The sequence below is a fragment of the Humulus lupulus genome, chromosome 8 (genome assembly GCF_963169125.1).
Source record: "Humulus lupulus chromosome 8, drHumLupu1.1, whole genome shotgun sequence".
NCBI classification, from domain to species: Eukaryota; Viridiplantae; Streptophyta; class Magnoliopsida; order Rosales; family Cannabaceae; genus Humulus; species Humulus lupulus.
Window position 1 is genome coordinate 9132292 of NC_084800.1, and position 70438 is coordinate 9202729.

Consider the following 70438-nt stretch of genomic DNA (forward strand, 5'->3'; position numbering starts at 1 on the left):
GCATGTGTGCTGGACTTTGGTGGATCATGGAGTAAGTATCTGCCTTTGATAGAGTTCTCCTATAATAACACTTACCAGTCTACCATTGGTGTTGCACCTTATGAGATGCTGTATGGTAGGAAGTGTAGGTCTCCCATTCATTGGGATGAGACAGGTGAAAGGAGATACTTAGGTCCTGAGGCGGTTCAGAGGACCAGTGAGGCTATTGATAAGATTAGAGCTCGGATGCTTACTTCTCAGAGTAGACAGAAGAGCTATGCAGATCCCAAATGCAGGAACGTGGAGTTCCAGGTAGGAGACTATGTCTTCCTTAGAGTCTCGCCATGGAAAGGGGTGAGAAGGTTTGGGAAGAAAGGCAAGCTGAGTCCCAGGTTTGTAGGCCCATTTGAGATCCTGGAAAGGATTGGTCAAGTGGCTTACAGGCTAGCCTTGCCTCCGGCGTTGTCGGGCGTGCATAATGTATTTCATGTTTCCGCTCTTCGGAGGTATGTATCTGATGAGAGTCATGTTTTGAGTTATGAGGATCTGGAGCTTAAGCCAGATCTCTCCTTTGAGGAGCAGCCTGTTCAGATACTTGATCAGAAGGATAAAGTCCTCAGGAATAAGACGATACCTTTGGTTAAGGTGTTGTGGAGGAACAGCAAGGTCGAGGAGGCGACCTGGGAGCTGGAGTCTGATATGCGGGGTCAGTTTCCCGAGCTGTTCAGGTAAATTTCGAGGACGAAATTTCTGTAAGGAGGGGATAGTTGTAATGCCCCGGATTCCCTAATTGCGGTTACTGGCTGGATTAGTAGGTCGGGAGGGCCATAACTGTTTAATTATGTCATTAAATGTGTTTATGCATGTTTATGAGAATTATATTATCATATAATGTTAAATGCATGCATGTGAGTCCACATTTGCTTACAGGGGTATTATGGTAATTTGGCCCGTTGAGGGTATAATTGTATATTTGTATGTGCGATAATGATATATTGTGAGACCACATTATAATGTGGATTGGTTCGAGTATTTCGACATGAGACGATCTTCGAACATGATTTATCGGTTTGGTCATAACAGGTTTGAGCTCGGGGCTCGGGGTGAGTCTCGGGGTGATATTAAAGGTTATAGCGTTACCGGGGATTTTAGGGTAACAGGTTATGAAATATTGGAGTTTGAGGATATTGAGATTAGCGGGAAATGGGAAACGTTAATTATAATTAACGGGTTTAGCGTAAGTACCAATTTTGCCCTTGGGGTGGCTTTGGAGGCTTAAGATGACATAAGGGGTATTTTGGTCTTTTTAGGGGTGGATATATATAATGTTTGATAGCTGAAGGTTGTAGAACAAAGCAGAGGCTCTATCTTCTCTTCCCGTACACACCACTTCCTCCATTGCTTTCCTTGGGTTTTGAGTTCTTGGAGGAGATTCAAGCTAGGGAAAAACTTAAGGGCTGGATTGGAGACTTGTGTTAGCTTGTGTGGAAGGTTCAAGACAAGTTTCAAGGTGAGTTTTGGCCATTAACACAGCTGGTACTCTGTTTTTGTTTATAGTTTTCAATTCATTTTCTTGATGTGGGAAGTATGAATCAAAGGAGGTTTTTGGTGTTAGTTGATTGGGGTTTGGTGTGAGTGAGATAAGGATGTTGTAAGGGGGTTTAATTACATGTTTGGAGGAGGTTTTATGATGGTTTAAAGGTCTGGTTTGAGAGGGAATTGCACAGGGAGAAAAACTGGTTCGTGTGGCCGACTTAGCCATTCTGGGCTGAGCGCCGCGGCGCAGCAGGGGAGCGCCGCGGCCCTTGGCGTCTGGCAGGCAGGGAGCCTCTGTCTGGAGGCGCGCCGCGGCGCAGCAGCAGAGGGGGGGCCGCAGCCCATAAGGCCAAATTTGCTAGAAAGTGGTTTTTAGCTTGGGGATTCAAACCATAGGCCTCGGGGTTGGACCTAGTACCCAGTTGGGTAGTACTTGATGTCTCGGGGGCTGGGATTTGGTTTGGGAACCCTTGGTTATCATTTTTATTGATGAATCCTATATTTTGGTTATGACCAGGTGACCGTCGAGGAATTTAAAGGTTGATCGTTCTCAGGGGTCGTTCATATTATAATACTCACTCGAACCAGAGGTAAGAAAACAGTGTATGAATACAGTTGCACCCTGTATAGGTATATGACATGCATGGTTTGATATTAAGGCATGTTGGTTGATATATGTGGACATGGATTGCATATTAAATGCTATTGAATGCTGATTACTTGCTTGAGACACTGACTAGTCAGGGACCGACTTTAAAGTCGAGAATCATGCATTGAATGGCTCTAAAGCATTAATGCCAGACCGACCCTAGGGTCGAAGAACTTATAAGCGCTTGCCTGGTTTACGACCAGATGACTATAGCCAAGGTATATGACCCCGGTGACCGTTTGTCACGTGGCTAAGGGACGTTGTCCATAGTTTCGACTCTAGAGTCGTGAGGAAGGTTATGTTGGTGACCAATCACCATGCACCTGTCCTGAACGAACTTATGAAAGAATCACCTATCAGTTAAGCCCTGGTGACCCTATCGTCACATGGCTAGAGGGAGCGATGCTCATTGTTGTGACTTTTGGCTATTGTCACCTACTTGTTGGACTGATAGTCCTGAATGGTTATTATGAACGTTGTTGATATTTTATCATGTCTTGCTATGTTTTCTTGCTGGGCCTTGGCTCATGGGTGCTATGTGGTGCAGGTAAAGGAAAGGAAAAGCTTGGCCAGCCTTGAGTGGAGAGCTTGGGCGATGTAATGTACATACAGGGCCGCTTGACCGCCACGGTCAAGGAGTTCTCAGAGGGACTAGGGGTTTACCCTATTTTTGCCGCTTAGGCCGGCGGAGATTGTATATTTGGAACTGTAGCAACTCTTTTTGTAACTTGAACTACTTGTAAACATTTTAAAAGGCTCATGAGCAGTTTATTTACTTAATGAAATGTACCATTTCCTTTTTATTGGTTTTTCACCTTAACCTGTTAATGGTACCTAGATCACGTTTTTAACCAAAGGACTCGGGTAGCGAGTCAAATTTCCGGTTCACCGTTCACCGTAACTGTTCTGGGGTAACCAGGGCGTTACAATAGCCATGTGACGATAGGGTCACTCGGGCTTAACTGATAAGTGAACCTTTCATAAGTTTGAACATGATAGGTGCATGGTGAATAGTCACCAACATAACCTTCCTCATGACCTTAGAGTCATAACCCTGGAACAGCGTTCCCTAGCCATGTGACAAACAGTCACCAGGGCCATATGCCCTGGCTCTGAGTAACTAGTCTTAGACTAGCCAAGCACTTATAAGTTCATCGACCTTAGGGTCGGTCCAGTGTTAATGCCTTAGATCCATTCAGGACTGATATCGATTAGATCTAATCTTCATTTGGCTCGGCGTTCACGACGCTATGCCATTTCTGACTCTTTAGGTCAGTGTCTCTGACTAGTCAGTGCCATATACAGATAAACAATATTCACTAGCATTTAATATGAAATCCATGTCCACATTTATCAATCAACATGCCTAAATAATAATCACGCATGTCACATATACACAGGGTGCAGTTTTCTTACCTCAGATTCGAGCTAAAATGATAAAAAGAACGACCCGTGAGAACGATCAACCTTTAGTCCTTTAGCAGTCACCTAATCATAACCAAACACGGGACATCATCAATAATAATGATCAATCATAGGTTTCCACACCAATATCTAGCCTTCGGGAGATCAATCCAAACTAATCCAAGTCGTAGGAACACTCCCGAGGCCTATGACTAAGTTCTCAGGGTCAAAACGAGCAAACGGGGTGAAAACAGGGCAAGGGCTGCGGCCCTGGCACCTTGGGCCGCGGCCCCTAGAAATTCCTGAAGCAAGCGCCATGGCGCCCAACACCAAGGGCTGCGGCGCCCAGCCAAAACAGAACCCCCTCATCTTCCTCATTGAGCCAGGGCCGCGGCGCCCAAGAACAGGGTCGCTGCCCCCAACCCTAGGCCATTCCCAAACGTGTTTTCAACTTCTCCAAGCTTCCAAAATCATACCTAACCATCCCCAATCATCAAAACAAAGTTCCCAAGCTTCCCAAAATTCCAAAACCCAAGGTTCAAACCAACCAAAAACTCAACAATTCACAAAGTCCAATTCAAAGCTTAGAAACTCTAAAAACTCAAAACTTTAAACTTAGATTACCTTTGATTGGGTTGTTTTCCGTCAAATCCTTCGGTTAAGAAGCTTCTAATATTTCCTAGGATCGCTATGCCTCGATCCTCGCGTGATTCCGACTCCTAGAACTCGAGATATCTTCGAAAATGCTCAAACGGTAAAACGAACTATCGAAAGGGAGAACGAGAGGTTTTCTAATCGACGTTCTATCTGACAGCTACTTCAAGCTTAAGTAACCTCAAATAAAACCTAATGCTCGGGATCCCAAAAATACCCCCGGGGACATTATAGTCAAAACCTCCGAAATTTCCTCCTGATCTCAAATATTCCCAATTTATCATCAAATAAACATTCCTATTACCCCAAAATTGACCTCGTTATGACAAAACCGCTAATCCACTCTATATGACCGTCTCATGCCGAATAGCTCGAATATATCTCCATAATAATGGAATCTCATTCATAAATCACATTATGCACCCAAATACACATATTCACCATCAATGGGCCAAATTATCAAAATAGCATAATTATTCAAATGTGGACCCGCATGCACGCATATAACATCATATCATAATATAATTCACATATACATGCATAATATCATTTAATGGCATAATTAAACAAGTATGACCCTCCCGGCCTACGAATCTCGCTATTAAACCATATCGGAGAATTCGGAGCATTACAACTAACCTGCAGAAGAGGTTACATACGGAATGTACGTCGTCAATTCAGAACTATACTGTCACTACTCTTACAAATCCTGTCCCCCGGATCTCCCTCGAAGCCCACGCGACCCAGACTGAAGCAACATGTTGTCGTTAGTCTTATAGTGTGGTTACGCTTAGGGTGGCCCAATGGGTCCTGATTAATGCATTTTATATATTAAAATCCTTTGCATTAAGCCTCAACGAGAGAGCAAATAGTGCTTATACCCTTATTGGGCCCGGATTAGTCTGGCCCAAACCTAGTGCACTCAACTGCCTATAAATATGAACAGTTGTGCGCTGGGAAAGGGATCCAATTTCTTCTCGGGTAAGCAATTACTCTGCTCAGATTTGCAGAAGAGACGATTGTCAAAAGCTCTCTAAGCTCTAATGCAACTGACTCATGGACTAAGGCTCATTAACGCCACAATCACGTAAAAACCTTGTTTGCAAATTATAGATCCTTTCTTCATAAGCTCTCTTATCTTTCATAATTCTAGTTTCCAAAAAACTCGGTAAACAATAATAATAATATTTTATAACATTTGAATTTATATTAATATAATTAATAAATATCTAATGATGTTTTATAATATTTGAATTTATATTAGTACAATTAATAACTATTTATTTTTAATTAGTTTTAAAAGTATATTTCGTTAAATATTTGGAATATTCTGTTAAAGTTAATAAAAGAAACTGTTAAAACCAATAATTTTTGTTATTTACACACTTTTTATTTAGGCACGCAACCCATTTCTTGATTGAAAAAAAAAAAAAAAATTTGAGTCTACTATTAAATGTATAAATATCCATTCTCAAAATTATAAAATGATAATATATGAATATTGAGGAATTGCATTTTTTTTTGTTCGAAAAGAATTGTAAGTAGTGTTAACAAGTTATAAATTAAAATTGAGTTATGATAATTGTTTTTAATTTATAACATTACGTGATTGAATTTTGTTTACTATAAAAAATGTAATAAAAAATAAGTGATACTTTAATTAGTAAGGAGTACTTAAGCTGTAAATTTTATTATTGAAATGATTAAACTCAATAAAGATAATAACAAAATGAATAAAAATAGTAAACAAAAATATTGATAGTAATTTTATTAGGAATTTTTTTACAAATAGACATTACAAAAATTATAATATCAAAAATGGGTCTGACAAAAAAAAAAAAAAGTGGTTTTTAATAAGGCATGCAGCCCCTCCATTGATTGAAAATAAAATTAAACAAATAAACAAAATTGAGTCTTATTATTAAATATCCATCTCAAAAGTATAAAATTGAAGAAAATAAAATAAAATGAAAAAAAAAATATGAATGATGACATTCACCTCGAACAAAAATAGTTATAAAAAATAAAATATATTTTCTGTCTCTTTATTATAGAATTGAAAACCATAACAAAAAATTATTTTCATATTAAAAGAGATAATAGTTTTTGTTGTTTAAATATTTGTAGCGCTAATAATTATAAACTGTTTGTTTACAATTAATATGAAGGTAATATAATTAAATCTAAAATTAATTTAAAAGATATTTATATAGTTTGTTAAATATAATATATTTTTTGTTATTATTAAAAATATAAAATATATTTGTAAGTACATAAATAAAACAACAAACTAATAAAATGGTACTCTTAACCAAGTTTTATTAAGTTGGAAGGGTATTTTTATAATTTGATTATTATTTTTTTAGTTTAATTGGTTTTTTATATTAAATTTTTCTTTGTTGTTTTACAATTTTTTTTAATATGAATTGTGTTTATTATTTTTATTTATTATAAACATTGTTTTTCTTTTTCTTTTAGATTATACGTTTTTTTCTTCAAAATTTTGGTAAGGTAACAAATTACTTGATTGATCTTTCACAGCTATGTAAAAAAATATATATATAAATCTAGGTTAAATAACATGTATCAGGAAGGGTAACCAGTTATCCTGAGATGAGTAACATTCTGCTATAAGATGGGTGACAGGTTACTAATATTAAATATGAAAATAAACATCAAATTTGAAGGAGAAAGAGGAATAGCATTTCATTAAAAAAGGAAGAAGAAACTATAATTTTAGTAACATAGGTAATCAGTTACCATAAAGAACCCAGAAATATAAACATATATCAAACACATGAATGTAACCGGTTACCATAAAGAACCCATAAATATACACACAAAGAACGTGAAGGTAACTAGTTACCCCAAAAAATATACACACAAAGAACGTGTAGGTAACCAGTTACCACAGACCTGAAAATAGAAAGAAAAAAAAAATTCACCCCCTTTCTCTCTCTCCCATCTTCTTCTCTTCCTTCACCAAGAACCCTACATGTCGCTTGCCTCTCATTGCCGACCTTCCACTCCAACCACCTCCGTGTATCACGTCCGACTACAAACCACCTTCCTCCCTCGCCTCCGACCACCACCAAAACCCCTTACCCCTACACGCAAAACCTGGTCATAACCCCAGTCATCCCCATCGTTTTTGCGTAGCTCCCAACACCACGGATCACACTCAACCTAGGCAACCAGAGAGCCCATAATCCGAGCACCAATCCATGCCTGGGTTCGTGTCTAAGCCGCGCCTGCCTTTCTGCTGCCTGGGTTTAGATCTAAAAAAAATTCATATATGAAAATGGCAGAAACAATCACGTCATGGAGCTGGGAGGTGGTTTGCCGTGGAGCTAGGTGCGCATCGACACCACAACTGGAGTTTGAGGTGGTTCGCAGTGGAGATGGTGGTGTCGCACCTGGACCCACGCTTGGATGGGGCACTCGAACGGATGGGGCTCATGAATGGAGGGTCGCGGATTCGCCGAAGCTGAAGGGAATTTGCGCCGGCCGGAGCTGGAGGGGATGGTGCAGCTGTGTTTGGAGAGAAAAAGGGTTTGTGCGACTGGGTTTGGAGAGAGAAAGGATTTGTGTGACTGGGGTTTGAGAGAGAGAATAGTAGAATGCTAATTTACAATAGTTTTCATATTTGACTGAAGTGATTTTGTTTTAAATTTAGCTTCTATATTTAGTCAGTTAACAATTCTGTTTCTCATAATTTGCTTTTTTTTAATAAATTTTCGCATACAAATTATAAAAAAGTATAATATTCATATTTTTGTACAGTAATAACATAAAATCATATTTATGAAAAAACAACCCCAAATAAAAAAACACAAAAAAGACAAAAGAAAAGAATGTAAAAAATGAACGAACTAACGAATATTTTACCTACATCCAAATTTGTATATATAGTATTGATTTATAGAAGACAATTAACACAACTAGTGATGATGGAAGGACAAATATATTTGTAAACTAAAGTAAAGAAAGAACGCCAGTCATGGACTCATGGTAGTTTTGGGGATCTTCAGCCCATTGAATTTTGTTTTATTAAAATAACACAAAGTTCTAAAAAATTTAGAGGAGTACTAAGGAGACTTTATAATACACTATTATATAATAGTCTATGCACTTTCTCCATGATTTTGTGTCATGTTTCATTTTTAAAGAATATTTATTTTCACAAATTATATAGTCATAATATTTTAACTTTACTAGATTTATACCCCTATAATAATTATACATATAATGACTTCTCTTACTTTGCACCTAGACTATTATATAATACATATATATATAAATTGTACCTATTTCTCTTTTGCTATTTGTTTATTTTTATTTATGTTCATATAAATTTATATTGTTAAGTTAATATGTGATGCTGAATCCAAAAATATATGAGTTATTTATAGTTTATTTATTTATATTCACACCAATTTATAATAAATGTTTTTATTTAAGTTTTATTTATAACGTTGAACTTTTTTTTTTGTTATTTGTTATATATATAATAATTATAAATGAATTTGAGAGCAAATAAAAAATAATATTTCCTACTTTTCACACTAGTATAGGAAAAGTGTGTAATGTTTTTTTCCATTATTTTTTAAAGGTTTTCTCCCCATTAGTTGGGTAAAAAAAATTATGACTTATTATTTCTTAAATAGTTGTCTTCTAATTTACACTCCTATATATATACAATTGTAAAATGTGTTTTAGTATAAAAAAAAGTTAAAAAATGACTAATTAAGCCCTTTCCTAATTTTTATTCTCCATAAACAAAGGAGTGAGTTCTTTTAAAAAATAAAATAATAAGTTAATAGATTTAATTATAATGGCATAACTGTAATAAAATTAAAATATTATGACTATTTATTACATAAAAATAGATATTTTTTCAAAGATAACACATGTCACTATATTAGGAAGAGAGTGCAAAAGAAGTGTATTAGAGCATCTCCAACCACACTAGCCAATTAATAACTAAATTTTAGCAAAAATAGCTAAAAAGCTATTATAGCTAGTTATTTTTTTGAATTTCTTCCAATCATGCTCTCTATTATATTAAGAGTTTATTATTTTATTATTTTAATAATTTATATAATTAATTATTTTATTATCTTATATTTATAGAGAATATATATGCTGTCAACATTGTTTTAAGTCCCATTTATTAATTTTTATTATTAAAATAGTATGCCATTAATTTGGCTAGTCTTTCACATTATTTATATTTTCACATTATTTATATTTGGTTAGTCCAAAAATAAATTGTTATAATAGCTCGAATGATGAGATTACGATATTATAATTGGAGTAGGAAAAAGCTAAAAAAATGTCATTTCATTAGCTGAAATGACTAATTTTATAAAATAATTAGTGTGGTTGGAGTTGTTCTTAGAGTCTCTTTAATACTCCTCAAAAATTTAACTAATAACCCCCAATTTCTTTTCTAAATTGTGTACTTTCTTTCAAATTGTCACACATTCTCACAAATTTAACAAATAATCCATCAAAATTTATAATTCTAATAAATATTTTTTCTTAGAATTAACAAGCAGACCAAACATAAAATAATTAATAATAACACTTAGTCACACCTCATTGGATGTCAACTTGATAGTAACTCTTACTCTCATAAAGTTTTAAAGCTGATAATGCCTTACTCATACCATATTTTAGAGTTATTAAAGAAATGAAATGACTATACTAGGTGATAGCATAAAAATCGTGTATTTTATGGCCTATCTTCTTCATTTTTATTTCTTTGTAACCAATATCGTCTTCTTCTTTCTTGACCGAAAACATTGAGATCTCATTTATATGTGATAACCGAGTCATGTAGCCAAAAGGGTGCATCAATTTGGAGCAGTTTTAGGACCAGTTGGTTTGGGCTACTAATTTTATTTTGGATTGAAAAGACTTGCAATGCAATGCAAGAGAACAAATCAGTGTTCGAAGCATGTACCTACTTTAGCAGTGTGAATATAATAAGTGGCCTACTTAATTGATTGTCTGAACCAAAGGCTTAACATGATAAAGATCCTGGCCTCCATACAAATGTTATGAATTTAAATTGTTAGCGACTAGAATCTCACATGGGAAGTATGTATGTGGGATCATCATAATATTTATAAAAGCATGAGTTGCTCTATTTATTATCAACTGGTTTTGAGATGGAATATCATGCTTCTTACCATGCATAGAAAACTCTAATGAGTAAACACGATCCAAATCCAAAACTGGTCCAAAAAGATAGCCAAAAAGAGTCATTGTGATTCGGGAGCCAAAGAGTCACTTACAATCGAGCCGTCCAAGATTAATGAGCAAAAATAGACACCATCTTGAAGGGATGTTAGATAATAAAATCACACATACAAAGATTTGTGAGTTTTCTAACGAGTAAACATGATCCAAATCCAAAATCGATCCAAAAAGATAGCCAAAAAGAGTCATTTTAATTCGGGGATAGTGAGCCGAAAGGAGAAAGAAAAAAAGAGCCAAAGATCCATTTTCGATCGAGCCGTCCAAGATTAATGAGCAAAAATAGCCACCATCTTCAGGGGATGTTAGAGAATAGAATCACACATAGAAATATTTGTGAGTTTTCTAACGAGTAAACATGATCCAAATCCAAAATCGATCCAAAAAGATAGCCAAAAAGAGTCATTCTAATTTGGGGATAGTGAGCCGAAAAGAGAAAGAAAAAAAGAGCCAAAGAGCCACTTACGATCGAGTCGTCCAAGATTGGTGACCAAAAATAGCCACCATCTTGAGGGGAGATGTTAGAAAATAGAATCACACATAGAAAGATTGGTGAGTTTTCTAATGAGTAAACACGATCCAAGTGCAAAACTGGTCCAAAAAGATAGCCAAAAAGAGTCATTCTGATTCGGGGATAGTGACCAAAAAGAGAAAAAAAAAAGTCAAAGAAACACTTACGATCGAGCCGTCCAAAATTAGTGAGCAAAAATAGCCACCATCTTAAAAGGATGTTAGAGAATAGAATTACACATAGAAAGATTGGTGAGTTTTCTAACGAGTAAACACAATCCAAATACAAAACCGGTCCAAAAAATAGCCAAAAAGAGTAATTCTGAATTGGGGATAGTGAGCCAACAAAAAAAAAACCAAAGAGTCACTTACAATCAAGCTGTCCAAGATTGGCGAATAAAAATAGCCACAATCTTGAGGGGATGTTAAAAAATAGAATCACACATAGAAAAATTTATGAGCAAAAATAGCTACCATCTTGAGAGGATGTTAGAGAATAGAATCACACATAGAAAGTATGTGAGATAATCATACCATTTATAAAAGCATGAATTACTCCACTTATCTACTTTTGAGATAAAATAAAACACCGTGCTTCTTACCATGCAATCCATACTACATCCTGATCACATTCTAACATAAATATTTTTTTTTCTGATTAATTTGTCTACATGTTTGTTTCTGTTTGCAGATGAAAATCATCATTACTGCAAGAGCTATTCCAGTTTCTGTCGAAATTTCTCTTCTTTTCATTTTCTTGTTTGTCTTCTTATATATATCTGTTGACTGTTGCTATCAGGTTTTGTATGGAAAATGAACAGAGAATATGGACTGATACACTTACAGAGAATAGTCCCTAAAAAAAGATTCCTTTGGTTGTGATACTTTTTCATCTTTTTGGAAGTTTTTCATCTTTTTGGATAAAACTTCTTGGCACTAGTCTCTATCTCTTTTAATCAAAGATAGTCTTTCGTAATTACCACAAAACATATGGATTTTTGGTTGTTGTTTTTTTCCTTGAGGAAAAAAAGTCCCACCGAAACATGTTTGACGGTGATTAAAAAAAATCTCATTTCAATTCATCATGTTGATTTTTCCACCTAACTCTGCAGTGATTTTTTCAACCCATTTCAATTCATCATGTTTGACGGTGAATAGAAAGCACGTTACTATGTTTTTTGGTTTTTTAATAATGGAACTGACAAGAATGAAAATATAAAAGATGAGTGCATGAGCATAAAAACTGAAACCCAACTGTGAAAGACAATCTACTTAATATATATATATATATATCTATGACTTGCATATGGCAAGGGTTTGGTCTCAAAGAAAATTTGTGGTTCTAGTCTATAGATCGAAGTCTCAATCATTATAATCCAAAAATTTGATGTATTGAGAGAGCAAAATGGGTGAAAACTTCTTGCAAATGAAATCTACTTTTAGTCAGAAATATCAAAACCAAAGAACCCTAAACGCAAACTTTAAAAATTAATATAAAATGAAGGACAGGACCCAAAACTATACTAATTGCTAAATGAGGCTACTACTGTTGCTTGCACTCGGGAGGGTGCTCACCTTGTGGACCTTCTCCAGCTATATTGGCCCACCACTTTTCTGCAGGCACAAAAAAAACACAGTGCAAATTATTATAATGTAGCTTCAATTTCAAAAGAGCATCAAAGCATATTATCTTGTGGGGTCTAGGATCCAGCAGATGACTGCAATAATCAACAATTTTAATTGAATTGGAATGTTTATCAATGTGCAACTTTCCATAGCATTTGAATAAGTATGATGATGCTAAATTAGGCTGAGACTATACCTTCTTCCTGCTCTGTTCCTATTCATCCTCCTCATTCTCATCACTATATTCACCATCATCATCATCATCATCATCATCGTATTCTTCCATATCTTCAAGGTCGTCCCCTTTAACAGCCTCCCCGGTAAACCATGAAACAGCATGTGGAATGATCTTGTCTCGAATTGTAGAACTATTAATGGCACACAGAAAATAACTCAGACATTCATAAAATGCAAATGCAGGCACGTTGACTATTGACTTTGGATTTAAACATCTTGGGACAAGCTAACTCATCATGTATCTTCAATATTTTTAAGTAAAAGCCTAATGTTTAATGACATAGAGGACCAACTATATCGTTCATAACTGCAGCCATGTCCTGTTCCAAATAACTGGACCTGAACTCAAATTCATACATGACCCCTAACTTGTTCTACAAACTAACTGTTTCACTGAATTCTGAAGCCTAAGTGACTGTTTGATAAAATCTTAAAAATAAAGATCCACCATCTAAGGTAAAAGATAGCGCAGGATTACCCAATATCATAGTCCTGCTCCATTTGACTCTGGAGTTCATCAGCCTGCCAATACATACAAATAAAATAAGAAACTTACTGATGTAAACAATAAACTAGCCAGTGGACCATTCAATTCATTTGAATCTTAAATGAAGCAAACTTACAGCACCTTCATCAATATCTACATCATCCTCAGGGATCCGAGGAGGGTTGAAGAAATTGAAGAAGCTGGAACAATTTTCAGTTTTGGTGATGGGGTTGGCATTCTTTGATCCACTCTTTCTGGGCTTCTTCTTCAAAATCTTCTGAGTCAAACATTTCCCAGGATACCATTCAATCTCCGTCCTACAAAGTTACCCAACATAAGAAGAAGTTGAGAGAAACTACAATACATTTTCACTCCACAGCAACTGAAAGCACATTTCATTTACCCAATTGCATTCTCTAAGATAGGCTCATCGTCTTCAACCATGTGATATGTCTTTGCCAGGACAGAGTTTTTGAAGTAAGGATTAGTATCAAAGAAGAAATCCAGCCTGAATCCTTTGGGATTTTCAATCCTAATATACTTAATATCTTTGAGATATTTAAGAGCACCCTCATCACGCTCTGTAATCTGTGTCAGTGAACAGTAAATCGTACTTGAATCAATTTAACAAGTGAACAAATAAAATGCCTTCAATTTTTTTTTACCTCCTCAGCCAATACTTCATGACTTTTCATTGCATTAAGCCAAAATTGAGGCACTCCTTTATCTGCAGTTCAAGTGTTGTTTCATAAGAAATTCAAGGGGCATTAACCCAAGGCAATAAAACCATGAGTCTTCAATTTACCTTCATTGGCTTTATCTCCATGTTCAACTCCATCGACTTCAACTACACCATTAACAATCTCATATCTCTGCCATCGATAGTTGGATTAAGCAAAAGTGTTAATACAGCTCTACCTTAGATAAAAGGTGATAACCCTGAGTCAGAAACATAGTGAAGACTACAGTATTTATGCAAAATCTGGTTTGTAAAGCATTGTATCACTGAAAATGTCATGTTAAACTTTATCTATAGCATAAACCTCTCTATTTCTAGACCTCAGATGTCAAAAGCATCAAAGTATTAAAACAAATAATGTGCATGTGATTGAAAAGAATGGCTAATAAATCTTACAAACCTTAGTGTAAAGGGGTTGATAAAGTTCATGGTATTTAGACTCCAGTGAGGCTCTCTCCTCTAAAAACTTGGCCGCCAACTCATCATGTTGGCCCTGAAAAGTAACAAAGTATCAATAAAAAATTATGCGACATACATAGTATTAGAAGACATGAAAGCATATACATATAAATATAACATACATAAGTGAAACATTAAAGGAAAGAACCTGAATCTTTCTCAGTGATTCAACACGCTTTCGAAGCGTAGGTGACAAAGTTTTCATAATATCTGAATGGTTGGCAGTCAAAGTGCGAAGCTTACTCTGCACAGCATAACACCAACACCACAAGGAAAGCAGCTGAAAACTCATGATCGGACCCCATAGTCAACAAGAGTTAAAAGGTAAGAACTTACTTTGAGAGCGTTAACAAGACCAGCACGGTCCTCCGCACTAAGAGCTGTATGAAGATACGAAACAAACGAAGGCAGTTATTAGATATGTAAACGAATTGTAATCTTCTATTGTATTAGAGAGAAATGAGGGAGTGTGTACGAAAAATTAGGGGTAGTATTACCGGCGGCGGCGGCGGGGAGTGAGGCATCAATATCGGACATATCGAAGTTATCCTTGTTGGTGCTGCTATTCATTTGATTAGAGTCTTTGTTTGGGTGACGGGAAAAAAATGCAAGAAAATGAGAGAGAAACACAGCGCACAAATTATTTAAACGGCGTGGCGGTGCCACGTATGAAAAACTCGGTGTAGATTTTCTGTGTGCAGTGTACTACATGCATACCAAGAGCGTAGCCTACACGGCCCCCTGCAAACCCTCCCCACAAAAATTTACTTTTAATTATTAAGGTTTTTTTTTCTCATTTGTTTATCAATGAATTTTAGATTTTTTAATTTCATTAAGTATCAAATTATCCATTAAAAAATAGAAAAAATATAATTTTGGCCTTATATGTTTTCCAAATATGTGATCCAAACTTGTATTTTTTTTAAATAACAGATATTATATTTTATAAAATAGTATCACATACCTAATTTGTAGTATTTTCAATTATAATATATTAATTTGTGGCTAGTAGCCACAAAAAGTGGTCAAGTAACTAGGAATGAAATATTATATATTTTAATTAAAATGGAGTCTATTATATTATCTTGGTCCATTTTGTAAAACATAATATTTGAATAATCATTTAACAAAACATAAAGATGATCATGTATTCAATAAAAATTAGAAGTGAAACTGATATTTTGAAAATTATTTGATATATTACAGTTTATACAATTGGACTTCCTTTCTATTATTCTACATCTTCAACTAAAATCGTCATAATACATGGGAAGATATACAATTATTAGTTTAATTTATACAATGTTATGTATAATAATAAGTTCATGTGTGGAAAATAAGATGTTGATTTTAAAAATTTGTTAACGATAAATTATAAAACAAAAATTATATATATTTGGAAATATTTAATTAACTAGAATAGGGTGAAGAGTATATACAAATACAACTACAACTACACTTATTATTATTTTATAAAATTAGCCATTCATTTCTATATATTTTTTTTATTCTTCCATTTAATTATGAAATTATTATTTAGACTCCCTCGTTTTATTTGGGGAACCAAATATTCTTTTTTGTTGTACGTCGATATCACTCCTAGGACTAGCAAAATAATTTTATTATTATTGTAGTTTTTTTTAAAGTTTTATCGTTATTTTCCTTCAAAATATATATTTTCAACTCAAAAAAGAAAAATTATATTCCAATAAAAACTAGGATAAAATTTCTTTTTTTCACTTCCAAACACGGATAAATAACGATATAATTTTTATATTTTTTTCTCTTAATATTATTTATTAAATAAAGGTATATTTACTGCATAAATATCTAATGTTTTACACTTGTTACAGTCAAATACTTAATCTTTTATTTTTACAGTAAAAATATTCAATGTTCAATACATATTTTCTATATATTAAGTGTGTAGATAACGAAAATTCTTGGTTTTAACAGTTTTTTATTTTTTGTAATGTTAACTTTAACGGAATATTCTTGTATTTAACAAAATATTCTTATATTTAACGATAGTTTGTAAATACTTAAATATAAATAAAATAAAATAATTAATTAAAAAATTCAAATGGGATATTTATGAGATATTTTATAATGATAATTATTTAAAAATAATAAATAATTAAACAAATTAAAATATGATATTTTCAGATATTTTATAATGATAATTATTTTAAAATAATAAATAATTAAACAAATTAAAATATGATATTTTTTTAGATATTTTACAATGATAATTATTTAAAAATAATAAAATCATGCGTTTTATAACTTAAATAAAATTTAATTAAACTTAAACTCCCTTATTAGAATAATATCATATTAAACATATAATATAATCTATTGTGATCTAACAACAAATTATTTTTTTAAAAAAATCTAACAACAAACTTAAATTTAAAATCCACGTATAATATTTAATATTACATTAAATATATAATATATAATCTCTTGTTGTCACCCCAAATTCAAAAACTTCAAAAACTAGAACAAACATAAACTTAAACAAAAATAAATAAATTATTTAATTAAAATATGATATTTATTTCAAATTTTATATGACATTAATATAAATTTAATAAAAATAATTAATAAATTCTATAAATAAAAATAAGCAAACGTGTATATTACACATTGTTTGTATCTAGTGTTAAAGATAAATACATAATCTTTTTTTTTTCAGCAAAAATACATAAAGTCGCTAAAACATTACTTTTATCAGTACCTACTGTGTTGGAACTGTTAAGCATATTGACCAATGAGACATTTGTCACTCTGTAATCAGTCTATTTCATATTTATATTTTAAAAAATATATTTTAAATTAGAAAAATAAATTGAAAAGATATTTTAAATTAATACAAATTTAAAACATACATATTTTGATAACAAAAATACATAAATTACAGAGTAATACATTTCTGATGAATCAACACTTAACAACTAGTATTGAAAAAAATAATGTTTTAAAAATTTTAGGTATTTTTGTCGCAAAGAAAGATGATTAGGTATTTATCTTTAATATATATTTAACATTGAATATTTTTGCCATAAAAATAAAAGTAACAAGTGTAAAACATTGGATATTTATGCCACAAATATAACTTAAATAATAACCTTAACAATTATTCAACTTATTTTTTCCAACAAGAAAACATATTATAGTAAAAGTAGATAGTTAAATTGAAGTAAAACCTTATAGTTGCAGCTACTCATCCTGGTCTCTGGTTCATCTAACAAATTTACCATTGACATAACAACCCAAAAAATAAAATCTGAGGCTGAGATTTCACTTCTCCAGAGAGTAAACCACTTGTCATGACTCATGGGCTTGGGATGCAAATCACAATAAAGGAAAACTACATAAACCTCAGCCATCGTCATTGATGAGTAACTAGGCTACTCTGTTCACTGCTGCAACTTTCCTTTCAGGGATTCGATGACCGCTGAAAAATCTTGGTCACTGAGGCCTTGAGACTTTGCTACTTTGTACAGTTCATTTGCAGCTGCTGCAATGGGGGTGGATTGGCAAACAGATTCTGCTAATCCTAGAGCAAGCCTCATGTCCTGAAAACAAATGGTAAAACACTGTTGTAAGACGGGAGATAATACTAGCAAGGCGTCTAAGGAGGAGCTTTACACACCTTCTGCTGATGCTTCAATGGAAATGCAGTAGGATAAACGGATTGGATCATTGATGGGCCTTTCATTGAGTACATCGGCGCACTAATGGCACCCTGTGAGATCACCTGTGATACCATGGAGGCACAAAGAAATGAAATCCACTAGGTCACTTTATTTCTTCGGTTTAAAATTGACTACTCTAGTAGTCACCTGTGATACCAAGGATTACGATTATGGAGTTGAAAAAACAGAGAAAGCTCAATATGGTTTCATTGAAAGAGTTCAAGGATTAAGTTACTAATGTGCATATTTTGATACAAAACAGAAACCAAAGATGAAATGAGATAAGACTTATGACAAAGATGCTCTAGAAGATACCTTAACTAGTACGCTTGGGTCCAGTCCTACTTTCTCACTGAGAAGCAATCCTTCGGAAAATGATGCCATCATACTAAAAATTGTTGTGATAAAAGGAAAACACGATCAGAATAACAGTTAAAACAAAATACAGAATATTTAGTTGGGAGTCGAAATCAGCCAAACCTTCCCATGACCATGTTCACGACAAGTTTCATGGCAGCCCCATTTCCAACATCCCCAAGGTAGAATTTTGACTGAATGAACGAGCAAAATCAGAAACAGGTAACTACCGACCAAACAAGCAGTTTTATCAAAACAAAGACAGTACCTTCCCCATGATGTCTAAGAAAGGAGCAACTGAATCATAAAGAGATTTGTCCCCTGAAAAATTTCAGCTAATAATTTAGTTTCAGTTAGGCTTTTTTTCACCACACAAGATTTGCATAAGCACAGAGTTGACTACGTAGCATTAATGAAAACCTTAACTGAAGGTATACTTGATTAAGTAGCAGAAAAGAAATCTGAAATTTTCAAAACATGGACTAAATGTGATGGTGTTTCACAGTAATAAGCAGGCAAACAAAATATTGCTTACCAGCAGCAAGAAATATCAGCTGGCCATCTTCTGCTGGCTTTTTTGAGCCAGAAACTGGAGCCTAATAAAAAAATTCCAAAGCTCAATCTCTTTTCAAAAAGCAAAATGGAAATAGTAGAAATTACTAATGCACGAGACACACTTTTAGCAATTTAGAAACAAAAAGATTACCTCCAAAAACAAAGCTCCAGTAGCCTTAATACGTTGAGAAATCAATTTAGAAGTTTCGCCATCAACTGTGGAAACATCCACATACCTGAAGATGTGCATCAATAATTATCATAAAACTACTTATCAGCTTAGAAATGACATAAGAGGCATACATTAACATTTGATAAAATCAAGAGTGATGCTGAATGTGCCTGTTCGAGTTCATAGCAGAGAAACTACATTCTACAAGTGGCATTGACAATCCTGCATACCTCTCCATACGCAGCTAGGAAACACCTAACTTTGATACGGTAAATGGTATGCATATGCATAATAGATCCCATTTAGTCTATTAAATTATTTGCGCAAATTCCTTTCTAGATTTCCATTCTATGGGTGTTAACTGCTAAAAACGAAAATTCCTATTCTCTAAAGACAAGAAAATAGTACCCTTTTCCTGAACTCAAACCGCTTGCAGCTCCATTCTTCCCACAAGCAACTTCCACCTAATAAAAAAGCCCATGTAAGCTGCCAAAATTGCTATATAATATTAAGCAAGGGGAAAAAAATAAATAAGCAAACAAACAAGAACGAAAACAAAGCTCACCGCACTTTCAGGATCAGAAAGCATTGCAAATGTGACATCAGAAGACGCAGCTACTTCCCCAGGAGTTGATTTATATCTGAAAAATCATATAACAAATTACTAAAAAATTCCAGATAGAATGGTCTTCAATGGTGGTTGTTGGTTGTAGAAGAAAATAACAACCAAATATTACTAAGCTAACAATTTTTTTTTAATTAAACTCAGTTCGAAATCTCATGTCAAGTACTTACATTGCCCCTAAGCTGATGAGAGGATCACACTTGCTCTTGGTCCTGTTCCAAACAGTCACATTGTACCTGCATGGTGCCGAATAGACAATTAAAACTTAATTCAGGGACCAAGAACTGACTTTCATGTTTCAATATATATATCCCATAATACTAATTAACTAATCCTGGCTGACTAACCCTTAAGCCTTAACCACTGTATTTTCCCAAAAAGTACTCAAAGCCAAAGTCTTGATCAGAAAAATTGCAAAATCTGATGAACTACCGAAGAATATCAATAGTTCCAGTAGATGAGAAGTAAAAGTAAGTAGACCACAGCAAATGCATACCCAGCTTTGATGAGATTCTGTGCCATCGGAAAACCCATTATCCCAATCCCAAGAAAACCCAACTTTGCAGCCAATTTATTTCCTGAAAAATCATGCACCATCAATAACAAACGATACATATTATACATATGTATATACACATGAAAATACTATATGAGAGTGATAATGGGAGAGAGAGAGAGTATAAATACTATATTATACACATGTAAATACATATGAGAGAGAGAGAGAGAGTGAAGGCTAAGGAGTGAGAGATAGGTATGTTACCGGAGGCGGCCTCCGGGAGGGAGCCAGCAAGATCAGACATGTCGGAATTAATGGTGTTGATGGTATTTTCTCAGAGGTGTTTGGGTGACGAGAAAATCCAGTAAGTCGGGAGCAGGAACCAATCGAACAAGGAAAGTTGGGGAAAGTAGGGAAGATGCGGGTCTCCGGGTCAGGTTCAGGTTCGGGTCCGGGTGTGACGTGGTTTACATGACCAATTCCGTATAGACCAGTGGAACTTTTATAGTTGAATCAAACTTTATCTTTGTTTGGCTTTTTAACATTAAAATGAGGTGTGAGTGCATCTGCTGGTCATGATAGTGATATTAATTAATATTTTATAATGTCTTATCAAATTTGGCTCATGAGTGAATAATAATTCAAAAAAGTAAGAATTAAAAGCAACAATTACGGCATTTATTTTATTTGTTTATCAATTAACTCCTAATGCATCATAGAAGATATATTACATAAGAAAATCTCAAAATTACTATTTTAAATAGGAAAATTTGGAGCAATAATACATATGTACTTATACATGTACTTATATTTGTTGCATTTAAATATTTATATAAAAAATTTAACGGTAATAATGCTTATCGTTACGAATTTGGTGCAATCTTTGGTGCCTGACCGTTAAGTTTAACCATGGACTTATGTGGCATTGTGACTGCAACTTATTTGTCCATTTTTTTCAATTAATAAATATTTTAAAATTTAATAATTAATTTTAAATAGTAAAGTATTCAATAAATTAATTAAAATCAATTAAAATAAATAAAAATCTAAAATTTAACATCTAACATCTAAGAAAAAAATGATAAATATGTAGGCTTGAACACCATAACTCAAACCCAAAAAATTACATCAAAATACAAAACTCATAATAGTGTCTTTTTCCTCTCAAACTTGTGTTCATTCAAAAAAACCAGATTAGTGTCTCTGCAAAGAATAAAATAAACTAGATTATTTTTTTTTCAAATCGACATCCACCCATACCCAAATAAATCAGATCTAAAATCATCAATGCCATCTTCAATAGAAGACTTTGCCCATAAATTTGACTTGAATCGGTGCCTTCATGCCAGCAACCTCATACCTAGACTTTGCCCATAAATTTGACTCGAACACTATTGCCTCCACGCAGAAGCTTGCTTGGGCTGGGTGGGTTGGGTCGACGTCAAGGAAGGTCGAACGACTAGGTATTTAGGAAGAAGAGGGAAAAAAAAAGGTTGGGTATTCGGGAAAGAGAAGAAGAAAAGGGTTGGGTATTATGGAAGAAGAAGAAGGGGGGAGGTCGAAGCTCTGTGGAGATGGAGTCGAGAGGTTGAAAATGAACCTTTTATTTAATTTAATTGCTTTTTCTTGTCTTGTTTTACACTCAAAATTTTAATTGATTTATTATTATTTTAAATTAATTAGATTTAATTTTAAATTTAATATTACATTTTTTTTAATTAATTTTAATTTATTTAAGTTTTTTAAATAGATTTTTATAGTATTTAATAATTAAAAAAATAGAAAAATCAGGTGCAGTCACGTAAGTCCTTATTAGACTTAAGGGTTAGGTAACAACGACTGCATCAAATTTGTAATGATAGACATTCTTGCTGTCAAATTTTTTACATATGCATTTAAGTGCAACAAATCACTTAAATACTTTCCCTTTATTGTTGCAAATTTCCCTTTTAAAAATACTTTTTAACATAAATTATTTCAATCATATTTACAATTATGCTAACCGGTCATGAACATTAGTGACTAATTACATATAATACACACATTATCATATGTAATTTAATCATATTATTAGGTATGTTTGTTCATTTCTCACCATCTTTGACTAAACTAAAAAACAAAAAAGAATATGGGACCATTAGAATATAATGATACTGCAACATTGATGGGCTGGGAAAGAAGAGACTTCGAAGAGAATAACAGTTCTAATGATTACCTCTAATATTCATCCAATTATTCTCATTGGACAAATTAACATGGCTTAATTCATTATTGTGACTTGATACATTAATTAGAAACAGAAAAGTATTATTTTTGAATGGGAAATAGGAAAATAAAAGAAACAAATATTTTCAAAGGTAATATTGATGTAGATTTTCCCACCAAACATACAGGGCTATTACACTAAACCACATCATTTTCTTCAACTTCTCTGAGGCAGAATCACCCAGTGGGGCAGGGACAGAAAAATAGAATCTTTGAGGCTGAGTTTCAATTCTCCATAGAGTGAATTACTTCTCGTGTCACTTGCTCTGGATTGCAGATCATCATCCGATTGATGAGAAACTCGGCTTCTTTGTTCATTGCTGCAACTTTCCTTTCAAGGCTTCAATGACTGCTGAAAAATCTTGGTCACTGAGGCCATGAGATTTTGCTACTTTGTACATTTCATTTGCAGCCGCTGCAATCGGAGTGGATTGGGAAACAGACTCTGCTAATCCTAGAGCAAGCCTCATGTCCTGCAAACAACGGTTCAAGGCTGTGAACTAATATCATGAGATAATATAATGTTCCCAAACAATACAAGAAACTTTACAGACCTTCTGTTGGTGCTTCAAGGGAAATGCAGTAGGATAAAGAGATTGGATCATTGATGGGCCTTTCATGGAGTACATCGGTGCACTAATGGCACCCTGCGAGATCACCTGTGATACAATGGATGTACCAAGATAAGGAACACACAAGTCAACTTTCTTTTCTTCAGATTAAAAACGCTTATACAACAAGTTTGCTAGAACCAGAAACACAAGTCATAGGATTATGACTACACGTTAAAAAAATGTTGCAATTTTGAAATAATATGAAGATGCTCTGGAGAATACCTCAACTAGTACACTTGGGTCTAGTCCGACTTTCTCACTGAGAAGCAATCCTTCAGAAAATGATGCCATCATACTTTTTTTTTTTGAAGTGTTGCAAAAAATTGCAGTGTCAGAATTATAGTCAACAAAATAAGGTAACCATAGGTTACAAGGTCAAAGTAAATCAACAAACCTTCCCATGATCATATTGACCACAAGTTTCATAGCTGCCCCATTTCCGATATCCCCAAGGTAGAATCTTGACTGGATTTAAAGCATAAAGATAAGTACAAACCGGAACTGGAGAACAATAGATTGCTAGGCCAGAGCAGCATAATAACAACAAAACATAATACCTTCCCCATGATGTCTAAGAATGGAGCAACTGTTTCATAAAGAGATTCATCCCCTGAAAATTTTCAACAAAGAATTTACACAGGTACTAAGAGATGAATTCTGATCATGGATGAAACAAGACATTTGAACCTTAACCAACGATTTAATTAGGTAATTATCAGAAAAAACCCAGACAATAGTCACATTATAAAAATGGCACTTATATTGGGAACCAAAACAAAGAGGGATGGTAGATGACCAGCATTGCTTACCTGCAGTAAGAAATATCAGCTGACCATCTTCTGCTGGCTTCTTTGAACCAGAAACTGGGGCCTGATGAAAAAGTGCCAAAGCTGAATCTTTTTCAACATTAAAAATCCACATGGACAGAAATAGAGTATAAGGTATCGTAAAGACCTGAGAAATTATTTGACAATCTGCTTACCTCCAGAAACAAGGCGCCTGTAGCTTTAATCTGTTGACCAATCAATTTTGAAGTTTCACCATCAACAGTTGAAACATCCACATACCTGAAGATGTGCATCAATTAAAACTAATGAACTGATTATCAGCATAGAGATAAAAAACATACGTTTGCCGAAATTAAAGGTTAATGCTTAATGTATGCATGCACCAATCCATAGATGCAGCTAGCAAGCACCCAAACTTTGAGATAATAAAAAATGTCAGAAAAGAGTTCTACAAAAGCACTGCCGCCAGAAATTAGTACCCTTTTCCTGAACTCATGCCGCTAACAGCACCATGTTTCCCACAAGCAACATCGACCTAGTAGAAAGCATATGCAAGCTGTCATAACTGCTATAGAAGATTAAGTAAGATAAACTTGAGTGATAACATACGCACTGCACTTTCAGGATCAGAAAGCATGGCAAATGTGACATCACAGGATGCAGCTACTTCCTCAGGAGTTGATTTATATCTGGAAAACCATTAAACAATTGCTGACACATTCCAGTATTCTAATAACTGAATCTCAACGACCAAAAAATGAAAAAAACCTCGACCCTGAAATGAGTATGTCAAGCACTTACTTTGCACCTAAGCTGATGAGAGGATCGCATTTGCTCTTGGTCCTGTTCCAAACAGTCACATCACACCTGCAATGCCGAATAGATTATTAAAATTGACCCCGTTCTTGGGACTAAGGATTGATTTCAAAGCGTCAAGTGATGCTGGTCAAATCCATAAGATTAAGTACATTCGATCACAATAACTTCAAGGAAAGTAGTACTAGTATCCAAACATAGTTTTGATCAGGAAAGGGAATGTTTTATTTGACAAATGCATACCCAGATTTTATAAGATTCTGTGCCATTGGAGAACCCATTATTCCAATACCAAGAAAACCCACGTTTGCTGGCAATTTATCTGTTGAATTTTGTACACAAGACCTAACTTAGATAGAGGGAAGCTAAAACGTATCCCGTAACATAAGCCTGACAAGTACAAAGCTTTCTCCAGACACTCGTGATGAATAATTTAGTCAAGAAAAGAAAAATAAAAATCAATAAATATTAGAACAAATAAAAGAAAAATACCTAGAGATGAAGCATCAGAAGCTTGTGAAGAGAAAGCCTTCAAAGAAACATAAAAATGAGGTTTTGCAGGAAAAGAGTAAATGGGTCTCCCGCTAAAGCGGATAGGAAGCCGAGGGCAGAAGCTTGAGCACATTGCTGCCATTGCGGTTGAAGAAACCTGCTGACAGTAACTGGTCTTAACAAATATGGACATGGATGATAACCAAGTTTGGTTCTTCAGAGTTAACGGCTTTGCTAAAGCACGCATTTTTATGCTAGGCAACTTGTTTGGATAAGCAAATAGAAAGATTCTGAGGTTTTGGATACGAGGTTGGTCTTGTCCAAGATAGGGTTGAGTCCGGTGTGGGTAAGTTGGTAAAAAAACTCACATAGTGTCTTTAAGTAAAAAAATTAATTATATATAGTTAATTTTATTTCTATTAACTGCAACGGTATGAAGTGATGTGGTTGTTAAAAAAAGAATAAATTTTCAATATAACCAAGTTCAAATCAAATTCAAGTAACTTAACAAACATCATAGCACACTCAGTAAATTTTTAAAATAAAAACAAACAAACACCCAATTCAAAATAAAGAAAAAAAATTCATAATTAATCAATAAGGAACTAGTACAACAATAAAACAACTCTCCAAGTCTAGATCACTCCAATTTTTTTTTTCTAAGATCATCTACAAACAAATAAAAAAAAGATTAAAAAAAAATCTTTACTTCAAACGTACAAACAAAAAAAAATGTTAAAAATTATGATACATTTCTAATCAATAAATGTTGTAATTTATGAAACCTTTGTGTGATTAATGTATTAATCCTGAAGCAATAAAATGTATTTTATTAAGTTTTTTATGTTATTAATAATATCGAATTATAGATAAATTCTTAGTAATACATATGTAGTGTGGTGCAAATATTGTGGTTTTTGAAAAGTCATTCCACTTATCCTAACCTATTTTCCTTTCTTTTCAATTTTTTTTAATTCAACAAATCTCTTCAAAAATAATAATAATTAATGTATAGAATTTCTAATTTAACTAAATCAACTAGTTCAAAAGAAAGGCTTCGAATTATATTTTCATAAAAATTAACAGAGACTTATCTTTATGTGTAGTCACAAATCAAAATTAAATCATGCTCAAGAGAGTGTAACTAATAGCAGATGAAAAAAAAATACTTTTGTATGTATATTATAGAAAGAATAATGATAGGTGAACACAAAATATGCATTAAAATATTAGACAGCAAAAAAATTGACTAATGTTTTAGTAGGTATTTTGTGCACACATATCATTATAGTCATGATAGAAATCAAGTTACAGAAATGAGTAAATTGAAGAGTTATTACATGAATTTTACTTCCTGCCCTACCTTAGTTATTACCTTAGAACATGCAGCAAATGAATTCCTTATATAAAAAAATAAAAACAATAAAAAAATTTCTTTAGTTTATTTTCCTCCTATTTAGTTGGTAATTTGTTTTACTTCTTGGAAGGTATGTACAGTTGTAAATCACTCTTGGTCACTTATTAGGATCATATTTCCCAGCCGTAGATCATACGAGGTTGGTCATATTCAATAGGAACTTCGAGGATTACCACATGCGTTTCCAGAGATATTGCAGCAGCCATAAGCAGAAGTGCCACCACAACTACAGTACACGCCATAATAAGCACCACCAAGACCAACACAGTCGTGCATCATAGGTGGATATGGTAGATATGTTCCATATCCAATTCCAAATAAGTATCCTCCATAGCCACTTATACCAGCATAATTTCTAAAGTTACTGTAAGCGTCATAAGTATAGACTTGTTGTGGCATTTCACTGCTGTACTGATACTGACCACCAGCAAAATCATTGTTGCTGTACTTATTGCCACCCATTTTGGGTTCAACTCTTTTTACCTCCACCTATGAAAAAAGTAAACTGTAATTCAATTTTTTCTTCATAGCAGTTACCTTCTTATAAATAATATTAGGGATTATACTATTTTCTTCTCTGCTAAGTACCAGCTAATTTTTCTCTCCTTTAATACATACCAAAATATTAATAAATTTGACAACAAGATAATACAAAAAACATACCCTTCACATAATATTTATTGATTAGTTTTCAATGTTGTCAAAATATCTATATTTTAATAATGTAAAATATTTAAGAAAAACAAATTTTAATCATAATTTTCTAAAAAAATAAAATATAAATTTGAGAATAAAAAATATTCAAATCGTTTTAATTAATATTAAACCTAAATTTAAGACACAATAATTTTTATTGATTTTTTCTTAATAAAATAATAATAATTTTTTTAGTTTATTAAAATTATTTAAATATTTTTTATTATTAAATATACATTTTAATCTTTATCAAATTAGAATTAAAATTTGTTTTAAAATATGCTGAAAATAAATTTGTTTGAAAGGGTATGTTTTCGCATTGATTTGTCAAATACACGATAATATTTTGATGTTTATTAAAAGGAAATTTGTGGCAATAATACTTATGTAGTTGCGGTAATAATATCTACTGTTACTTACTGGAGTTGCGTTCCTTGTCATGTAGGTCCAGCCCTGCGTGTGGTTTTGGCTCTGGGAAAGGGAGTGCATCTAGGTTCTAGGGGGTCGGAGGAGCTTGGCGGGTTGAACGGTCGAGGAGAGATGGGAATCGGGGGTCGGGGGAGTTGAGGTTGAAGTTGAGAACTTTAGGGTATGATTGGTTGGCGATTAGAAAACTGTACTTTTGAAAAGTGGGATTCTGAAATGAAAATCTGAATTTCGTGACTAAAAACATGTTTCTGAAAATGTGATTGGTTCAATGTTAGTAAACTGTTTTTTAGTTTTAAAAAACTGAATCTGTAATTTGTATTAAATTTGAAAATATAACAGAAACTGAATATGTGAGATTTTAGAAAATAATTTCACAAAACCGAGAAAATTCTCGTTTTCAATTTTCCTTAACAAATTTTGGATACAGATTTAAATTTGATTTTCAAAAATAAACTATCAATCACTAATTATAATGGGTCCAACTAATTTTAAGTATTTAAAAACATAAAATTGGATCCCAATAGGATACCAATCAGACCCTTATTTTTTACGTTTTTTTTTTAAAAAAAAATAATTTTTATAGTTTTTTTTCAATTAATTTATTTTTCATATATTTAACTATTTCTAGCCAATCAGAAATTAATACATAAACCTCAAAGTCATACTTTAACGAGACATAATGCAGGGATTAACTAGTGCACAAATGAGTTACAAAATTTTTACATAAAAAAGTACAACAAATACAAGTACATAGATATTATTGCTTATTGCTGCAAATGTACTTTTATTAAATAAGAGTAGCTTAAATTAGTATTAAAACATCCCTTTTTTTTAAAAAAACAAATATTAAAACAAACAATAAGTAATAAAGTATATATCTCATAACATTATTATACCTTTTTTCCTCCAATTTCTTGCATTTTACCCTTCGATAAGATTTGTTGAACAGCATCTTCATTCTCAAAGGTAACGAACCCAAAACATCTAGATCGCCCACTCTTATGATCGGGTATGATCCGACTGTCAACGACACCATACTCAGAAAAATAGCCCCCCAATTCATCTGCAGTATGTTACTATGGTGAAAAAGAAGGAGAAGCTACTAATCACAAAGCATAAACACAAAGAAGCTAAGGATCAACAACACAGCACCACTGGTTAAAAGCTGCGGTAATCCACCAACAAAAATCTGGTTGTTGCCAGCCGGTAATGCCCTTTTGACATCCACCTGATGATATAGAAGTACTTTCGTTACCAACAGAGTGGAAAGAGATAACTAAAGCTGGTGACCAGGATCAACAAGTGAATGAAAATTCCAGAATAGACATTGTTTATTACCTTTCTATCATTGATGACATGGTCTTCTTGTTCAAGAACCTTGTCAGCATCAGCTGGATTAGCAAATGTCACAAACCCAAAACCCCTAGGCTTCCTAGAGTGCTTGTTGGGTATTATGACAGCGTCTGTTATAATTCCAAACCGGCGAAAGTATTCAGTAAACTGGGCTGAAAAACAAATCACCATCAAATCGATAGGAATGAAATCGAAATAATGTTCTTCAATATTTTGGTCACAGAATCTATATTTAAAAGCAACTAAATCTTTTATAGGGTTGGACAGAGTGGAGTTTGAATTTTTCAGTTTTTCTTTCTTTCTTTTCTAACAACAATGTTGAAAATTTTCGCACATCTCATTCAAATGGTAACCTCAAATAATTCAAGATATACAAACATGTCCTAAGGAAAAAACTGGGCATTACTTCCAATATAATCACGAACAAGGAATAAATACATAAATCTAAACCAATTACCTTCGCTTGTTCTCAAAGAAACGCCTCCAACGAAAAGTTTTCTGCAACATAACCAAAAAAATAAACCAATACTATTAATTAACAAACAAAAAAAGGGAACCTTGTTCTGCACTTAAAAGCTGGCACCCTTTTATTTTGAAAGCTAGATCTTCAACAATAAAAATTCATAAAACCCTTACTGACTGACCCTGAAGCCGAAAAATTGGAGCCAGTTGAAAGCTCCACAGTGCGTGCACCATCTTCGCACTGATCAAGTTCAGAACCCATTGAAGACATCGGAGCTTTTCAACTCAGCTTTTTCAAATCACAAAGAGGTTAGTTGCTTCTCTTTGAAGAGATATTAAAGCTTTAATAACATGGCTCACCGAGGCTGAAATTTCCCACGGGCTTCTTCTACCATCCCCTGGCCAAGCATTGGGGTTGAGAGCGAGTGACAAAGAAATTTACATCCAAATCTTATGGATATTTTTTGTATAATTGTATTTTGAAAAAATAACTAAATAAATTCATGCATATGTGGAAATATGAAGATTTCTTCCACGTTTTTCCCCGCGTATGGCATATGAAACAATCCAAAGATTTTCCTAAATTATAATGTTGATTAAATTCCTCACCTAATCACAACGTTTTCTTACACTGAAAACAAAAAACTACTTTCCTCCTACTTTACTATGAAGTTCCGAATCCCAACCTAGAAAATTCCTTCTTATAGTGAAACCATGATAATAATAATAATAATAAATTGCTTCTCAAATAAATTTATGTAAGCTATTTCTTTCCTCAAATACAAAGTTGTAAATCAATAATATCTTCATTCTTCAAAAAAAAAAAATCTATCATATCTTTATGTCTAAGCTAAAATATTGTAATTGACAAAACATGTTAATTTTACATTTTAAGTCATGAGAATAACAATGCTAAAAATACTTGCACAGAACACTTTATGTAAATAATCATTTTTTGCTAGCTAAAATTTGATTAAAGTTTAAAATCCTAATTCCCCCAAATATGATATTGGAAATTCTTACACAATTATTGTGAATATATCTCGAAATTATAAGCTATGGTTATAGGTTTGATTATAACAACCTTTTCTGAAGACAATAAAATGAGGCGGTGCTTGGTTTAATAAAACTATTATTCCTAAATTTTATTTGACAAATTACATATAATTAATCATTCTTACGAAATAGCTATTCCTAAATTTTACGAAATAAGATTAAAAGTGAAAAAGTATTTTGTAAAATAATTCCATTCAATTTCATCTACTAAAGGAACTTAATAATTTTAATGCATACATTAAATGTTACCAACATATGAACTGAATTTATTAAGTCATTCTAATTCTATTTTGTTTTGTAGTTTGTACAAATAATAAAAATTAAGTTTTAGCTCGTTAATATTCTTTGGGACATAATTCTGTATCTGGATACTACAAGTACAACCTATAATAATTGTGAATTGCTACAAGGCACAATTCGGTATCAGATTTTATAATTATATTTTAAATTGAAATATGTGGAAGTGATGCCAACTTACACCATTCAAGTCAAGTGTTGGTTGGGTACCACTGATCCTTACCATTACTCATAATAACTAAAAAGAAGTAAAGAAAGATAATATATTCAAGACACGACAAAGGAGTCGGTAAACAGAAGATAAGTTGAAATGACGAGGTAAACACCAGGCAAAAGAGCACCGCAAAAAACATACATTACATCATAAAAAGACACCGAGTAAAAGTAAAATACTCTTCAATATATATATCCATTACTCACCACCATCCTATTCTTCGTCATCGTCAAATTCTTCCTCTTCTTCGTCGTTTCCGCTTGTTTCTTCTTCTTGGTCCAATTCATCATCACCAGCAATAAACCCTCCAAGTGTTTCATCATCGTCGTCATCTCTGTCAATCTTCTTCAATCGAGACTTTTCACTGCCTTGAGTGTCCTTGTGAGGTGATTTGTCACGATCCTTCGATCTTGTAGAGTATTTTGGCCTATTATTAACTTTTCCCACATTGGAAACAACCATGTCATTATCATCTTCAGTCTCACCCGTCCAATCATCATCCTCATTTTCTTCCTTCTTTTTCCTCTTCTTCCCCACTCTCTTTTTCTTTTTGTTCTCAAAGTCATCATCATCATCGTCACCACTATCATTCCTGTCTTCCTCAATAAACCAGTCCCAGTTCTTCACATCACGGATCATGTGCTTGGGATAGAGGTCAAACTCATGCCCCATCACAACAAAACCAAACTCTGCACATTCCAAGAAGAATTTAAAATCATCACCACAAGGAACTTGTATGGAATTAACCATTAAAAAAGGAGCTTATCTAAAGCTTCGAGGAAAGACAAAGCTTATGCAAATACTTCAAAATTTCATTTCCTCAGTTTCTAATCAATTACCAACCGATGCTTTATAGCAGTCGAAACATAACTCGCATCCATACCACACATGCAAAATTTAACTCTTTCGTCATCATTTCATTGAAGAAAGAAAGGGAAAAAAAAAAGTCAAAAGAACAACGATTTTAGATTATCCAGTATCAGAATTTCGATGATTGTTGATTTGGCATAGAAAACAAGTTTGAAAGCAGTTCACAAAATGTCACTAACACAAATTATACCACAAATCGTTCAAGGTTTGAATTTTTTTTTTTGGCTTAGCAATCACTATGGCTTTAAGCAATATAGTTTAGAGGCCAAACCTTTAACAGGATCAATGCCTGAAACATCAAAACTCTCAAATTTCGACCCGCTTCCCAAACTCTCCATCAATTCACTCTCACCCTCCAAAACCCTCTTCTTCTCTCCATCTTCAACCCGAATTTTTCTCAGTTTGAACCAAATGGGTCCCTTCCCAGACACGCAGAACCAATCCCCTGCGGCCAACTCGCCCTTCTCCGACCTTCTGAAAACCCTAACTTCCTCATCTTCCTCGCTCCAAACCCAAACAGGGTTCCTCCCCAGCACCTCAAACCAAACCCTAGGCTCCGAACGGGTTGACTCCGGTTTAACTTCGAGAGCGACGTGACGACGAGAGACTGTTCGGTCGTCCGTACTGAACCCAAAACCTCTCCCAAACACGGTCTTGTGGTCATTCTCAAGGGCAACTTTGGTTCCATCTTGGCCTTCGATCTCCATGGAAGTGGAAGAATTTACCCCCAAAAGAAAAATAATTATGATTTATTACTTTATTTTATTTTTTTACAACAACAGAACAATATGGATAGCACGTGATGAGCACGTGTGGATAAATGGGAGATTTTCAGAGGAAGAGAAGAAAACAAACGACAAAACGCCAACCTTTTATCGCTTCTCGTGACAGAGCATTGGTGGTCGTAATTGCTTCAACATTCAATTTTGCATTCCATTCATGTCCTTTCGCGCTCACTCTCCAAATCAATTTTTTTTTAATATATTAAAAAAAAAGGGTGTTATTGTATACAAAAAAAAAAAAAGTGTTATTATCATCCATAATTTCTAAATGCGACTCACAACAATGACAAGGTAACAGAATCAGAGGATAGCTAAGTAAATTTTTTATTGTATTCTACTCTTTTTAATTCTTACATGATACACGAATATTATTCAATTTTTATATTTTAATATTTTTTAAATTATTAGTATAATCCATATATCATTTAATGATTTAAGATAATACAAAAAATTATTATATAGAGTGTATTTAGCATTTCTCATAAAATTTATATTTCATCAAAAAAAAATTAATTGTGCAACTCTGAGACGCTAGAGCATTTACAACAGCCGTGTCACTTTTTAAGATTGCCAAAACTTTTTAAATCTTAATATTTTAGTATTCTCTTTTATTTCGTTGCTAATTTTTGACAATATCTGTGTGTCAATACAAATGACCAGATTCAGACTATTTATAAACCTGGTCACAAGAATATCTTCCCCCAATTTAGGGAAGTTACAATCATGCATTCTCAACAACTTTTCCGTGTGGTTAATACGTCATCAAGCTTAAACATTCCTTCAATGCGCCTTCGAGATGACTCGTAGCCTCGAGATCATCTTTCCAGTTGTCACCTCATCTTCACTCACAAAGTCTGTCGAGCTCATCCTTCTGAAAAGGTTAATGCCCATGAGCCTGCAACTCATGCTTGAACATTGATGACGTGACTATGACATTTCATGATAATTGCCCGCAAATATAATGTAGAAATTCATTTATTTTGGACCTATACTTTTAGTAGCTTACATTTCGAGATTGTTTACTTAATCTCTAAATTTGAATGTAACACAATTTATTATGGGGACCCACAAATAACTATGACACCTCCTCTAGCATCAGCACTAAAGATGCTCTTAGGTGGACGAGCAACCTCATTCATCAAATGTATGAATAGGCAACTTTATTTTATTTTTATAAAATATTATATTTGTGTTATATAAATTAGCGTAAGGAAACATTATCCTAATTATAAATTTGTAGCAATACTAATAGAAAATGATCGGCCAGTTTTTTTTTATATATATATTAAAAAAATTATAAATAATGACCTTAATAACATATTTTCTTTCAACTCAAACATACATTAATTCACAAACACATCCCAATATAATAATCATTTTGTCAAAACTAAAATCACAGACAAATAACATTGAAACTAAAATATTAAAAAAAATTATAGCATTGAATTTGAAGATTTTAAATTATGAACATACTGTAAAACCTAAACATGAGCAAATTATTTTATTAACTATGAAAATTGTCCTAAGTTACTCTATGTTATATTGTTATGTACTTAATTTAATTTATTTTTTTTGGTTGTGAGTTGAAGATATTTTTTTTTCTACCATCATAATACAATGTGGGTTAGAATTTCAATTTTTTTTCAAACTGTTTTATTCGTAATTTACAGCACATATTAAATTAAACATTTTGTATTGTATTAATTAAAATGTCATCTTATTATAACATTTTGATATTTATATATTTGAAATAGTTTATACATTTCAATAATATATCATAAGTCTTTAATTAATTTGATTTTTTTAAATATATATTTTTTACTCCTAAATAAAAATTGAAAGTGAATGAGCGATATATAAAATCATAGCAAATATACCAAAATAAGTAAGTAGTTATCTAAGGATATTTGAATAAATATTTTTGTAATAGAAAGATAAAAAAATATGAACCAGATCAATAACATATTTGGAAAGAAAATAAACATTGAGCAACACAAATAAAATGATCTTATGAACCGAACCTAGCATTAATACTTTAATTTTTTATTTTCATTTTTTTTAGTAAATTTTTTTATTTTCATTTAATTATTGCTCAAAGGAAATTAATAATTAATATAATATTACTTCCTGCAACACTAACTAACCAACTCATTTCTTTCTTTAGTGATTATTAAATACGTTATCAAGATTTCTCAAATCCACAAATCATAAAAACATATTTCATTGTTTGTTTATATGAACAGAACAAAACATAAGTTTGAGACTCAAATTTTATTAAAATAAATAAAAAACTTGTGACAAAACTATTGAAAAAAATATGTATTATACATAAATTATCGTTTAATAGTTAGATTTAATATTTTTTTAATTGTTTTTAATACTTGTTTGAAGTCGTTTAAATAAGTTAGATAAATTCAAAAAAAAAAAATTAATAAGTCATAATAATTTTCTAATCATATATTTTAAAATTTTATTAATTATTTATTATATATTTAATCCTAAAAAAATGTAGTAATTTTTTAAATATATATATAATATGATAATATTTTAGATCATAAACTATCATATTTAAGATATAAAACATTCATTATATTATTCAAATACACCTTAATAATTGAAGAATAAAGTTTTTTATTATTGATAAAAGATAAATATTATTCTAATTTCACACAATCATACTATTTATATACACACTATATTTATATATATAATATTTATTGTTATTCGATATATATATCTAGGTCAAATAAAAAAATATTATATTTTTTTATGTATAAATAATAATTTTTTAATAAAATTTAAGATTATGCATTATATATTATTATTATAATGATATTTTATAATATTTAAATTTATATTAATATAATTTATTACTATATATTCATATCATAATAATATTTTATATAGCATTTGAATTTAAATTTATATTAATATAATTATTAAATATTTAGTCTTTCATTAAATATTTTATAATATTTAAATTTATATTAATATAATTAATAAATATTTATTTTTAAGTAGTTTTAAATATAAATTCGGTTAAATATTTAAAATATTCCTTTAAAATTAATAAATCGCCTGTAAAATAAAAAGTTAAATATACATTTTTTTTATATATAAATATTTTTTCCATCAAATTTTTAATTGGCACAAAATAATTTACTCCTAAAATAAATTATAATAGAATAGAATGTGAACTCGTTGATGCAAGCAAAGCAAGAGTTCAGCGAATTGGATAAAATCCAAAAAAAAAATTCCCTAAAAAAAACCAAAAATTTATGAATTGAAACTCGAGCGCAAAAAAATTACACTTATTTATTTATATTTAATAAATATTACTCCCTCGACTCAAATCGACGGGAAGGAAACTTAAAAAATCTGCATTTATCTTCTTCTCTTACTCTTTTCAATTTCATCGTCGGCTGAACCCAAAGAATCTGCTTGCTTCGTCCGGCAAATCTATTGTTTCTATTTTAAATTCACGAAAGAAAAAACCCTAAATTATCTCTCGGCCACCGCTCCACTTGGCCCCTCCGGCCAATCCACCTCGCCGTCCTTTACCCTTCATCGCCGTCAGGTATCTTATTTTACTTACTCTTTATTTTTCATTTCTATTTTTGTTTTGACTAGACATTTTAGGAATGCAGTGCTGAGCTTAGATTCACGTTAGTGAAATTGAAATCCGGGGTACCATTTTCTCTATAACAGATATGAAGTCAAAATTTTGGTAGAGTTGATTACCCAAATGAATCATAAAGATTATATCTTTTTGTTTTTAAATCACAATTTATGAATTATTTTGCTTTTTGTTTCTGGGAAGGATTTTTTTTTCTTTACACATACATGTGTGTGGAGATTTGTAATTGTAAAGACCCATCCTTACATGTCTATTAAAACAATTTTGACAAAATACAGTGAGGCGCATCTCCCCGCTAGATCCTTAACAGCTCCGGCCTTGAACTCTAGGGGCTATTTTAGATATTGGATACATATTTCAACTTCTGATTTAAAACAGTTGGGAATGGAAAAAATATTTAAAGTTAGTGACTTTAGGTATTTGCGTAATCATATGTTTCTGGTGATGAGATTCATTATTATATTGAATGACTGTATGAGTGTCCAGTTGTATGGTTTGAGAATTCAGGTCGTCGAAATATGTTTGAGATCCCTAAAGTATGTTCCTTAATCTAGTTGTGTCTTGAGCTTAGCTTATCATGGCTCACTATGTCAATTACCAAGATTTTATTTACTTTCCCTCCACGGCTGTCATTTATTACTGGATCAGAGATTTTACAACTAGTAACTTGACATAAAGGAAGAAAACAAAAAGTACAGTAACCAATGAATCTAATGTTGATGTTTGCCCCTTCCATTGTACTTTTCATCAGCTTAAATGACAACTATTGCGGATCCAGGACCAACTGATAAATCTGTGCTCTATGATCAAGATAGTCATGTTTCTTCAGCAGTTTGGGATGGGCAGGTTGGATAGAAGTTAAAGTTTGCTTTTACCCTTTATTTCTTTATTAAAAAAATAAAAAATACCGCATGTTTCTATTTGTGGTTTAAACTGATTACTACATTTGAAGGAGCGAGGCGTGCTTAGATGTCATGAGCACACTTCAATGCTGGAACAATGGAAACTCACCCCTCAACAAATTGAGTTGGTTGAGAAGACTGGATTTGGGTACCTTAGAGTGATTCCCTCGTTTTCTCTTGATAATTCACTCATCTCAGCCCTTGTTGAGAGGTGGAGAAGAGAAACAAATACATTTCACTTTCCTGTTGGGGAGATGACTATAACTCTTGAAGATGTAGGCCTGATTCTTGGGTTGGCAATTGATGGAAAACCTGTTATTGGTGCTTCATCAAACACACCCAGCTCAGTTTGTGAATCTCTTCTAGGGAAAGCACCAGAGGACCTGAATGGTGGAATGTTGAAGCTAACTTGGTTGAAAGAGTCCTTTTCTAAATGTCCTGAGGATGCATCCCCTGAAGTGATTGAGCGTTATACACGGGCTTATCTTCTGTATCTTGTTGGCAGCACAGTATTTTCCACAACAACTGGGAACAAAGTCTCTATCATGTATCTTCCGTTGTTTGAAAATTTTGAAGAAGCAGGAAAATATGCATGGGGAGCAGCAGCATTAGCATTCCTGTACAGAACTCTTGGCAATGCTTCTCTCAAATCTCAAGGCACCATTAGCGGTTCTTTGACTTTAGTTCAGGTAACTAAGTTAACTATTATATTTTTTTCCCTTCATTTGCATGAGATGGGTTCTGCAGTTTGTTGTAAATGTTAGAAGGCCATAAAATATATACCTTCTTTGTAACGATTTTATATTGTTCTCTTTAGTGTTGGAGTTACTATCACCTTAATCTTGGCCGACCAAAGATCAATGAAGATACAAGTGGTAGATTTCCATTTGCACTTAGGTGGAAAGGAAGACAAAGTGGATCAAGATCAACATCCAATATAGTTGCCTATCGCAAGGCCTTAGATTCTCTTGCACCTTGTGATGTACGTGAAGAGATGACCCACTTAACTATATATGGATTTTATTTGTTCAGGATTTTACCAAAATTTGAATCGTTGATAACAAATGCAGGTTCAGTGGCTTCCCTACAAAGATTTAGATTTTTCGGTAGTCCCAGAACATATAAAGGATAATTTAGACCTGAGAAGATCAAAGACTATGCTGATATGCTTTGACAAAGCAGAAAAACATATGCCAGATCGCTGTTTAAGGCAATTTGGTTTGCCACAATCAATCCCAGAGAAAGTCAAGCGTTGGGAGAAAAAAATTAGGACCCCAGGTCCTGGAAAAGATTTGACAAATGATGTAGAATCTGAAGCCAAAGTTAAATTGCAAGCAGAGTTAAAGGAGTGGTTGGAACGTAAACTTCTCATTGTGGAAAGTGGTGATGATGTGGATGAAAGCGAGTACATGCAGTGGTATGAAAAAATTACCCGAAGATTTTTAGGAAGACCTGAATCACTAGAATCTGAATTTCAGAGAACTGTGAGTTGACACAAAATTATGCCCTTTGAATTTTAGTAGTCATTTATTTACTGGGATATACTTGGATGTTATTCAACTATTTTTTACAGGTTGCTGCCATGAAGGAAATTGCTAGCATAGCAGAGTCAGTGTCAATTGATCGGATGGATTCTCGAGATAAGAAGTTGCTTAACGAGATTAAGAGCTCGGTGCATAACTGTTTGACAGAGATTGTTGGAGAAGCACGAAAGGGTAGACGCAAGAGTGCTGCCAAACGTAAAAGGTCAGATGATTCCAACAGTAGAGAGGACTAACAATGGAGTAAATGAAAATATCCGAATGCTTCATCATGTTAATCTGTTATAGTGAATGTTAGCATTTTATTTTGTATGGCAAACACGCTCAAGTTGTAGGATCATGATCTTTAATTAGAGATCATCCTCCCTAGATTGTGATATTGTAGGCTTTACTTCGAATTAGTGATTGTATGAATGGAAACTTATTTAGTGGACCCGTCAGTGTAACACAACCTTTCTGAACAATAAATCACTAAGATAAAAGGTTGTAGAATGTACAAGAAAGAACAATCACGCCTCTGAACAAGTTATTGTAGTAATTGGTTGTCTATTTTGGCGATACTGTGTCATTTCTACAATTAATTTGCTCAATTGGTTGCGTACCATCATCATTAATTACATGGCATGACTTAAGACGGCAGGACGTAATTCACATGCTGATTCTCCTCTCACTGAAAAGTAATCACTTTTCTTTTCATAAGATAAGATGTATAAGACCAAAAAACAATCTTTGAACAAATTAGCAAAGATTCCTCGAGTCTCACAAGTTTTGATATGTTAGGCATTCTCAGCTGGCTTAATGTTAATCTGGCTACTTTGCCCGTGGCTTTCTTCTGGAACACTTCCTTCCTCTGCTTGCTTCAAGTTGAACTCATTATTACTTTGACATTTGCTTTTAACTGGAATACTATGTCCTTGCCTATCATTTTTAGTACTTACTTCCTCTGCTTGCATCAAGTTGGCCTCATTGTTTTGTCCTTGGCTTTTATCTTGAGTACCTTCTTCCTCATTGTTTTGCCCTTGGCTTTCACATGGAGTACTTTCCTCCACTGCTTGCATCAAATTGACATCATTGTTTCGCCTTTGGCTTTCATCTGGAGTACTTTTTTCTTCCACTGCTTTGACCTCATTGTTTTTCCCTTGGCTTTCATCTGCAGTACTTTCTTCCACTGGTTGCTTCAAGTTCACCTCATAATTTTGCCCTTGGCTTTCATCTCGGGTACCTCTTTCCCCTGCTTGCTTCAAGTTGGCCACATTGTTTTGCCCTTGGCTTTTATATGGAGTATTTCCTTCCTCTACTTGCATCAAGTTGACCTCATTGTATTGCCCTTGGCTTTCATATGGAGTACTTGCTTCCACTGCTTGCTTCAAGTTGACCTCATAGTTTTGCCCTTGGCTTTCATCTGGAGCACTTCCTTTCTCAGATTGCTTCAAGCTGACCTCGTAATTTTGCCCTTGGCTTTCATCTGGAGCACAACCTTTCTCAGATTGCTTCAAGCTGACCTCGTAGTTTTGCCCTTGGCTTTCATATGGAGCACTTCCTTTCTTAGCTTGCTTCAAGCTGGCCTCATTGTTTTGCCCTAGGCTTTCATCTGGAGCACAACCTTTCTCAGATTGCTTTAAGCTGACCTCGTAGTTTTGCCCTTGGCTTTCATATGGAACACTTCCTTTTTTAGCTTGCTTCAAGCTGGCCTCATTGTTTTGCCCTTGGCTTTCAACTTGAGTACTTCCTTCCTCAGCTTGCTTAAAATTAACCTCGTAGTTTTGCTCTTGGCTTTCATCTGGAGCATCCCCTCTCACAGCTTGATTCAAGTTGACCTCCACGTTTTGCCCTTGCCCTTCATTTGGAACACACCCCTCAGCTGACTTTTGAACCCCAGCCTCAGTCTGCTGCTATTGAGAATATTATATATATGATATAAGAATAATAGTAGTGATTATTATGACAATAAACACCAATGTCTACATTTTGAATGATAAAAACATGAAGAAAGTAAATGATAAACTCACTCTAGTTGAAATCATATGCTTCAGTGCAGCGATAAGCTCAAAGAGATACTCAAAAGCAGCCTTATGAGGCTCCTGTATTAAAATCCTCGACTTTTAGAACCTCTGTTAAGTTAATAACACTGATAGAATGAGTAGCTCAAAGAATTGTATTTACCTGCAAATTTGATGGTAGAGGCAGTCCTTCTACCGTAGGGGCCCTAGGAATTTGGACAACTTGCATGCCACCTATATCATCTGCCAAAGGAACACTCCATGAAGGAGGATTAGAAATGCCCAATGCCTCAAAGTCGACCTTAGGGCTTATCCAAGGAGGAAAAGTACTTCGAGATGAAGATGAACGATCTGTTGTAGTCTGTCCATGCACCTGTGAAAAGTACAGACAGTGAATAGTGCCAATCATACAAATTTTGTAAGAATTTATCAGGAGAAATACACACACACTAGCAGAGCTCTAATCTCTTCCCTATTCTGCTTTTAATGCCCCCACGCAATTGGTAATATTATTTGGACAATGTGTTTTAAGTTCAAACCTCTGGTCTTTCTATGGCTTTGAAAGAGTGGAAAGATGGACTTTCAAAATTTGGAGGCTTCAGTATAGCATATGCTCCTTCATTGTTATATTTCGTTTCGCCAAACTGTAAGTTTCAAAATAAATTGTGAGGATAAGCAACCTTCTGCACCACTGTTAACACCTGAAGTTTATTCTATACATGAATAACAACATTCTCCCAAATCAGGTAATGTAAGAAATTTGTGGAAGAAAGACACCAAAGATGCAAGAAGATATAAGAAAATACCTGTGGGTAATCTGGAGCACTAAATAAAGTGTACAGTGTCCCTGATTCTCCATCATGATCCATACTGTACCCGCTTAGCATGTCTCCAAAATCATCTTGACCAGCTCTTGCATCAGGGCCTTCATGAGATCTTATGATCAACTGTTAAGCAACACGATCAGGAAAATCAATCTTTGCATCAAAGACTCTTCAAGGTACCTCCTAAGCAAAACTAAATTATCCACATGATTAAGCCACGATTGAAAACTATAAATGAGGATTTGGAAGCAATAATATAGATATAGTAAAGTAATAGTAAGTTGCTCATCTCTTGCTAAATACTTATTAATTGATTACGTGCGTTTGTAAGCCATTTGTTTGAAAAAAAAAATCCAACAAACTCATTATCAATATAAATAAAGAAATGCATACATTGACAATATGTTTTAAAAACTGTTATTTTGGTGGTTTAATTTGTAGATAAGTAATATGCAATGTAGAGGCAAAATGTCTCAAATGTCACTTATAATCCAATGAAATTAAACAAAATATATTTAATTTAAGGACAGTATACAAGAAATATTACCTTTAAATTTGATTGTTTCAAGAAAGCCTCGGTGCAATCAGGACCCCAAGATAGACCCATTCCTTGATTTACACTCTCAAATAGACCATCTTCCATCGATGGATTTGACCATAGCACATCACCCAATAATGCATTTGGACCTCCATCTGGAGCATCTATAAGAAGTCTATTCACTTTAGACAAGTCTTCTAAAGAGCCTAGCTCCACATTTTGTGCCCTCTTTCTCTTAGACCTTCGTACAGGTCCAGTACGTGTGCTTCGGAAAAGACCTCCATGAGTGGTGTACACACAACCTGCTATAATTGAGGCCAAAGGGAGATCTTTAAAGCATTCCACACAATTCTTGTAGACCATTTCACCTTGATCACCAAACTTGGTTTTCACCTCTTGCTCAAAACCGTATATCGATGTACTAAATTTGGTCTCATGATTTCCTCGTAGCAGATAAACTCTATTGGGCATCAAAACCTAAGCATACAATAAGAACACCTATAATTATAAATGTAACGATATAATACCTACATATCTATATACATCAAACAAAACCATTAAGGAGAAACTACTCATTAGAGCATGGAACTTTCCACCTACCAGTGGAATAATTTATGTAAGCATAAAAAGAATGCTTGTCTAAATCTTTTCAATAATCAAATAGCTAACCCCATGAAACTGAAACTGTACAGAATGCACCAAGCTTAACATCTTATCACTTAAATACATTTAAGAAAAGAAAGGTATTTCCAATCTACTTGACCAAAAAGTAGGTAAGTAAGAATCACTAAGTTCAAAGAAAGCGAGAGTATGCATTATGTAATGATTTATGAACATAGCATTCCAAATTTCTTTCAGAATTGGAGTAACAACAAACTACCATGCAGAAAAACCCATACAATTATCATTGCGTTTATCTTACCTTCCAAGCCAACAAGATCAGAAACACCTCTAAGCCCCATGCTCCTCTGTCTACATAATTTCCATTAAAAACATAAAATTGCTTCTCAGAGGGCAGCCCAACAATTTTTAAAATATTGAGTAGATCGTGGAATTGTCCATTAACATCACCCACTACAGCAACCCTAGAATCTTCTCCTTGGCAATCAACTGCCACACAATTTGGTTCCTTGGATAGAATACTTGAAGCAGCATTTAATAATTTATCCACCACAGCAAGCGGCATGCGAGACCAAAACTCTGATGGTGGGTCCCTCTTTGAAGACCGCTCAAATGCAGTCATCATATTTTTCACCCAGTCTAAGGTTATTTTCCCATCTGGGGGCCATGCAATAGGTAGTCGAAAGGGTGAGAGTGACGCTTTATTCTGATTATCTTTATTTTTTGGTTCAGATGTCTCACTGAAGTTTTTTTGCATATCATTCTGCTCATCAGTTCTTAACCCATCAGCCTCCATCTCATCAGTTCTTAGCTCAACAAATTCCGCCATCTCACTCCTACCCTGTTCACCTCTTAACTCATCAGCTTCCTCCATCTCAATATGACCATCTTCAATTCTTAACTCATCGACTTCCACCATCGCATTCTGACTAGTATCAGTTCTTAACCTATCAGCTTCTACCATCTCGTAATTACCATCTTGGGCTCTTAACTCATCTACTTCCATCAGATCATTCCGACCATCTTCAGGTTGTAAATCATCAATTTCCACCACCAATTGTACGTCATCAAACATCATCCCTTCTACCTGACCAATCTGCACCTCATTGCTAGCAGTCTCTGCTCCATCAACAAGCATTACAATTTGTTGCTCTCCAAGCGGCACATCTCCATTACCTAAGGCTGTGGGCTCATTCATAACACTGTCCCTCTCCTCATTCTGGCTGTCATTATTTCTTGCCTGAGCTCCCACGTCCAGCACCTCATTTTCAAATAATCTTCTTTGAAGCCCTCCAATACCTATATCCCTGTTTGCTGGGATCAAGGCCCCACCCATCTTACTCTCCACAGTCTCTGCGTCTACTCCACTGACCTATAATATTTGCATTACAATTAAAATAAATATTCAGCTTGGTACATAAAGAAATGCAATTGGTACATAAAGAAATGTCAAAATGACATTCTGGCTACCATACTGATTCAATAAGTTCACGTTGAGTCGATGAAATTTTAGCTCGTCTTGTAACAATCATTGAAACAATTTCTTTCATTCGTGACACTGACTGAGTCTGCTCGTCATCCATACCATCACAAGGTATTCTACTTAAAATGTTATTGACATCCTTGCATGATCCCACCTGCCCAATTCTTGTACTGTAAGCCAAACAAAACCAAACCAAACCAAAGCAGATAAATAAATGAATAACTTTAGTAGAAAAGTCAATTACCATCTTTTCAATACTGAAGGATAATGCCTTTTTCACATCACTCTTAGTAACCTGTACAAATCAAAATAAAAATCGGAATTCACAAAGGTAAACCATGAAAAGTACAATAAATAAAACCATAATCTAGTGGCTCTCACATACCTTTTCAACTCTGTTATTAGCAATTCCACGTGCTATTTCTCTCATCGTCATCAGGGAATGCACTTGTTGATCATTTAAGTTTGCAAAAGTCATTGCATTTATGTTGTCCACAATCTTCTTAGATTCATCTATCAATCTCTCTTTCCGACGGTTCATGTCTGCAGCCAAATGTATGAGTGCGACCCCATAAACTTTTTATAAGAAGGATCCAAAACCAACTCCAAACGACAGTTAAACAAAAATTGATTGCATGACAACTATACATAAACCTAACACAAATTTCCAAGCTACAAAGATATGAAACTCATATTCTATGAACCATTCCACTTTTTTTTTTCTTATCCAACATAACTCAACAGTAAAAAACACATAATAATTACTCGAAATTTCCTCATTCAAACAAAATACCCAGAACTATTATTCGTGTCTACAAAGCAGATTCCAAATACCCAATTCATGAAAAGAAAAAAAGATATCCAAGAATCTCAATATAACGGGTCATAATTCAAATTTATGAGTTGAACAAAAAAAAGAAAGAAAGAAAGAAAGGAAAGGAAAAACTTTCGAATGTAGTGAGAGCAATAGGGACCACTAACCTTCGGCTGGCATGGTTAGTGAGGATGAACTGAAACTGACGAGACTAATCTGAAAAAGTAAAATCTGTTAAAGGGAGATTCTTTGGGAGGAGAATCGAGCGCGAATGAGGCCGCTGTTATATTATAGGTCGGTTGGTTCGTTGGTTCGTTCTTTGGGTTTGGGGAGTTTGGACTTTGTTTCTCTGCAGACGACTAAACACAAAACGACTTCAAGCCCTAGATCGTTTTGATTAATGTTGTTGTTTCGTTTGGGTTAGGAGAGGGAAAAGATAAGAGTCCTCAAAACGATGCCGTTTCGACAAACTTGGAACGTCAATTATCAACTCATTATTTTTTTTTAAATATATGGATATATATATTATTAGCAACTCAACTCAACACTACTTCTTCTCTCCTTGAATGTACACGTGCGCACGCAGGTGTAAGTGCGTAAGGATATGTCACTTTTGTATGGTACTATATGGATATAGATAAACATTTCTTAAAAAAAATTAAATAAATTAAATAGTCTCGAACAAGGAGCTGACGACACCTCAATCGTTGTCGTTCGTGTTGAATTTCCTAAAAGCATTTAAGATCGTTGATATCGATTTTTACAATAGTTGTCGTTTGAGTTCTTTTTTTGTCAGTCGTTTTGAGTTATTTGATCAAATTTAAGATCATAGAAAGGATATGAGATTTTAAGAAAGTCACTACTTAGATTTGACAAGCTTCCTACACTTAATAAAGTATTCTTCATATACTTTCTACACTTAATATGCATTATGCTTAACAAATTACTAAATCAAATACTAATAGTAATTGGTGAAAATTTTATTTTTTAGAATTATTCTGTGTTGTGGTCTAGTTTTGATAATTTTTTGTAAAATAGCCTTTGTTTAAAATTTTGACCAGTTATCTAACAATATCCAGCGATCTGGAATGTCGGAGGTAATTTTATAAAAAATTATCAAAACTAGATTAAAGTCTATAATAATTTAAAAAAAGATGTCATTTTGCCAATGTAAATATGTTTATGTAAAGAGAATGAAGAGCAGGGGTCTTCCAAATATGTCGAGGATGATTATGTGAAGCCAATTAGACATAAATGGTGGGAAAATATGCTTGAGACCAGAGAACGAGAGGACCAACGGTTTGGGATTGTGGTTGATTTTAAATCTGAAACGATATCTGAACATTCCATAAGATGATAGACTGTTAATTTTTTCTAGTTTATATTAGTGATGTATCGATTTTTTATTATTCGGAAGAATTAAAAAGACAGTATATTGGGATTGGGAATTATTGTTCACAATATAAAAATGCAAAATTTTAAAATTTATTACCTCTTAACATCTCAATCTCTCACTTCTTTCTCTCTAAAAGCAATAAAAGAAAATAAAAAACAAATTAATTATAGCGTTGTCAATAAAATGATTAATCCAAAATCTTATTCTAAATGATAAATTAAGAACTCTGCATATATCATAATTAAAATCACTCACGATCAACTTTAAAAGCTTTTCAAATAGAAATAAATTATTAAAAATTAAAATATTTATAAAAATCTTAATCAATTCAAGCCGATTAGGCTTGACTTAACAAATATTTAATATCTTAAGATACCTAACACTATATGAAGTGATATTTCATGATTTGTTAACATATTTTATAAAATTTATTAAATTTAAATATACGAGATTTAATATTAAAATACATGGGCTATATATTACCGTGTATATCTGTTTGGACAACTTTGTTGCGTATCCTAGTACTATTGGGGAAAGCAACCACAACTTGTACTTGAAAACTCCATTAAGAATGAACTTTAAAAAAACATGGATAAATGAAGGTCCCTCCCACTTCTTCCTTAGTATGCTGCTTTTATCTCATTGCTAATTAATAGAGTCCTTACTTTGCTTTTATTTAGTGACTATGGTGGAGTGGAGCACACTAGAGCATTATGTAATGTGATGGGTATCATTTCCTTTTCATTAAATAAGTAATAAAAATTTGACAACGTTTAGATAATTAATACATTAAAACAGACTAGAGGACCTTTAAGCAATTATAATTAAAAAAATATACACATAAACAATACTATACTACGTGATCATCTCACAGTCACTTTTTTATTTGAGTTTACATTATTTATTTTAATGTTTTATAATAGTTCTTACTGATATAGTCCTTTTAATTTTAGTAATCAATTCTATATGGGCTTAGTATTTAGTATTTATAGTGGTTAGTTAAAACAAAAATGTGAGATTTATAGTTAACTGAAGCACATTTGGTGAAACTAATTTCCTTCCTAATTTTATATATACATTTTATATATACGAATAGTCTCATTCTTTCCAAAAGACGAAGAATTAGTTGGTTAGGATTGTACTAAATTATGCACTCTCTGCAGGTGAATCATATATGTATTTTGTATTATTTAATTGTTTATGCAAAATTATCGTGAAGATGTTATATGAATATCTAAGACAATTTCCCACCTACCAGTTCCAGCCACTAGCCACATGCTTTTGCTAAACGGAAAAACTACAACAACAAAGTTTAAGGTTAAGATTCTTTAATTATTTAAAAATGGAATAAAGTAATATGAATATGCTTCCCTGGTTTATTATATAAACATGGTTGCTTTCCCGGACAGTCACAAGCTCAGCCATGAATACTGCTCTAGCCAAAATGCCAATGTTCTTCTTCTTCTTATTTACCTCAACTTATGCTCAAACTAAGGTATACATCGTTTACATGGACCATTCAGCCATGCCCAGAGCCTTCTCAACTCACCACAGCTGGTTTGAATCCACTCTTTCCTCCGTATCAGACGATTCAGAGCTCCCCATTTCCTCAAAACTCATCCACACTTACACCAACTCCATTCATGGCTTCAGCGCAGCTCTCACTCCCTCCGAGCTCGCTGCCCTTAAAAACTCCCCTGGTTACATACACTCCACCCCAGATCGTCCTCTCGTACTACACACCACTCATTCTACTAAATTTCTTGGAATGAGCTCCACCTCCGGGGTCTGGCCGGCTTCGTCTTACGGCGAAGGCGTCATAATCGGCGTTATTGACTCTGGCGTATGGCCCGAAAGTGAGAGCTTTAAAGATAAAGGAATGAGTCGAGTCCCATCTAGATGGAAAGGAAAATGCGAGACAGGACACCACTTCAACTCTTCCCTGTGCAACAAGAAACTCATAGGTGCTCGATTCTTCAACAAGGGAATTCGAGCCAACTTTCCCGAAATCAACATAACCCTCAACTCTGCCCGTGACGATCATGGACACGGAACTCACACGGCGTCAACGGCCGCCGGAAACTACGTTGAAGGTGCCTCCTATTACGGCTACGCTGCCGGAACCGCCAGGGGAATGGCTCCAAGAGCTCGGCTGGCCGCATACAAAGTTCTTTGGGAAAACCATGTATACTCATCTGATGTTATTGCAGCAGTGGACCAGGCAATCAAGGATGGAGTGGATATATTGTCCATGTCGTTGGGATTCTTTGCGAACAAGGATAAATTTTACGAGGAAGACGCAGTTGCGGTGGCTACATTTGCAGCCATGGAGAAAGGTATCTTCGTTTCAGCTTCGGCAGGGAACAAAGGACATCTTGCTGGGACGCTTGACAATGGGGCCCCGTGGTTGACAGTCGTTGGTGCAGGAACAGTGGACCGTGAGTTTGTAGGAACCTTGACTCTGGGAAACGACACTAACAAGATTATATTTGAGTCGTTATACGCTGGCAGCTTTTCGGGTCTCCGAGAACCCCTTGTTTTCTTGAACAAATGCAAGAACTTAAAGAAGTTGAGAAAACTGAAAGAGAAAGTCATTGTTGTATGCAAAGATGGACAGACCACAAACTTGGGAGACCAAATCGAGATAATCAAGAATGGAAGTACTTCGGTGATTTCTGGTGCTATGTTTCTCAGCAACGATTTATGGGAAGATTACTATGATTACACTTTTGCAGCTGCATTCATTGATGAAAAAAATCAGAAAACTGTGATGGACTACATCAGTAAGAACAAAAACCCAACTGGGGTTTTGGAGTTTCGGAAGACGATTTTGGGTAGAGCAACAGCTCCGAAAGTTGCTCGGTACAGTTCGAGAGGTCCATTTGTGAGAAGCCCGAGTGTGTTGAAGCCCGATGTTTTGGCTCCTGGTTCGGACATATTGGCTTCATGGTCTCCGCTTGACAAAATCGTCGAAGTCCACTCCAAGCCTTTGTTTAGCCACTTCAAAATCATCTCGGGAACTTCCATGGCCACTCCTCATGTTTCAGGGTTAGCTGCTTTGATCAAAGCCGTTCACCCAGATTGGAGCCCTGCAGCTATTAGATCCGCCATCATGACCACGGCAAACCCTTTAGACAACACCCAGAGCCCTATTAAAGACGCCGGAAACTTCGACCATCCGGCCATCCCCATAGACATTGGAGCTGGATTCATCGATCCAAATAAGGCCATTGATCCTGGGCTAGTCTACGATGCAGAAACAGAGGACTATGTCAAGCTTCTCTGCTCATTGAACTACACAGCAAAGCAGATGAAAATTATTACCAAAACGAATACCAGCTGCAATGAGATTAAACCGTCTTCTGATCTTAACTACCCGTCGTTTATTGCTTACTTTCCCCGTGATTTCGAGGGCTCGAATCCGGGTTTGAAAGTGGCAAGGGAGTTCAGGAGGAGGGTGACCAATGTTGGGAAAGAGATGTCGAGTTACAGAGCAGAGTTGAGTGGCATGAGGGGTTTGATGGTGAGGGTGGTACCGGAGAAGTTGCTTTTCCGGCGGAAGAATGAGAAGTTGAGTTACAAGCTCATTGTGGAGGGTCCGACTAATATGGAGGAGGAGGTGGTGCACGGTTCACTGAGTTGGGTGGAGGAGTCTGGTAAACACATCGTGAGAAGTCCAATAGTGGCCACTGATATGGACCCAATGACCATTTGAAACTGTCAAATCTATATATGAGATGAAGATGAATATTCAAAGTTAGAAGTAGACTACTCGGACTTGGGGTACGAGGATTAGAAAGAAAGCAAGTAAACGCGGGATTTTTTATGATGAGGTTTTATGTACAGTTGTTTTGAATTTAACCATGTCTGACTCGATCTTTTTATACACGTATGTTGGTGTCTCCTCCCACAAGCACAAGAATTATATATATATATGTTCTTGAAAAAAGATTTCATGTAAGAGGGAAAAGTTGCTAATGAGTTGGGACTCTGTTAAGTTGCCATTTTGGTTATGAAATGTATTGAATTGGGAATTTATAAGAGTTATTAGCTAGGAACTCTTTAACACCGGCAACGCAATGGGAGTGCTTAGTTAATTCCTATAATCAAATGAGACGGTACCCCACTTAATCTTATAACTTCTTTTTTGTAGGGACTGATAGCCTATAACTTGTTTACACACTATCTACAAATTTAATATTACTGTATTATATTGATGTAACAAAAGAAGATTTAAAGTTCAGAGTTCAGCAGTTGAAATTATTCGTATTTTTGTTTGAATTTTTTCTTTTTTTTACGCTTGGAAAACCTCTTGTGATTCGTGATAGCCATCTTTGTGCTGTTGATTTCAACTGAGCTGTCAGGAAAGAAAGTACTAAATAGCACTTTGCTGGGCACCACACTAATCCAATTGAAGTACCAACATGATCATTCAACATTAAGAAATCTACTTGTATTGGTTTCGGAACACCACAAACACCCCACAACAATGCGCCGTCACAAAAGCATAACCATATCTATGCAGGTGAGTTTTAATATTGAATACAAAGCCCACGCCAATGAAAAGAAATTATATATGAACATATCACCTATTAACATTGAATCACACAGCAACAGCTAGAGCCTGTAATTAGCAACTAACTCTCCCCTAAAATATTGACAAAAAAATATTTATGGACACGCAAATAATACTTGCTGAAATTTTTTCCACAAAAGAGGCTGAGATAGACAACAAATTTTCTGTATCTGGTAAGTCTTGCCTTGGTAAGTTCTTGTGCATTCATTCCATCATTCGACTATCTTTTTGCCCTTCCTTCGTTTTCGTTTGGAACGCTTCCGACCCTCAGCTGACTCCTGGACTCCATTCTCAATCACCTGCCCTTGTAACGGAACTTATAAGAACTTTGATATTCTATTTTGAATTTGATAAATATGAAGGAGAAACTGAGCAACTCACTCTTGTTAAAACCATACACTTCAGGGCAGCGATAAGCTCAAAGAGATACTCAAAGGCAGCCTTATAGGGCTCCTGCATTGAAATAAAAACCTTAGGAATTTAAACCTCCAAAAGCCAAGTTGTAAGCCGAGAACAGGCCAAAAAAAAAAGGTCTCAATACCTGCAGGTCTGAAGGCAGAGGAAGCCCTTCTACCAAAGGAGCCCTTGGAACTTGAAGAAATTTGGTTCCACCTGCACTATCCTCCATCAGAATATTCCAGGAAGGAGAATTATAAATACCTAATGCCTCAAAGTCGACCCTAGAGCTCAACGAAGCTGGAATATTAGTTTGAGATGAAGAGTCACTACTTGTAAACTGCGTGCATATCACAAAAGCAAATAGAGTTCCATTAACGCTAATCTTGTTAAATATGGTGTGCTTATTACTCAAAGTTCTTTAAAGAAATTGTGACAAGAAAAATAAAAAATAAAAATGTCTCCTAGATGGGCATCAGCCTACTCCCTTCCACAGTGGACCCTCCCATAATATTATTAAAATGATAAACGTAGATTTAAGGATACAGTGATCAACATAATAAAACAAGGAATCCATTAGTAGATAATTAAAAAAAATGCGAACACTTTATTGAAGAAGCTACCAACTCACAATTGATGCCCAATCTTCTTCACTGACATAACTCACATCTTCAACAGCAACAGCATCGTTAGGATCTATCACTATCTGCAAAGAAAATCCTTAAAGTTAATGACTATAACAAGAGTTACAGGACTTCCTTGTATATTTAACCAGGGAACTATTCACAAAATCTTCCCAGACACCCCAGCCAAATGCATTACCATCTAGTATTAAACAAGGAAATGACTCAAGTTCAAGCCTCTATGAACACAAAATGTCGTTATGTTAGTTCACACTTTATAAAGACATCTTCTCCCCTGTTCTACTCTTCTTCCCTAACAAAATGAGCACATTGTTCCTGGACTGCATCCATACCTTTGGCCTTTCTATGGCTTTGAACTGATGGAAAGACAGACTTTCAAAATTAGGAGGCTTCAATACAGCATATGCTCCTTCATTCTTGTAATTTATTTCCCCGAACTGTAAATTTTAAAACATGTTAAACATAGAAAGAAAGAAAAAAATGTCTATGACACTATTAGAATTTTCAATTTATTTGGATATTATCGAAGAAAAGTAAGATTCAATCATTTAATACGGAGCAACAATCAGGTTAGGATTTATCTTTCAACGGAAAAAAAAAAATTATTTGACTACTACAAAGAATGTGAATTGTTTTTATAATCATAAAGTATAAGCAAAAGATTTTACAAACCAATGCTTTTACTGTGCTATAGCACAAATCCTAAGATGATTAAATGTTTTTGGTTTTAACAGTGTAATAAAGAAATTTTCATTTATAAGATGGATCTAATGTAGCAATGATATGCAACACATGCCTCGGGAGAAATTATAGGACTAAGACACTATGTATGATGTGTCAATTACTCATTAATAAAATGAGCATTTGCCAGAATGTATTTTCAGGCGATGTATGTATGTATGTGTATATATATACATTGTATATTCAATACATGAGTTAGTAAATGAAAGCAAATAATTTGAGGACATGTATACAAAAAAAGGAAAGGAAAAGAACCAAAACCTGTGGATAATTTGGAGCACTAAATAAAGTGTACAGTTTCCCTGACTCTTCAACATGATCTGTGCTGTATCCACTTAGCATATCTCCAAAACCATCACGCCCATCTCTAGCATCAGGACCTTCATGTGATCTGATGATCAACTGTTTAGCAGAAAAGAAAATAGTTAACCTTCGCATATGACCCAGAAGTAAACTATTACATAATTAAGCAATGTGGAGAAGTAGAATAAACATCTAGCAACAATAGAGAAAAATATTGGCTTGCTTTTGCACAGACAACATACAAAGATGGAGGTTCATGTCTCAATTGAATCTTTTACTCAAAAAAAAATTAAAAGAAAAGAACCCAGCAAATTGAGTATCATATAATTATATTTTACCTTTAAATTGGATTGTTTTAAGAAATCCTCAGTGCAATCAGGACCCCATGCTAAACCTACTCCCCGATCTGCATTTTCAGTCAGACCACCTCTCTTTGATGGATCAGACCATAGCACATCATTCAATATACTTGGCTCTTCATCTGGAACATCTATAAAAAACCTATTCACTTTAGACAAGTCTTCCAAAGAACCTAACTCCAGCTTTTTTGGCTTGTTTCTCTTAGACCTTCGGAAAGGGCCACACCGCTGGCTTCGAAAAAGCCCCCCATGTGCAGTGTATACACAGCTTGATATGATTGAGGCCAAAGGAAGATCTTTGAAGCATTCCAAGCATTTCTTGTAGACAATTTCACCTTGATCGCCAAATTTGATCTTGACCTCCTGCTTAAAACCATATATTGATGTGCAAAACCCAGTCTCATGATTTCCCCGTAGTAGATAAACTCTCTTAGGCATCAGCACCTAAAGAGCATGTGTAACAAATCCGCAAAAGAAAGAGAAAAAATCATAAGTCTAGAATTTTAAAATTATAAACATTTCTCAATGAAATACAAATTGCAGTAAAAATCCATTATTTTATACAAAGACTATAATACATGCTAAATACATTGTGACATAAAATAAACATATCTGCACCAACACTAACAATTTGACAAAACCAATAAATTATCACTTTCTCTTACCTTCCAAGCGAACAAGACCATAATCACTTCCAATCCCCAAGCCCCTCTATCTACATAATCACCATTGAAAACATAAAACTGATTCTCACATGGCAACCCAGCAAGGTCAAAAAGATTGAGTAAATCATGGAACTGTCCATGAATGTCACCAACTACAACAACTCTTGAATCCTCTTCATAACAATTAACTTCCACACAATTTGGTTCCTGTGACAGGATTCTTGAAGCAGCGTTAAATAATTTATCCAACATAGATAATGGCACGAGAGACCTAAAATTAGAAGGTGGATCCTTCTTTGAAGACTGGTCAAGTATAGCCATCAAATTCTTTACCCATTCCACGGTAATCTTATCATCTGGAGGCCATATAACAGAGAGATGAAGGGGAGACAATGATGTTGATTCTTTCCCTTCATTTGGGTCATCATCCTTTTCTATTTCAGATGATCCAGTCAAGGTTTCTTGCGTCTCTTTCTGACCCTCTTCCACTGACAATTGCACATATTCAAACATCACACCTTCTCGTTGAACAACCTGCACTGCATTGCAGGTAGATTTACCTCCATCAGCAAGTGCTACACCTTGTTCCCCTCTGACCAGAATTTCTCCATTGCCCAACCGGGGTGGCTCATCCATTAAGTTGGTCTGCTCCTCAATCTGACCATCTTCATTTACCACATCAACTTCCCTTCCGACCTGGATATCCACATTGCCCAAATGTAAAGGTTCATCTGTGATATTATTCTGCTCCACAATCTGATCATGCTCATTTATCATCTCAGCTTCTGTTTCCACAATTTCATTTGTAAATAATGCCCTTTGAATCCCTTCAATTTCCACATCCTTATTGCTTGAGTGCACGGTCCCAACAGCCATAGTATCTGAACCAAATCCATCAACCTACAACATTTTTAACATGTAAAAAGAAAAGGTCAACCTGGTAGGAAGAAGAAAAAGGATTATGACTTATGAATTAAGTTGAACATGTTCATAATGCCAAAAACTACTCAACACCTTAGCTCGTTTAGTAACAATGGATGACACAATCTCTTTCATCCGTGACACTGACTGCGAATGTGGTTCATCTCTAGTTTCATGATCAATTTTGCTCAAAACTTTATTGACAGCCTTGCAAGAACCCACCTGCCCAATTCTTGGAACCATAAGCCAAACCAAATAATCCAACAAACAAAGAAACTATGAAAAATAAAAACTTACAAAAAAGAAACATCACTTGCCATTTTGTCAATGCTATGGGATAATGCTTGTTTAACATCACTCGCAGTCACCTGTGAAAATTAAACTTATCAATGAAAAATCCAGAATACTACCTAAAATTAAAAAACAATAATAACTTTGGATTCAGTGATAACTAAACTCTCCTCTCTCACACAAACCTTTTCAATTTTGTTATGAACAATACCACGGGCTAGTTCCTTTATCATCATAAGAGAATATACTTGTTGATCATCTAAATTTGCAAGAGACATCTTGTTTATGGAATCCAAGATCTTCTTAGACTCATTTGCCATTATATCTTTATGAAGCTCCATCTCTGGAAGCAAATAGTTTAGTATTAACGGTATAACCCCATAAGCATCTGAAACTTTTCAATGAAACCTATGTACTGTACAGGAAAAAATACATACGATATCAGCCGCGCGACCACTAAGCTTCAGATGGCTAGGCTAAGTAATTGGGTCCCCAACTTGGTACTTGAAGCGAGAATTGGGTCTCACTGTCTCAGACCTCCATATTCCTTTTCTTGCAAATACAAAAGGACTACATGCCCTAGTTCGTTTTGAATTAGAAAAGGTTAGCCGTCAAATTGAAACGATGACGTTTAAACGAATAGCGCGCCATGCTTTCTGTTTTTTTATACATTAATTTATTTTTCGTTCGCGATTTTGAGAAATGCGCGCCACTAGTCAAACTCGAACGAGACCATTCAAACTTTTAAATGCATTTTTTACTTGTAATTTACTTTTTCTTTTTCTTTTTCTTTTTTTAAACAAAGAATTCTTTGTAATTCTTAAATAGTCAATAGTGGCTAAATCCAATAAAAAATGTCATGTATAGCCTAGGTGACAAATTACTAGTACACCTTAAATACAATGTGGTCACATTTATTAATTCATTTGCATTTTGTTTAAGGTTATGTTTGGTAGGAAGGGTTATCTTTGGTAGGAAGGAGGGGAGTAGGATAGATTGAGAATATAATAATTTTCATTTATGTTGTTTGGTACGAGAGATGGAGGATAGAGAGGAGAATAATTATTCAAAGAGAATTGTTGAGGGGCATCATTGGTGCCCAACACCACAATTAGGTAGCATACTGTTACTGCTGCAATCCAATATCGGGTCTCACTTATTTGAATTTAATATATATTATAGAGTATCACTAACCAATCATAGGGTGCCACCTCATGTGGTGTTGGACACCTTAAAATATCAAATAGCAACACTTTTATTCAAATTATCATATTATCATTTGTAACATAAATATTAGTTACTTTTTTAAAAGGATAATAATATTATTTTACATATTTTGATTGTCTTTTTCTTGAATCCTTCCAAAAGGGGACCCTCCATCTCTTCTCTCTATTCATCTCTCTCTTACTAAACAATAGATTCTCCTTCTCCCTTCATCTCTCTTTCTCCACTCCTCTCCATCAACCCCTCTCTCTTCTCTACCAAACATAGTGTAAATGTTCTTTACTATTAAAGGGTCATTTGGCAAAATAGCTTTTTGAAAATTTAAATTTTAGATAGCTGGTCAAAAAATTTAGATAACAGGTCGAATTTTAGATAAATGTCATTTTGCAAAAAATTATCAAAAGTAAATCAAAGTGCAAAATCACTTCAAAAATAAGTCACTTTCATCAATTTCTCACTATTAAACCATAGATATGTTCAAAATCAACAAGAAGAGTAAAAAATCAAAAGAATCAAGAAGATCATAGTAATTACAATAAACCACTTAAGACTTATATCTTAATCAATGGTCATCAAAATGCCCATATAAGTGGAAAACACCACTTGAAATCGAAGACCAGTGTTTCATTCTTTTTTTTTTTCACATTACCCTTCAAAATCAACACACATATTGAAGTATGATGTCTAAAACCACCACCTCCTCTGACGATCAAACTCTTCTATCAATACATTTGGCTTGAAAGAAGCGAACCAAAATTTGACAGATTCAGAATTCTCTGGCCCCGCTCCATGGAAGTTACAGCAAAGACAAAGGCAATTCAATTTGATATGGGTATTTCTGGGTTTAATGATTATAAAAGTCATATTCATAATATATTTTTTGTTTGCTTTAATTGATTGGAATAGTACAACCCCACCAACAAAAACAAAAACCCTCTTGTCTTCTCCATTTACTCAATATTTTATTATATGAATCTTAAGATTGAATATTTATAAAACAGTGTATTGAATATAAATTCTCAGCTCATTGAATTATGAGCCAGAGTAATTCTATTTATAGATGAATGTTTGTACAATAATGTGTATTTGAAAAGGTTCTATACAACTATCATAAATCATAATATTCTAGAGGATGCTTACAACAAAAAGATATTTTGGGGACCACATAATCATTGGGTGAGCACACCCACACAATCCGTACAAAAGGCCGTTAGCAATCCTGGAGTATTCCAGCTGATGTATTCCTCTATGTGCAGCCTCATGAATCCTCTGTTGCACTATGTTTCTCAACACCCCCTCTCAAACGAAAGGGTGATGTTCTCACGCCGAGTTTGTTGAAGAGAAATTGGAATCAATCATAAGTAAGTCCTTTGGTGAGGCAGTCAGCAATTTGATCGTGTGATGGAATGTACCTGACTTCAAGCTTTCTTTGCAATACTTTGTCTCTCACATAATGCACGTCTATCTCTATGTGCTTAGTTATAGCGTGAAACACAAGGTTGGATGCTAAGGCACTAGCACCAATATTATCACACCATGTGACTGAGGGTGTGATTACAGGAGCACCAATTTCATTCAGCAAGGATTCAATCCATGAGATTTTTGCAGCCACATGAGCTAATGCTTGATACTCATACCCTGTGCTATACCTTGAGACGACTGTCTGCTTTTTTGAAGACCATGACACAAGCGTATCACCAAGGTAAACACAGTAGCCTGTTACTGATCGCCTATCGTCAGGGCAGCATGCCCAATCATCATCCAAGAACCCTGTGATGTTCAGTTTGTTATTGCAGCTGATGTGTAGGCCGAGATTAGTTGTGCCTTTCAAATATCGTAGGACCCTTTTTGCTCCACTCCAATGCACAGATGTAGGTGATTGCAGAAATTGGCTTAGCTTATTCACTGCATAAGCTATATTCGAATGTGTGTGACACAAGTATCGAAGGGCGTCGATTATACTTATATAGACATTAGGATTGTGCATAAGTTCACCATCATTAATAGACATAGGTCTCCCAGTCGTCATAGGGTTAGAGCACGGCTTCAAATTGACCATGTTCATTCTTCGGAGTAGGTCTTCTATGTACTTCATCTGTGTTAGATATAGGCCTGATTCATCTCGACTCACCTCTATACCGAGAAAGTAATGCAAGGGCCCCAAGTCTTTGAGTGTAAACCGCTTGTTTAGCTTAGCAATAAAGCATTTGATTTTGTTTAAGTCTTTCAAACCAACTCCTTGGTGCTTGCTTCAATCCGTAAAGAGACTTGTTTAATTTGTACACAAAGTTCTCCTTGGATTTATCTTCAAAACCTTGTGGTTGTGCCACATAAACATCCTCGTCCAAAACTCTATTTAAGAACACATTATTAATGTTCAGCTTCCTTATATCTCATCCTTTTGATACAATTATGGTAAGGATTATCCTCACCGTTGAAGCCTTGACAACTGGGCTGAAAGTTTCTCCGAAATCAATACCGGGCCTTTGATGGAAGCCCTTAGCAACAAGCCTGGCTTTCAGTCTTTCAACGCTGCCATCTGCTTTTCTTTTTATCCTGAATACCCATTTATTTCCAACTAAGTTGTAGCTGTTTGAGGGAGGTACAAGAGTCCAGGTGTTGTTAGCTTGTAAGGCATTCAACTTCATTGCAGCTTTCCAGTCCTCATGTTGCAAGGAATCTTCAACCGTGTGTGGTTCTTCACTCATTGGACACCATTTTGATGTGCCCATGTATTCTTCGACTTGAATATTCCAGCTGTAACACCCTGGTTACTCCAAGACTGTTACTGTGAACTTTGAACTGTGCTTAACTCGCTAATTGAGTTCTTTGGTTATGAGCGTGCATCTAAGTATTATTAATAGGTTAAGGTAAAAAAAATCAATCAAAAGGAAAAGATATATTTTATTTAAAATATAAAATTGATCATGGGCCCATAAAAATGTTTACAAGTTATTTACAATACAAAATGGTCATTGCAGAGTAAAATTTACAACCCGCCGATTTAAGTGGCAAAAATAAGGTAAACCCCCTAGTTCCTCTGGGAAACTCCTTGGCCGTGGTGGTCAAACGGCCGCATATGTAGGGTTGGCAATTCATGTAAACGTGCAGATTCGTGTCGACACGATTATGACACGACACGTTAAGGTAAACACGAACACGACATGATTATTAAACGTGTCAAAAATACGAATACGAACACGAACACAACACGATTATTAAACGGGACAACACGACACGAACACGGCAACACGATTATGACACGATTAATCATAACCATATGAAAAAATCATAAAACCTCAAATTATTCGTGTTATCGTGTCTGATGCGATTATGACACAACACGATTATTAAACGGGTCAACACGATTATGACACGACACAATTAAGGTAAACACGAACACGACACGATTATTAAACATGTCAAAAACTCAAACACGAAGACGACACGATTATTAAACGTGTCGTGTTCGTGTTTACCTTAATTGTGTCGTGTCGTGTCGTGTCGTGTCGTGTCGTGACCCAAATTGCCACCCCTACGCATATGTACGCATCGCCACCTAAGCTCTCCACTCAAGGTTGGGTGAGCTTTTCTTTCCCTTTACCCACACCACATAGCACCCATGAGTCAAAGCCCAGCAAGAAAACTCAATACTGCACATTGTTTAACGCCCAAACGTGACTTCCACTTAGCGGTTGTCGTAGTATAGATCGGGCGGTCGATTCCACAAGGAGGCAAAAAAATAAAGTTAATCAATAAATAAATGTTAGAGATAAATAATGTGAGGAAAATAGAACAAGTGATATTTTTGTTGTTTTTGAAATTTAAAGATTAGAAATAAAGATAGAATAAAGTGTGATGTAACAATAGGTAACAAGTAGGAAGGATCAAGAGTCACCAATATGCATACTTATTTATTGGATCTTTGATTCACAAAAGATGAGAAGTTCACATCCCAACTATTCATTTGGAAGATTTAACATTGAAGCACAAATATGTTTTACAAAAATGTATTCAAGTGATTATTATTCTTTACCATGGAAAGATAAGATAAATCTTATGAGAAATCTAAAAATGACATTATACCATTGGCAATAATGCAATAAAAGATTTGACATAAAACCTAACACAAATATTACTTTTACTATTTATAAAATACATAGAAAGAGCATGACTAATTCTATATAGATTTTAGCAAAAGTACATATATACGAGTGAGATGGAGAAAATGATAAAGATATTATCCATATTATTTTCACTAATTTGATAATACATAGAAAATGCATGACAAAATCTATATACTATTAGTAAACATAAATATAGATAATAAGATGAAGAAGTAGAGATGAAATAACATAAATCACTAAACTATATAAGCTTTAAGCACATGGTGAATCAAAAATACCAAACAAAGTCATAGTGCATATAGGATCATCCTAACCTTCCTAAGAAGGTTAGCCTATTATGCTAGACATTCTCATGAAATTCTAGAGAGAAAATATGAGAAATGAGACTAAAATTTGGTAGAGTTTTGCTACCTAAAAATTACATACAAAATATGAAATGAGAGTCCCTATTTATAGAGGGAGAAATGGACTAAAAAGAAATTAAACAACAATTTGGGGTTTACAAAATAAATCTGAAATATTAATAATAAAATATGATTTTGAAAAATCAAATCTTATTATAAATATTAACCTAGTTATTTTGGTGTATGGTCAAAATGTCATTTTTCTAAAACACAAAAAAAGATGAGTTTTAAAGCTCAAAATGGCAATTTTGCAAAGCCCAATACCCACAAAATATGGGTTGAAGGTGGCTGGTGGAAAATGTGGGTTTTGACCCATTCCCAGCCAATGGGGATGCGCCACGTAGGCACTGGCTGGGAGAGGAGAAGGCTGAGCCGAGTTTGGGCTGCTGGGTTGCGTTTGGGCTTTGGCTGGGTTGTCACGTTGGAGATTTGGATGGGTTGTTTGGAGGAGCTGAAGAGAGTTGGGCTTACTGTGTTGGGCTGCTGGAGTTGGTTTACGTTGAAGGAGTCTTGGCTCTTTGAAGAAGGCTTGGACGTTGAAGGAGGAGCTTGGCTGCATGGCTGAAGCTATGTTGGAGTGCTGCTGAGACACGTGGCGCGAGGACAAGGCGCCACATGGCACTGAAGGTGGAGAAAGAGGCGAGGCGAGCCTGGGCTGATTTGGGCCAAGTTTCTTCAAAAATGCCACAATTTCCACTATATTTTCAATTCTAATTCTTTCCTTTTTGCTTTTTTTTTCTTTGTTTCCAAGTGCCAAAATACACTTTATTTTCTACAAAATATAAATAAATTAAATTAAAATCACATATTTCCAATGTAAGAATATATCACATTAATTCCATGAAAATATTAATTAAAACTTAATTTATTTTGACAATTAAAATAAACAAATGTGCATTTTTCACCACTAATCACACATATATAATGTAACAACCCAAAATTACTAATAAGGTTTACGGGCCTTGATTAGTGTGTTCGGGAGGGCATAATTAGAAGTTATGTGAAATACTGGTAAAAATGCATGACTATGTGATATGCATGATCCTATGATTATATGGACTATGTGTTTATGAATATTGGGTAAGCATGCGGGCCCTGTTTAGCTTATAAGAGCATAATTGTAATTTTGGCCCGTTAGGGCATAAATGTGATTATTTGTGATAAACTGTTGAGACCACATTATTATGTGGATATATTTATATTTACAGCATTCGGCACGAGGCGATCCTAGGGAGCAAGTTAGCGGGAAAGTCACAACGGGACCCGATACCCGACTCGGGGCGAGTCAATGGGTATTTTGGGTAATAGATATTTATTTGGGTTGTTGAGTTATGAAAATAAATAATTGGAGATATATTTGAGGTTAGGAAACTTAGGAGGGAATACTGGGGAAATTTACCATTTAGCCATCGGGGATGTTTTTGGTACCCCGAGCCTTGGGATTAACTTATGAGGCTTAAGTTAGATAAGATAAAGGCAAGAAACGTTTAGAAGTCTGCCTGGAATCGAATCTCTCTCTCTCTCTCTCTTTCCTTTCAAGGAGTCTCCCAAGCTAGCCATTGAACCAAGAGATTTTTGGGCTGGGCTCACAAGAATTAGAGCTCTAGAATTAGAGATTAGCTCAGTTATTGCTGATGGATTCAAGTGGAGTTTGAGGTAAGATTTGAATTAAGGTTTTAATGTTTAAGTTATGAGTTTTAAGTGTTTTTGGGTCTTTGATGTTGAGAGTTGAATTGAAGCTTTGGGTGAGGATTTGAGCTGAATTCTTGTTAGGTTTTATTGATGGGAACTTGGGGATTAGCTCTACAACTACTAGGTGGACTTGTTCTTCAGTAAAGGTAAGCTTTTGATAATAGTTTAGTATCTGAATTATGGGATTTCTGTTTGTTCTAAGGGGTTTTTGAGCTTATGGGTGTCAAGGATTGAAGTGGGATTTTGATGAGTTTCTAAGCTAGGTTTTCGTTGGGTTTTGCTGCTGGAAACATGCTAGGATGTTTATGATGGTTGAATTGTGTTATTGGGATGATTTTGGGTTAGTTTGGTCGAGATTTGGTGGATGAAAATGGAGTTTTTATGGGTTCGAAGGGGTCAGGCCACGACTCAGTTCTTGGTGTGCGCAGCCCTCTAGAACAGAGGTGTGCCAGGAAGGAGGGCGGGCCGCGGCCCATGTGTGTTGTCTGGGGAGGTTGGGCCTCTGGTAGGGGGCAGATAAGTGACTGATGAGCGAGTCACCAATGTAAACTAAGGGAGTGACCACGGAGTCACTACTGTGGGTTTCGTACCCTTAGCCATGTGACGATGGGGTCACTTGGGCCTTCTGGCCCTGGCTCTGAGTAACTAGTCATGGAACTAGGCAAGCGCTTTTAGTTTTCATCGAACTTGGGGTCAGTCCGACAATAACGCTCATGATGAGTCATTCAATGCAGGTGTCGATTAGATATAATCTTTTATCGGCTCTGTGTTCATGACGCTTATGCTACTCCTGGCTCTTAGGTCAGTAACATACGACCAGTGCTCAAAACTACTATCGAACTTGACTAGTAAGTCATAGCTTCACAACTAGTTCTGACGCCATTGTCGATTCTGACTAGTAAGTCAGTGTCATTCACAAGTAAGCAAGATTTGCTAAGCATTTGATATGCAATCCATGTCCACATTTAAACACTCAACATACCTCAATAATAACCATACATGTCACATATGGGGTGCAGTTTTCTTACCTCTGGTTCGTGCGAGAAATAGTAACAGAACGACCCTTGAGAACGATCGACCTTTTGATTACTTAGTGATTACCTAGCCATAACCAATTTTAACCTCCATTAATGAAAATCAACAATGAAAGGGACTTGACCTAGACCTCACTCCCGGGATCCCGAATTGTACCCAAACGATGAGTAGATTCAATCCCGAGCCTTAAGGATTGAAACCCCGAGCCAAAAACCCTTAAAAATTCCTAAAACCAAAATCTGAAGGAGCAGGGTAGCGCTGTAGCGCTACCCCACTAGCGTCCTAGCGCTCAAGTCAGCAAAATTCCTTCCTTGAGTAGCGTTGTAGCGCCCCCTTGTGGGCGCTATAGCGCTACACACAGCCAGAATCCCCTGAAACTTTCCCCCTTCGACTCCACCATTTCCAACCTAAACCAAAAGTTTCCAAACCTCATTTTAAGTTCCAAATGAACCCAAAAACCATCTACACATGTCCTAGGCATCACAACCCAAGTAACCCTAGCCAAAAACTCCCATCAATTCCCTTCAACCAATCTAGAAACCAAGCTAAAAACCAAACCAAAAATAGAGCAAAGCTAGAGTTTTAATGGCTAGAAACTTACCTCAAGCTCATATTAGGATCCTCTTCAATAGTGTAACACAATCCTAAGCCCTCAAGATCCACTTCCCTAGCTTGAATCCTTAATAACAGCTCAAAAATTCAAAAGAAAAAGGAGAAGAAAAGAGGTACGGGAGAGATGAGTTTATGCTCTGTTTTGCCAACCTTTGACAGCCTTCAATGGCTTAAGTATACCATATGGTGAAAAGACCTTTTTGCCCCTAGGTCATTTAAGGTTTTCTAAAGGCTCCCAAGGGTAAAATCGTCATTTCCACCTATTTCGTTAATCATAATTAACGCCCTCCAATTCCCGTTATTCTTGAAATTCTTAAATACCAATAATTCATATCCCGTTACCCTTTAATTCCCGGCAACGCTCTAATCATTAAATCACCCCAAGCCCCGAACTTAATCCCGTTATGACTAAACCGCTAATTTGCACTCAAAGATCGTCTCATGCCGAATAGCTCGAACAAATCCACATTATAATGTGGCCTCAACAATAGTTCACCGACATGCATACAAATATACAATTACACCCTCAACGGGCCAAATTACCAAAATATCCCTGTGATGAAATGTGGACCCACATGCATGCATTTAACATCATATTATAATATAATTCACATAAACATGCATATTATAGTTTAATGGCATAATAAAACAATTATGGCCCTCCTGGCCTACTAATCCAACCATTAAACCGCATTAGGGATTTTGGGGCATTACACCAGCCTTTGCACGTGTCAGGGAGTGGAGCTTGAGATTGTGCAACTAGAATGGAGTGAGTAGGTGAGGTTAAACCCGAAACAACATCCTGCTGCAGATTATCCCCCTCACAACCTGACCGTGCACTAGCTTAAACATCAAAACTCACAAAATCAGTAGCAACAAACTCATTAGAATTCACCTGGTGTGTTGCAGAGGAGTTTGAGCACGCTGGGGAAGGTAAGTCTGCAACGGAAACTAAAGATGTATTGGATTGAGTAGAGCAATTAGGTTGAGAAGAGGCTGATGTTAGGGCTAAGCATAAAATCCGAAAAATTGAAAAAACCGTATACACCGACCTTCCGAACACCAAAAAAACCGAAACCAATTAAATCGAACACCGAAAAAACCGCCACTGTTCGGTCGGTTTGAAAATTTTGTGTGGACCGACCGGCGGAACCGAAACCGACCGAACAATATAATATATGTAATATAATATTATATAATTATTAATTAAAAATAAAAAATAAAAAAATCTGATATGTTTTTAGGGCACCGAATCTCTCTCTCTCGCAAGTCCTGTTCAGAAGAAACAAGATAACCATATTTTTCACAAATTAGAGAAATGAGTTATAATTCAAATACTAAGAGACCATAATTCGAAAAACATACCAATCACAAAATATATTTGAGTCAATTCATTATATGTATGAGTCTTACAACCATCTTACACAGTCTAGAACAGGCATATGTGTGTGCATGTGTAAGCAATTTGGCGTTTCTTTTTGGCCTTTTAAAGCTAGGGTCATTGCCCATATTTGGTGATTTTTAGCCTTTTTCCAATTGTAACCATAATGGAGGCTATAACTCTTATACTGATGGTAGCCCTTTACGCTGGTAGAGTATCCTCCAATATAATTGCTAATTACCTGGTACCAACTTACTCAGTGTCGGCTTTCACACATCAGTATAGGTAGCTCTTTTCCAAAATGGAGCCTGAAAAAGAAACTGAATTAGGAATGCTCATACAATGATAATGATTTGATCAAATATAAATTGGATGATCTATATTTTTTCAAATATGGTTTTTTATTCCAACAAAGTATAGGACTTATAACGATCATTCTCTAAAATACAAAAAATATTCTCATCAAATTTCTTCCAATCAGAACAAGAGATTTACAAAAATACATATGCAAGGCAGGATAATCAATTTATTGGCAATTTCAAATAAAACAAACCCCCAAGGACTTCCTGAGGGAATCAAAACTGACCGTGTCTAAGGCTTTAGTAAAGATATCTGCAATTTGTTTGTTAGTCTCAATATATTCTAAAATCAATGGTTTGTTTTCAACAAGTTCCCTAATAAAATGATGACGAATGTCAATATGTTTGGTGCGAGAGTGCTGAACAGGATTTTTGGAGATATTAATAGCACTTGTATTATCACAAAAAATGGTTAAAGTTTTAACATCAAACCCATAGTTTGCCAACATTTGTTTCATCCACAAAAGTTGAGTACAACAGCTTCCAGCAGCAATGTACTCAGCTTCGGCTGTTGACAAGGAGATGGAGTTTTGTTTTTTACTATTCCAGGAGACCAAATTGTTTCCTAAGTAAAAACAACCACCACTTGTGCTTTTTCGATCATCAGTGTTTCCTGCCCAATCTGCATCACTATAACACACAAGGTTAGAATTTGTTTCTTTGGAGTACCAAATGCCTAAATCAAGAGTATTATTGATGTAACGAATAATTGTTTTTACAGTAGTCACATGAGACTCCATGGGGTTCCCTTGGAAACGAGCACACACTCCAACACTGTAACTTATGTCAGGGCGACTTGCAGTTAAGTAAAGGAGACTCCCAATCATACTCCTGTAAAGAGTTGGATCAACTTTCTTCCCATTTTCATCTTTAGACAATTTGACCGTGGTACCCATGGGAGTTTTAGCAGGTTTAGATGCATCGAGTCCAAATCTTTTCACAAGACTTCTTACATACTTGCTTTGTGAAATGAAAATTCCTTCATCAGACTGCTTTACTTGAAGTCCTAGGAAGAAATTGAGTTCTCCTACCATGCTCATCTCAAACTCTTCCTGCATTTGTTTCACAAATTCCTGCACTAGAGAATCATTAGTAGAACTGAACACTATATCATCAACATAGATTTGTGCTATCATAATGTTTTCATCAACATTTTTTATAAACAGTGTTTTGTCTACTCCCCCTCTCTTGTACCCCTTTGAGACCAAAAATTGAGTTAGTCTTTCATACCAAGCCCGTGGGGCTTGTTTCAGCCCATACAAAGCTTTTTGCAATTTAAAAACATGATTAGGATTGTAAGGATCCTCAAACCCTTTGGGCTGTTCCACATAAGCTTCCTCATTCAAAAATCCATTTAGAAATGCGGATTTTACATCCATTTGGAACAATTTAAAACCAAGAACACATGAAATAGCTAGTAATAATCTTATGGATTCAAGTCTTGCAACAGGGGCAAATGTCTCATCAAAATCAATTCCTTCAACTTGAGTGTACCCCTGTGCAACTAGTCTAGCTTTATTTCTTATTATGGTCCCAAATTCATCAGTTTTGTTTTTAAATATCCACTTTGTACCTATAACATTGGTATGACTCGATCTAGGGACAAGAATCCATACCTCATTCCTTGTGAATTGATCTAACTCTTATTGCATAGCATTGATCCATGATTCATCATTTAAGGCCTCCTTCACATTTTTAGGTTCCAAAGCGGAAGTAAAACAAACAAATTGAATCAAATTTACATACCTCTTTCGAGTGACCATACTCTCTTCAAGATTTCCCAGAATAAGGTCAGAAGGATGATTCTTTTTTACTCTGGTTGATGGTTCTTTTTGAACGGAGTCAGAGGAAGTAACTGGATTTTCCTTCTCTGTTTGCCCAGTTGTTGTTTCGACAGAATTGGCATTTGATACATCAGCAGTGGCCGTTGTCCCCTCCGAAGGTTGTGCTGTCGGATCCGCCATTTCTTTATGATGTTGAACATCTATGAGCCTGTCAATTTCCTCCTCATGGGAGTACTCAGAAAAAATCTTTTAAATCATCTACAACCACATTAGCTGATTCCATAATAGTTTGGGTTCTCATATTATAGACACGATAAGCCCTACTATTAGTGGAATAACCAAGAAAAACTCCCATATCACTCTTAGCATCAAATTTGCCTAGATTCTCACGATCTCTAAGAATATAGCATAGACACCCAAAAACATGAAAGTAGTTAACATTGGGTTTTCTACCTTTCCAGATTTCATAAGGACTTTTGTTTGTACCTGGACGCAGAAAAACACGATTAATTGTGTAACAAGCTGTATTATAGGAAATTTTCAACTGTTTTCCCAATTGGCATGATTCACACTTACCAAGCGATTCTTTACCCAACTTGGGTATACCACGGATGAGACCTGCATTAGCAATCTTTTTCAAGTTTTTGAAGTTTATATGACCAAGTTTTTCATGCCACAAGTCAGTAATATTAAAACTTGATGAAGATGCATGACATGTGAATTTTTGTGTGAGAGCGTAACAATTATCCAAAGAATGAGAACCTTTGAGAACAATATCACCATTTTGATTTAAAACATTACACTCATCATGTGAAAAATTTACATAAAATCCCTGGTCACAAATTTGACTTACGCTAATTAAGTTGGCTTTCAGCCCATCAACAAGAATCACATTTTTCAGTTTCGGTAACCCTTTAATGTTTAGAGTACCTTTACCTAGAATATTTCCTGTCATTCCATCCCCAAAAGTTACTACTCCACACTTCAAGGATTTGAAGTTGGTAAGTATGTTGCCATTACCTGTCATATGTCTTGAACAACCGCTATCAAAGTACCATGAACTAGATGCATGCATTTTGTGACAAGTAAAAGTAGCTAAGCAAACAGAGTTAACTTTCTTGACCCATATTGTTTTTTATTTTGAATTTCTTTTGGTCAAGAATTGACTCATACTACCAAAGTGTTTATCATAATTCTTTTTGAACAAGTTTAACAGAGAAAAACACTTAGGTCTTATGTGACCTTTCATCCCACAAAAATGACAAACTGGTACAAAATGTTCAATGTTTCTTTTTGGAGAAATTTTCTTTAGTTGTAGATTTGTTGCAACAGATGACAACTTTGTCCTCTCAGCAGCGTGACTTGTTCCTGCAACACGGTTAGTTGACACAACAGACGGATAATTCACAGATTTTACAAAAACCGTTTTTCTTGAGGACTCAGATCCATTAGATCCTAATCCACTGTAGTCACCAGCCTTTTTTCCTACAGAAAGAATATCATCCAAAATTCCAGATCTAGGATTAAGCATTTTGACACCTTTTTGCAAAAACTCAATTTCTTTATTCAAAGAAATAATTTCATCATTTTTGGAGGCAATAATCATCTCAAGTTTTTCAAATTTTTCAACAAAATTTTTATTATTGCCAGCCATTAGACGATTCTCATAACACACTTTCAGCCATTGATCATACATTATTTTATAAGAATCTTTCAATGACTCCTCATCTAAGTCAGAAACATCAGAATCACTGTCAGAATTCTCATTATTCTGAACAGAATTATTAAGGCATAATACATCCTTGTAATCGACTGAAGAAAAAACAATACCTTTGTGAACAGAGGTTAAGGCAACACTATTTTCCTCCTCATCACTCTGTTCAGAGTCTTGATCACTCCATGTAGCTGTCATGACTTTCTTTTTCTTTAAGGTAATTGCACATTCAGATTGAATGTGTCCAAATCCTTCACATTCCCTGCACTGAATACCCTTTTTATTAGTCTCAAAGGGTTTAGAAAAATTACCTTTTGGGTTTTTGGATATGGCTTTTTTGTTTCCCAATTTCTTTATGTATTTTTGGAAATTTTTTGTCAACAGGGCCATCTCATCATCCGAACTTTCCTTCTTCTCTTCAGAGGATTTCAAGGCGATAGATTTTTCTTT

General features: G+C 34.7%; 8 protein-coding genes across 13 annotated transcripts; 2 read left to right on the forward strand and 6 right to left on the reverse strand.

The window, feature by feature from the left end:
• Positions 1–12365: 12365 nt before the first annotated feature.
• LOC133794481 (nucleosome assembly protein 1;4-like) lies at positions 12366–15193 on the reverse strand. 2 transcript variants are annotated; one of them, XM_062231717.1, is made up of 11 exons: positions 15042–15192; positions 14881–14924; positions 14693–14788; positions 14486–14578; positions 14152–14218; positions 14012–14073; positions 13750–13934; positions 13483–13663; positions 13338–13381; positions 12819–12990; positions 12366–12610 (listed from the first exon to the last, which is right to left on the reverse strand). In XM_062231717.1, exons 1-10 carry the CDS (start codon positions 15112–15114, stop codon positions 12837–12839), a joined length of 999 nt encoding a protein of 332 aa, XP_062087701.1. In that variant the 5' UTR covers positions 15115–15192; the 3' UTR covers positions 12366–12610; positions 12819–12836. The 2 variants fall into 2 exon arrangements, with proteins under 2 accessions (XP_062087701.1, XP_062087702.1); XM_062231718.1 differs by lacking the exon at positions 12366–12610 and having other exon boundaries at positions 12897–12990; positions 13488–13663; positions 15042–15193.
• Positions 15194–17644: 2451 nt separating this feature from the next.
• LOC133794482 (glyoxylate/succinic semialdehyde reductase 2, chloroplastic-like) lies at positions 17645–20941 on the reverse strand. The gene is made up of 12 exons (XM_062231719.1): positions 20718–20941; positions 20451–20532; positions 20125–20190; positions 19895–19970; positions 19738–19793; positions 19309–19393; positions 19138–19198; positions 18871–18923; positions 18726–18796; positions 18561–18633; positions 18203–18307; positions 17645–18125 (listed from the first exon to the last, which is right to left on the reverse strand). Exons 1-12 carry the CDS (start codon positions 20755–20757, stop codon positions 17967–17969), a joined length of 927 nt encoding a protein of 308 aa, XP_062087703.1. The 5' UTR covers positions 20758–20941; the 3' UTR covers positions 17645–17966.
• A 1697-nt stretch (positions 20942–22638) lies between these two features.
• LOC133794479 (glyoxylate/succinic semialdehyde reductase 2, chloroplastic-like) lies at positions 22639–25716 on the reverse strand. Its single transcript, XM_062231715.1, has 12 exons — positions 25429–25716; positions 25180–25258; positions 24922–24987; positions 24734–24809; positions 24600–24655; positions 24315–24399; positions 24142–24202; positions 23890–23942; positions 23727–23797; positions 23555–23627; positions 23273–23377; positions 22639–23191 (listed from the first exon to the last, which is right to left on the reverse strand). The coding sequence occupies exons 1-12, from the start codon at positions 25673–25675 to the stop codon at positions 23033–23035; spliced, it is 1131 nt and encodes a 376-aa protein (XP_062087699.1). The 5' UTR covers positions 25676–25716; the 3' UTR covers positions 22639–23032.
• A 957-nt stretch (positions 25717–26673) lies between these two features.
• On the reverse strand, positions 26674–32994 carry LOC133794483 (heterogeneous nuclear ribonucleoprotein 1). Of its 3 annotated transcripts, none has more exons than XM_062231722.1 (6): positions 29968–30182; positions 29781–29821; positions 29309–29433; positions 29123–29198; positions 28867–29033; positions 26674–27334 (listed from the first exon to the last, which is right to left on the reverse strand). In XM_062231722.1, the coding sequence occupies exons 1-6, from the start codon at positions 30054–30056 to the stop codon at positions 26996–26998; spliced, it is 837 nt and encodes a 278-aa protein (XP_062087706.1). In that variant the 5' UTR covers positions 30057–30182; the 3' UTR covers positions 26674–26995. The 3 variants fall into 3 exon arrangements, with proteins under 3 accessions (XP_062087706.1, XP_062087705.1, XP_062087704.1); XM_062231721.1 differs by having other exon boundaries at positions 29309–29475; XM_062231720.1 differs by lacking the exon at positions 26674–27334 and adding exons at positions 31559–32041; positions 32494–32994 and having other exon boundaries at positions 28710–29198; positions 29309–29470; positions 29968–30183.
• A 3236-nt stretch (positions 32995–36230) lies between these two features.
• Positions 36231–39642, forward strand: LOC133794485 (protein MAIN-LIKE 2-like). The gene is made up of 6 exons (XM_062231725.1): positions 36231–36581; positions 37393–37487; positions 37594–38232; positions 38361–38525; positions 38614–39027; positions 39117–39642. The coding sequence occupies exons 2-6, from the start codon at positions 37398–37400 to the stop codon at positions 39318–39320; spliced, it is 1512 nt and encodes a 503-aa protein (XP_062087709.1). The 5' UTR covers positions 36231–36581; positions 37393–37397; the 3' UTR covers positions 39321–39642.
• Positions 39643–39751: 109 nt separating this feature from the next.
• On the reverse strand, positions 39752–45772 carry LOC133794484 (uncharacterized). Of its 2 annotated transcripts, none has more exons than XM_062231724.1 (11): positions 45532–45772; positions 44936–45093; positions 44795–44845; positions 44543–44704; positions 43369–44439; positions 42456–42923; positions 41891–42031; positions 41624–41728; positions 41248–41457; positions 41094–41165; positions 39752–40973 (listed from the first exon to the last, which is right to left on the reverse strand). In XM_062231724.1, the coding sequence occupies exons 1-11, from the start codon at positions 45542–45544 to the stop codon at positions 39861–39863; spliced, it is 3564 nt and encodes a 1187-aa protein (XP_062087708.1). In that variant the 5' UTR covers positions 45545–45772; the 3' UTR covers positions 39752–39860. The 2 variants fall into 2 exon arrangements, with proteins under 2 accessions (XP_062087708.1, XP_062087707.1); XM_062231723.1 differs by having other exon boundaries at positions 39752–40976.
• Positions 45773–48137: 2365 nt separating this feature from the next.
• On the forward strand, positions 48138–51059 carry LOC133794487 (subtilisin-like protease SBT1.9). The gene has a single exon (XM_062231727.1). It carries the CDS (start codon positions 48184–48186, stop codon positions 50473–50475), a length of 2292 nt encoding a protein of 763 aa, XP_062087711.1. The 5' UTR covers positions 48138–48183; the 3' UTR covers positions 50476–51059.
• A 132-nt stretch (positions 51060–51191) lies between these two features.
• On the reverse strand, positions 51192–56253 carry LOC133794486 (serine/threonine-protein phosphatase 7 inactive homolog). 2 transcript variants are annotated; one of them, XM_062231726.1, is made up of 12 exons: positions 56094–56253; positions 55842–55999; positions 55683–55733; positions 55459–55587; positions 54445–55344; positions 53759–54223; positions 53379–53519; positions 52709–52813; positions 52364–52438; positions 51878–52072; positions 51718–51789; positions 51192–51635 (listed from the first exon to the last, which is right to left on the reverse strand). In XM_062231726.1, exons 2-12 carry the CDS (start codon positions 55995–55997, stop codon positions 51549–51551), a joined length of 2376 nt encoding a protein of 791 aa, XP_062087710.1. In that variant the 5' UTR covers positions 55998–55999; positions 56094–56253; the 3' UTR covers positions 51192–51548. The 2 variants fall into 2 exon arrangements, 1 of the variants encoding a protein (XP_062087710.1); XR_009875243.1 differs by having other exon boundaries at positions 51571–51635; positions 51878–51948.
• Positions 56254–70438: the final 14185 nt, after the last annotated feature.

Coding starts and splice junctions, on each gene's coding strand:
- LOC133794484 (XM_062231723.1), bottom strand. Junction 44,440..44,542: donor AACGTGAACTTATTGAATCA/GTATGGTAGCCA, acceptor CAAATATTATAG/GTCAGTGGAGTAGACGCAGA. Junction 41,166..41,247: donor CTCTACCATCAAATTTGCAG/GTAAATACAATT, acceptor ATTTTAATACAG/GAGCCTCATAAGGCTGCTTT.
- LOC133794486 (XM_062231726.1), bottom strand. CDS start 55,997: ATGGAGCTTCATAAAGATATAATGGCAAATGAGTCTAAGAAGATCTTG. Junction 55,734..55,841: donor TTCATAACAAAATTGAAAAG/GTTTGTGTGAGA, acceptor TAATTTTCACAG/GTGACTGCGAGTGATGTTAA. Junction 52,073..52,363: donor AAGAAGATTGGGCATCAATT/GTGAGTTGGTAG, acceptor ATATGCACGCAG/TTTACAAGTAGTGACTCTTC.
- LOC133794481 (XM_062231717.1), bottom strand. CDS start 15,114: ATGAATAGCAGCACCAACAAGGATAACTTCGATATGTCCGATATTGAT. Junction 14,074..14,151: donor TGGAGATAAAGCCAATGAAG/GTAAATTGAAGA, acceptor CTTGAACTGCAG/ATAAAGGAGTGCCTCAATTT. Junction 13,382..13,482: donor TAGATATTGATGAAGGTGCT/GTAAGTTTGCTT, acceptor ATGTATTGGCAG/GCTGATGAACTCCAGAGTCA.
- LOC133794483 (XM_062231720.1), bottom strand. CDS start 32,929: ATGGAGATCGAAGGCCAAGATGGAACCAAAGTTGCCCTTGAGAATGAC. Junction 32,042..32,493: donor AGGCATTGATCCTGTTAAAG/GTTTGGCCTCTA, acceptor TGGAATGTGCAG/AGTTTGGTTTTGTTGTGATG.
- LOC133794479 (XM_062231715.1), bottom strand. CDS start 25,675: ATGCGTGCTTTAGCAAAGCCGTTAACTCTGAAGAACCAAACTTGGTTA. Junction 24,400..24,599: donor GGCATGAGTTCAGGAAAAGG/GTACTAATTTCT, acceptor GCACATCTTCAG/GTATGTGGATGTTTCAACTG. Junction 23,798..23,889: donor TCTTAGACATCATGGGGAAG/GTATTATGTTTT, acceptor CTTTAAATCCAG/TCAAGATTCTACCTTGGGGA.
- LOC133794487 (XM_062231727.1), top strand. CDS start 48,184: ATGAATACTGCTCTAGCCAAAATGCCAATGTTCTTCTTCTTCTTATTT.
- LOC133794485 (XM_062231725.1), top strand. CDS start 37,398: ATGACAACTATTGCGGATCCAGGACCAACTGATAAATCTGTGCTCTAT. Junction 37,488..37,593: donor CAGCAGTTTGGGATGGGCAG/GTTGGATAGAAG, acceptor CTACATTTGAAG/GAGCGAGGCGTGCTTAGATG. Junction 39,028..39,116: donor AATCTGAATTTCAGAGAACT/GTGAGTTGACAC, acceptor TATTTTTTACAG/GTTGCTGCCATGAAGGAAAT.
- LOC133794482 (XM_062231719.1), bottom strand. CDS start 20,757: ATGTCTGATCTTGCTGGCTCCCTCCCGGAGGCCGCCTCCG. Junction 19,394..19,737: donor GGTTTGAGTTCAGGAAAAGG/GTACTATTTTCT, acceptor GCACATCTTCAG/GTATGTGGATGTTTCCACAG. Junction 18,924..19,137: donor GCTGATATTTCTTGCTGCTG/GTAAGCAATATT, acceptor GAAATTTTTCAG/GGGACAAATCTCTTTATGAT.